Source organism: Oryx dammah, unplaced genomic scaffold (assembly GCF_014754425.2).
Source record: "Oryx dammah isolate SB20612 unplaced genomic scaffold, SCBI_Odam_1.1 HiC_scaffold_17, whole genome shotgun sequence".
Lineage (NCBI taxonomy): Eukaryota > Metazoa > Chordata > Mammalia > Artiodactyla > Bovidae > Oryx > Oryx dammah.
In genome coordinates, this window is record NW_024070201.1 from 76391227 (window position 1) to 76463315 (window position 72089).

The window sequence follows — 72089 nt, forward strand, 5'->3', positions numbered from 1 at the left end:
CAATTTATTCCTCTCCCCACCCTTTCCCTTTTGATATCCATGTTTGTTTTCTACATCTATGACTGTATTTCTGTTTTGTATACAGGTTCATCTGTACTGTTTTTAAATATATGTGATATAAGCAGTATCAGATGATATTTGTCTTCACTCTTTATGACAATCTCTGGGTCCATCCATGTCACTGCAAATAGAATTATTTTATTCTTTTTAATGGCTGAGTAATATTTCATTGTGGACTTGCCAGGTGGCTGTGTGGTAAAGAATCTGACTGCTAAGCAGGGGATACAGGTTTGATTTCTAGGCTGGGAAGATCGCTTGGAGAAGGAAATGGCAACACACTCCAGTATTCTTGCCTGGGAAATCCCATGGACAGAAGGGCTTGGTGGGCTATAGTCCCATAGGTTCCCAAAAGAGCACACAACTTAGCAACTAAAATAACCATAACAATACCCCATTGTATTTGTGTACTACATTCTCTTTATCCGTTCCTCCACTGATGGGCATTTAGGCTGCTTTCGTGTCCTAGCTATTGTAAATAGTGCTGCAGTGAATTGGGAATCATGGTTTTCTTCAGGGATATGCTCAGGAGTGGGATTTCTGGGTCATATGGTAGTTCTATTTTTAGTTTTTTTTTTAAGGAAACTCTTTACTGTTCTCCATGATGGTCATACCAATTTATATTCTCATCAATGGTGTAGGAGGGTTTCCTTTTTTCCATACTCTCTCTCTCTCCAGCATTTATTGTTTGTAGAATTTTTGATGATGGCTATTCTGATTGGTGAGAGGAGATACCTTCTTGTAGTTTTTATTCGAATTTCTCTGATAATTAGCTATGCTGGGCATCGTTTCTTTGCCTCTTGGTCATTTATAAGTCTTCTTTGGAGAAATGTCTGTGTAGATTTTCCTCTCATTTTTTGATTGAGGTTTTTGTTTGTTTTGACATCAAACTACATAACCTGTGTATTTAGAGATAAATCCTTTGTCAGTTGGTTCATTTGCTTTTTTTTTTTTTCCTTTCTGTGGGTTATTTTGTTTTGTTTATGGTTTCTTTTGCTATGCAAAAGCTTTTAAGTTTGCTTAAGTCTCATTTGTTTATTTTTGCTTTTATTCTCATTACTGTAGTAGGTGGATCAAAAATAATCTTATTGTGATCTATGTCAGATAGTGTTCTGCCTAGATTTTCCTCTAAGAGTTTTATAGTATCTGGTCCTACATTTAGACCTTTAATCCATTTTGAGTTTATTTTTGTGTATGCTGTTAGAAATTGCTCTAATTTCATTCCCCCCCACCCCCACCCCCCGCCATGTAGCTTTTCAGTTTTCCCAGCACTGCTTACAGAAGAGACTATCTTTTCCCATTGTGTATTCTTGCCTCCTCTGTCTTAGATTAGGTGACCAGGGGGTGAGTGAGTGATATACTGATATCTTAAATTATGACATATTTATTAATCCATTTATAGAAAAGAACCATAGAAACTCAAAATCAATGGATGAGAACAATTTTACCTCAGTGAAGCAGCTCATACTTTTAGGATTTATGACAGACCTGTGGCTACAGAGAGTTCTCTTTTACATCTTCCTCATCATTTATATCAGCAGTCTTTTAGGGAACATCACCCTGGTTTCTCTGACCTGTCTGATTCTTGGTTCCATATACCCACGCATTTCTTCACTGGAAGTCTGTGGTTCCTGGATCTCTGGTATGCTTACATCTATGCCCCCCAAATCCTGATGACCTGCATCTCTGAAGACAAGAGCATCTCTTTTGCTGGCTGCCTAGCTCAACTCTTCTTTGCTGCTGGAATGAGCTGCACTGAATGTTACCTGTTGGCTGCCATGGCTTATGACTACTATGTGGCCATCTCCACCCCCTTGCTTTATTCCCAGGCCATGTCCCCAAGGTTATGTGCCAGTCTTGTTGCAGCATCATATTTTGGTGGCTTTGTGAACTCAACCATCGTCACTAGTGAAACATTTACCTTGAACTTCTGTAGGAACAATGTCATTGATGATTTCTTTTGTGATCTGCCCCCCCTTGTCAAATTGGCCTGTGATGTGAAGGAAAGCTACCAGGCTGTGCTCTATTTCTTGCTTGTCTCTAATGTCATTACTCCTGCTGTGTTTACCCTTGCCTCCTATCTCTTCATCATCGCTGCCCTCTTGAAGATCCGCTCCACCCAAGGCCGCTTGAAGGCCTTCTCCACCTGCGGCTCTCACCTGACAGCTGTCACCTTGTACTATGGGTCAATTCTCTTCATTTACTTCTGGCCAAGTACGAGCTATGCCTTGGAGAGGGATAAAGTGGTGTCTGTGTTCTATACAATGGTGATTCCCTTGTTGAATCCCTTGATCTATAGCTTAAGAAATAAAGATGTTAATGATGCCTTGAGGAAAATGATAGAGAAAGCAGTTTCTTAAACAAAGATTTTAGTAAACCAAGAGTGTTTTTTTTTATTTTCTATTTTTTTTTACAGATTAATCTCGACATCATTAATGGCAGCCTGTAGTCTCAGAAATGAATAAAAAATAAAACAAAGAAATTATTAAATAATGTGGAAATACCAGCCTGTATTATTTTTTCAGCTGACAATAATGTATGTGAATATGGTTTTGAAATAAAGGGGCTGGATTCTGAGAGTTTTGTGGGAGATTGGATTTCTAAAACAGTATTCATGGTTGCCTGCATATATAGTATCTTAATCTATGAAATCTTAATCTATGAAGTGAAGTGAAATTCACTCAGTCCTGCCTGACTCTTTGTGACTCTATGGACTATACAGTCTAGGGAACTCTCCAGGCCATAATACTGAAGTGGGTTGGAGGTAGGTTCCCTTCTCAAGCCAGGGATGGAACCCATGTCTCCCACAGTGCAGGTGGATTCTTACTAGCTGAGCCACAAGGGAAGCCCAAGAATACTGGAGTGGTTAGCCTATCCCTTCTCCACTCCTAACTCAGGAATTGAACCAGGCTTTCCTGCATTAAAGGTGGATTAAAGGTGAATTCTTTACCAGCTGCGCTGCCAGGGAATAGTAAAACTGATTATTAAATCATGGATTAAATGACTTGCTTCAAATCTTGCAGTTCACAGGTGAGAAAACAAAAACACAAACCTTGAACTTTTGGTTCTGAAGAGATATTTATCCATTAGTTAGGAGAATGAGTTAAGATGTCACAAGTAAAATACCTGTCACAAAATGCCCTTAAAATAAATTTATTTTTTATTCTGATAATCTTTTCTTTGGTTGCCATGATATATTTATTCAGCAATAGATGTAGAAGATACCAAATATGTTTACTTAGATTCACTGTGAGTTTTCAGTAAAGGATTATTTCCTCCAAAAATTAGAGAATCAAGAACAAGAGTATAGCAAGTGTAAAACTTAAAGTCATGAAATTAAAAGACACTTGCTCCTTGAAAGTAATGACCAACCTAGACAGCATATTAAAAAGCAGACACATTACTTTGACAACAAAGCTATGTTTTTTTCCAGTAGTCATGTATGGATGTGAGAGTTGGACTATAAAGAAAGCTGAGAGCTGAAGAACTTATGCTTTTGAACTGTGGTGTTGGAGAAGACTCTTGAGAGTCTTTTGGACTGCAGTGAGATCCAACCAGTCCAGAGGGATGGGATGGGTAGGGAGATGGGAGGGGGGTTCAAGATGGAGAACACATGTACAACCATGGCTGATTCATGTCAATGTATGGCAAAAACCACTAAAATATTGTAAAGTAATTAGCCTCCAATTAAAAATAAATAAATTTATATTCAAATAAATAAATAAATAAAATAAAATAATTAAATTAAATTAATAAATTTTTCTTTAAAAAGAAAAAAAAAGTGCTAGAAAAAATAAATAAACAAAGAAAATCAGTCCTGAATATTCATTGGAAGGACTGATGCTGAAGGTGAAACTCCAATATTTTGTCCACCTGATATGAAGAACTGACTCATTGGAAAAGACCCTGATGCTGGGAAATATTGAAGGCAGGAGGAGAAGGGGACAACAGAGGATGATATGGTTGGATGGCATTACCAACTCAATGGGCATGAGCTTGAGTAAACTCTGGCTGTTGATGGTGGACAGGGAGGCCTGGCGAGCTGCAGCCCATGGGGTCACCAAGATTCGGACACGACTGAGTGACTGAGCTGAGCTAAACTGGAGGCTTAAAAATAAATGGAGATGTAGATAGAAGGAGATGAGTAGAGGGACACAAAGAGAGATTTCAAATAGCTCTAGATCTAAGAGAGATCCAGAATGAATAGCTCAACGAAAGTGAAAATTGCTCAGTCATGTCCGAATCTTTGCAACCTCAGGGACTATACAGTCCGTAGAATTCTCCAGGCCAGAATACTGGAGTGGATAACTTTTCCCTTCTCCAGGGGATCTTCCCAACCCAGGGATTGAACCTAGGCCTCCCAAATTGCAGGCAGATTCTTTACTAGCTGAGCCACAAGGGAAGCCCAAGAATACTGGAATGGGTCTCCTATCCCTCCTCCAGTGGATCTTCCCAACCTAGGAATCAAACTGGGGTCTCCTGCATTGCAGGCAGATTCTTTACCAACTGAGCTATCAGGGAAGGCCTGAAAAATCTCTCTACGGTGAACGAATGACTGATATCAGTTAAGATCCCACCAATTTTTGTATTTCTTTACGTGTTCAGCTTTACGTGTACATTAATTAAAACTTAGAGAACGTTTTATTATGGTCCTCACATTCTCTAACTTAAGTAGTCTTTATACATGTAAAATGTGATGTTTGCCAGCATAAAGAAGCCCTACTGTTGATAAGAAAGTATACTACTTTGATAGGTTATAACAAAATATCATGGACTGGGTGATGTAAACAACAGCAATTTATTTTATCACATTTCTGTATGATAAAAGGCCAAGGTTAAAATGCCATCTGGGTTGCTGTCTTCTGCTTGTAGGTGGCCACCCTCACAACAGAGGAGCAAATGGTTGGATGGCATCACTGATTCAGTGGACATGAGTTTGAGCAAAATCTGGGAGATGGTAAAGGACAGGGAAAGCTGGTGTGTTGCAGTCCGTGAGGTCACAAACAGTTGGACGTGACTGAGCGACTGAAAAACAACCCTCTTGCTTTTTCCACACATCTTTTTTTCCTCTGTGTACAAGCATTCCTGGTATCTCTTCATGTGTCCAAATCTCAGTTTTCTCTTTTAATAAAGATACTTAGAAAAAGCAAGAGAGTTCCAGAAAAACATCTATTTCTGCTTTATTGACTATGCCAAAGCCTTGACTGTGTGAATCACAACAAACTGTGGAAAAATCCTAAAGACTTTGGAACATCAGACCACCTGACCTGCCTCTTGAGAAATCTGTATGCAGGTAAAGAAGCAACAGTTAGAACTGGACATGGCAAAACAGACTGGTTCCAAATCACAAAAGGGGTACATCAAGGCCATATATTGTAACCCTGCTTATTTAACTTCTATGCAGTGTACATCATGAGAAATGCCTAACTGGATGAAGCACAGCTGGAATCAAGATTCCCGGGAGAAATATCAATAGCCTCAGATATGCAGATGATTCCACCATTATGGAAGAAAGTGAAGATGAACTCAAGAGCCTCTTGATGAAAGTGAAAGAGGAGAGTGAAAAAGTTGACTTAAAGCTCAACATTCAGAAAATGAAGATCATGGCATCTGGTCCCATCACTTCATGGCAAATAGATGGGGAAACAGTGGAAACAGTGACAGACTATCTTTTTGGCCTCCAAGATCACTGCAGATGGTGACTGTAGCCATGAAATTAAGACGCTTACTCCTTGGAAGGAAAGTTATGCCCAACCTAGACAGCATATTCAGAGAAGGTGATGGCACCCCACTCCAGTACTCTTGCCTGGAAAATCCCATGGAAGGAAGAGCCTGGTAGGCTGCAATCCATGGGGTCACGAAGAGTCAGACACGACTGAGCGACTTCACTTTCACTTTTCACTTTTCACTTTCATGCATTGGAGAAGGAAATGGCAACCCACTCCAGTGTTCTTGCCTGGAGAATCCCAGGGACTGGGAAGCCTGGTGGGCTGCCATCTATAGGGTTGCACAGAGTCAGACATGACTGAAGCAACTTAGCAGCAGCAGCACCAGACAGCATATAAAAAGCAGAGACATGACTTTGCCAACTAAGGTCCATAGAGTCAAAGCTATGGTTTTTCCAGTAGTCATGTACAGGTGTGAGAGTTGGACTATAAAGAAAGCTATAAAAGTAAAGCAAATGTCACTCAGTCGTGTCTGACTCTTTGTGACCCCATGGACTGTAGCCTACCAGGTTCCTCCGTCCATGGGATTTTCCAGGCAAGAATACTGGAGTGGGTTGCCATTTCCTTCTTCCCAACCCAGGGATCGACCCCAGGTCTCCCGCGTTGTAGGCAGATGCTTTACCATCTGAGCCACCGGGTAATAAAGAAAGCTGAGTGGGGAAGAATTGATGCTTTTGAACTGTGGTGTTGGAAAAGACTCCAAAGAGTCCCTTGGATACCTAGGATATCCAACCAGTCCATCCTAAAGGAGATCAGTCCTGAATATTCATTGGAAGGACTGGTGCTGATGCTGAAACTCCAATACTGTGTCCACTGACTCATTTGAAAAGACCCTACTGCTGGAAAAAGATTAAAGGCAGGAGGAGAAGGGAACAAAAGAGGATGAGATGATTGGATGGCTTTACCGACTCAATGGACATTTGTCTGAGAAGACTCCAGGAGTTGGTGATGCACAGGAAGGCCTGGGTGTTTCAGTCCTTGGGGTAGCAAAGATTTGGACATAACTGAGCCACTGAACTGACTGACTGACTGACAAGTCATATTGAATTAGGGCTTATCCTCATCACCTCATTTTAACTTAATTATGTCTCTTAAGGCCCTACCTACTTCCCTGGTGGCTCAGTAGTAAAGAACCTGCCTGAAATACAGGAGATGTGGGTTCAATTCTTAGGTTGGGAAGATCCCTGGGGAAGGAAATGGCAACCCACTCCAGTATTCTTGCCCCACAAATCCAATGGACAGAGAAGCCTGGCAGGCTACAGTCCATGGGGTGGCAAAAAGCCAGACGTGACTATCACCACCGTCTTCAAATACAGTCATATTCTGAGTTAGTAAGCCAGAGGAGGTTAGGGCTCCAACAAAAGAGTTTTGAAGGGATACAATTCAAGCCATAACAACAAAGATGGGTTGGAATTGTCTGATGAATGAGAAAAGGAAGGATGGCCTTGACAGAGAGAAGAGCATATGGCAAAGATGAAAATTATGGATTGCATGATTCATTTTGGAGAAGTCTAATTAACACAATTTAGAGAGTTTCAATTATCAGACATATGTAATAGTAAGATTGTGACTTAGATCCATTTAAAGAGCCAATTTTTAATGAAGTACTCGTCATATTGTTATATCCTAATTAACACATTATCCCCATACTTCACATGAATTCTAATTATGTCTTTGGAGACTATGGTACATATTTCTGGGCTTTTGTGTGGAAGGAATCCCAAAGGGCTCCTGAAGAAATAAATGCATCACTTTAGAGAAGACGGAAAAGAGTGTCACTCCCAGGAGTGTCCTTCTGGTCAAAGGTAAGCATCTCAGATCAGAGGCAGTTAAGTGATTTGGCTTCTCTTTGACCTCAGTTGGGCTTCCCTGGTAACACAGACAGTAAGGAATCTTCCTACAATTCAGGAGACCTGAGTTTTATCCCCTGGAAAAGAGAATGGCTACCCATTCCAGTGGTGTTCCCTGGATAATACCATGGACAGAAGAGCTACAGTCCATGGGCCACAAAGAGTCAGACACAACTGAGAGACTTACACTTTCACTCGACCTCAGCTGAAATCACAAGAGAAGTACAAAGTTTGTCTTTTGCCAAATGCACACATGCATGTGCGCACACACACACACAGAGACACACACACACTTCTAAACAGAGGTCCATTAAGGATATTCGTAACTCTCATCTAGAATTCAAATTCAGTGTGACAGTTATGCTGACTCATCACATATTCTTTTACACAATGGAGAAGACAAGAGGACACACAAGGTGACATGCTTTTTGACTCTAGTGATTCTGATACTCTGTGTCAACTCAACTATAGGTGTAGTATTTTAACTTTTTGGTGCTCATTTTTTAGGCGCAAACTTCAGAGGAAAGTTTGAAGAGGAAATAGGAGGAAAAAGAAAGTAGATTGAGTTCCAATTTGTCGTGTGAGAAGCTAGAATAATAGAATTTGTTATCTGATATAACAAATGAACAGAGAGATCACTTTGGAGGACTGAAGTTTAGAAATTCAGTTGCAAACTTCTGAAGTTTGAATTATTTGTTACTCATCTCTTAGGAGTATAGAATGTTAGCATTAGGTATCTTTTATTGTGTGTGTGTATTTGTGGATGTGTGAGTCTCTCAGTCCTGTCTGACTCTTTCTGACCTCATGGACTGTGGCCGGCCAGACTCCTATTTCCATGGAATTCCTCAGGCAAGAATATTGGCATGGGTTGACTTCCCTTCTCCAGAGGATCTTCAAAAGTAAGAAATGACCCAGGGATTGAATAGGGTCTCTTGCATGGCAGGCAGATTCTTTACTGCCTGAGCTACTAGGTAAACCCCCTTTACAGGTAGAATTTTAAATTTAGAATCATGACCACAAAATCTGTGGGTAGATTGATAGGGATTCTTGAGCCCTCTAAAATTTTGTTTGCTTAAACATACATGCAGTTTTGGAAGCTGCTTAGAACATACGTTGCTTTTGTTAGGTTTTCAAAGGGCTTTACCATTCCAAAAATTTAAGAGCAGTTCCAATTATTTTCCTGATGAAGAAATTAAGGAATGTACATAAGTTCACATTATTGATTATTATAGAAACAAGTATGACAATGCAAAACTTCATGTTAAAATAAGGATATAGTTCATCTCTCACTTAAGCCAAGATGATGATATGCTTAATGTCTACAAAGATACATGCATAGCATAAAGGTTGTTAATCTGTTCTGCACACTGTATCATTGCAGGTGAGGTTACATGTTCTTATATTTATGATAGATTTTATAGAGGTTATAAGAACTTTTAACAAACTGGAATCACAGAAAGTTGGTTCTAGAAAAGGATCAACACATTTCTTCATGTGATAAACTTGTGTTCCAGGGAGGACAGGTGACCCTCTTAAAATTATACAGGCATTATGTCATCATGTCTATTAAATCTAAATTTTTTAAAAATCACACAAATGGTAAGTGTCAGGTCCTGTCCTTATCACAGGACTCCTTCATCCAAGGCCAGTGAACTTTGCACTCTGAACGTGATGCTCCTTTGTCAAATTACATGCAAATAGGTAACAAAGATATTTACTCAAAAGTTTAAAAAAAGTTCTGAAGGACATTACCAGTCTAAATCTTACTTTCTTACTAGCTTCCACTGGGTTTAATTTTTGTCCACAGCCTGGGCTACTCATTTAATCTATAACATTGACATTTTCCTACCTTTAAAAGATATAGAGATGTGGGATGGCAGAGCTATCAAGGGATGAAATCAGGATTTGAACTCGGGTGCCAGTTCAACCTGGTGGTTTTGCAAGGCTGCCCACACCAGCCCTGTCTTCTCAGAGCTAGGCTGGCTGATATGCCTGTACACAGCTGCTAAATCATTGAGAGCTAGATGAGGAAGAATGGGCCCACTCACAAGACTGGGGTCCAGCTTACTGTCAGGTAAGTCAAAAAGAGAATGAAGTCAGATGTCTTATCCAGAAAGCTAACCTAAGTTTATTTACATGGTTCAGTTTAGTTCAGTCGCTCAATCGTGTTTGACTCTTTGTGACCCCAAGGACTCTATCACACCAGGTCTCCCAACTCCTGGAGTTTACTCAAACGTATGTCCATTGAGTCAGTGATAGCATCCAACCATCTCATCCTCTGCCGTTTCCATCTCCTCCCACCTTCAATCTTTCCCAGCATCAGGGTCTTTTCAAATGAGTCAGCTCTTCCCATCAGCTCTTCCGACACTGGCCACAGTGTTGGAGTGTAGGCTTAAGCATCGGTCTTTTCAATGAATGATCAGGATGCATTTCCTCCGGGATGGACTGCTCGGATATCGTTTCTGTTGAAGGGACTCTCAAAAGTCTGAAACACCATATTTCAAAAGCATCGATTCTTTGGTATTCAGTTTTCTTTATATTCCAACTCTCACATCCATGCATGACTACTAGAAAAACCGTAGCTTTGACTCTATGGACCTTTGTTGGCAAAATAATGTCTCTGCTTTTTAATATGCTGTCTAGGCTGGTCATAAATTTCCTGCCAAGGAGTAAGTGTCTTTTAATTTCATGGCTGCAGTCACCATCTGCAGTGATTTTGGAACCCCCCAAAATAAAGTCTGACACTGTTTCCACTGTTTCCCCATCTAATTCCCATGAAGTGATTGGACCAGATGCCATTATCTTAGTTTTCTGAATGTTGAGCTTTAAGCCAACTTTTTCACTTTCCTCTTTCACTTTCATCAAGAGGGTCTTTAGTTCTTCTTCACTTTCTTTTATAAGAGTGGTGTCATCTGCATATCTGAGGTTATTGATATTTTTCCTGGCAATCTTGATTCTAGCTTGTGCTTCATCTAGCCCAGCATATCTCATGATGTACTCTGCATATAAGCTAAATAAGCAGGGTGACAATATACAGCCTTGATGTACTCCTTTTCCTATTTGGAACCAGTCTGTTGTTCCATGTCCAGTTCTAATTGTTGTTTCCTGACCTGCATACAGATTTCTCAAGAGGCAGGTTAGGTGGTCTGGTATTCCCATCTCTTTCAGAATTTCCCACAGTTTGTTGTGATCCACACATTCAAGGCTTTGGCATAGTTAATAAAGCAGAAATAGATGTTTTTGGAACTCTCTTACTTTTTCAATGATCTAGCAGATGTTGGCAATATGAGCTCTGGTTTCCAGAGATCATAAAACCAGCTTGAATATATGGTAGTTCACAGTTCACATATTGTTGAAGAGTGGCTTGGAGAATTCTGAGCATTACTCTACTTGTGTGTGAGATCAGTGCAATTGTGTGGTAGTTTCAGCATTTTTTTGGCATTGCCTTTCTTTGGGATTGACGTTTTCCAGTCCTGTGGCCATTGCTGAGTTTTCTAAATTTGCTGACCTATTGCGTGTAGGATTTTCACAGCATTATCTTTTAGGATTTGAAATAGTCAACTGGGATTCCATCACCTTCACTAGCTTTGTTCATTGTGATATTTCCTAAGGCCCACTTGACTTCACATTCCAGGATGTCTGGCTCTAGGTGAGTGATCATACCATAGTGATTATCTGGTTCATTAAGACCTTTTTCCTATAACTCTTCTGTGTATTCTTGCAACCTCTTCTTAATATCTTCTGCTTCTGTTAGGTCCATACCATTTCTATCCTTTATTGAGCCCATTTTTGCATGAAATGTTTCCTTGGTATCTCTAATTTTCTTGGAGAGATCTCTAGTCTTTCCCATTCTATTGCTTTCCTCTATTTCTTTGCACTGATCACTGGTTTACATAGTAGTAGCATTTCAAAAGTAAGAAAAGAAACATGCAAAGCCTCTTGAGACCCAGGCTTGGCATATAGTATAGGCTATAAATTGTTGACCTAAACAAATGACAAGGCCATCCCAGGCACCAAGGATAGAATCTTGACACCAAGAGAATTTATTTTTGAAATCAGAAAATCAGTAAAGAATTCTATCTCTTTTGCAATATATAACATAGATCATTGGTTTGTGGTTTATTTTTACTTTCTTTCTCTTTTAAAAGTTAGAGCATTAATTGAAGTATAACTACCAACAATGCTTATTTCCAACACTGCCATTCAATATTTCTATACATAACAAAATGATCACCATGGTGATTCTAGGTATCATCTGCCGCCATACAAAGCTACTACATTTTGACAGTATTCAGTTGTCACTCAGTTGTGTCTGACTCTTTGAAACCCCATGGACTGAGCATGCCAGTCTCCCATTCCATCACTAACTCCTGGAGCTAGCTCAGACACATATCCATCAAGTCGGTGACGCCATCCAACCATCTCATCCTCTGTCGTCCCTTCCTCTTCCTGCCCTCAATCTTTCCCAGCAGCAGGGTCTTTTCCAATGAGTCAGTCCTTCACATTAGGTGGCCAAATTATTGAAGCTTCAGATTCAGCATCAACCCTTCCAATGTATATTCAGAATTGATTGCCTTTAAGACTGACTGTTTTGATCTCGTTGCAATCCAAGGGACACTCAAGAGTCTTCTCCAACACCACAGTTAGAAAGCATCAATTCTTTGGCACTCAGCTTTCTTCATGTTCCAACTCTCACATCTATACATGACCACTAGAAAAACCATAGCTTTGACTAGACAGACGTTTGTTGGCAAAGCAGTCTCTACTTTTCAGTATCCTGTCTAGGTTGGTCATACCTTTTCTTCCAAACTATTGTCAGACCTCTTCTTAACAATACTGTTGGCTGTATTTACCATGGTGCACATTTCATTTCCGTGACTTATTTATTTTGAAACCAGAATTTTGTTCGTCACCTATTTCATTCATCCCTCACCCCCGCCATCCTCCTTTCCTTTGGCAATCACCTCTTTGTTCTTTGTATCCCTGAGCCTGATTCTGTTTTTTTTTTTTTTTTTATGTTTTTCCACTTGGTTTGGTTATTAGACTCCACATATAAACAAGATCATACAGAGTTTGTCTTTCCTTGTTGTCTCAGTGGTAAAAAATCTGCCTGCAATGCAGGAGACCCAGGTTTGACCCTTGGGTTAGGAAGATCCCCCGGAGGAGGGCATGGCAACCCACTCAAGTACTCTTGCCTGGAGAAATCCATGGACAGAGAAGCCTGGCAGGCTGCAGTCCATAGAGCCACAAAGAGTCAGGCACAACTGAAGCAACTAAGCAGCAGCAGTTGATTTACTGCCTTAGTATAATATCCTCTAGATCCTGCCATGTGGTTGCAAATCATACAATTTCATCTGGTCCCAGATTTGTTTATTGGAAGATTTTTTGATTGAGGTATTTTTCAATCTCATTACCAATAACAGGTTGGCCCATATTTTCTATTTCTTCCTTATTTGGTCTTTAAATATTGCATATTTCTAAAAATGTATCCATTTCCTCCAGGTTTTCTAATTTGTTGGCACTTATCTGTTTATAGTATTTTCTTATGATTGCCTGTATTTCTGTTAAATAGGTTGTAACTTCTATTTTATTTCTAATTTTATTTATTTGGTCATTCTCTCCTTTGTTAATGAATATGGCTGAACATTTATCTTTTTTTTTTAATTTTCAAAGAACTAATTTTTAGTTACACTGATATCTTCTATTGTTTTTCTAATGTATCTATCACTTATTTCTACTCTGATATTTATTATTTCTACTAACTTTGATTTGTTTTTCTTTTTCTTGTTTCTTTATGTGTACTGGGAAGTTGTTTATTTGAGATTGTTCTTGTTTCTTGAGTTTAACATTATAGACTTAACTCTTACAAATGACTGCCTTTGCAAAGTTCTGCAGAGTTTAGAGTTTTGTTTCTTTTTGAATTATTTTTCCAATTTTTAAACTTTCCTCTTTGAAGTTTTTAGTAACCATTGGTTGGTTGCTGTTCAGTTGCTCAGTCATGTCCTACTCTTTGTGATCCCATGAACTATAGTCACAAGGCTTGATTGTCCTTCACTATAACCTAGAGTTTGCTCAAACTCATGTACATTGAGTCAATGACGCCATCCAACCGTCTTATCCTCTGTCACACCATTCTCCTCTTGCCCACAATCTTTCGCAAAATCAGAGTCTTTTCCAGGGTGTCAGCTCTTTGCATCAGGTGGTCAAGGTTTTGGAGCTTCAGTCTCAGCATCCGTCTTTCCAGTGAATGGCCAGGGCTGATTTCTTTTAGGATTGACTCGTTTGATGACCTTGGTGTCCAAGGGACTCTCAAGAGTCTTCTCCAGTACTACAATTCAAAGGCATCAATTATTTGGCACTCAGCCTTTTTTTATGGTCCAACTCCTCACGTCCCTACACGACTACTAGAAAAATCACAGCTTTGACTTTACCCTCAAAGTGATGTCTCTGCTCTTTAATATGCTGTAGTTTTGTCATAGCTTTTCTTCCGAGGAGTGAGTGTCTTTTAAATTCATGGCTACAGTCACCATCCACAGTGATTCTGGAGCCTAAGAAAATAAAATCTGTCACTGTTTCCACTTTTTACCCATTTATTTGCCATGAAGTGGTGGAACCAGATGCCATGAACTTCATTTTTTGAATGTTGCATTGTAAGCCAGCTTTTTCACTCTCCTCTTTCACCCTCATCAAGAATTTTTTAGTTAATCTTCACCTTCTGCCATTAAAGTGGTATCTTATGTATATTGGAGGTTGTTGATATTTTTTTCGGCAATCTGGATTCCAGTTGTGAGTCTAGGACTTCTCGGGTTGCTTGGCCGTAAAGAATCTGCCTGCCAATGCAAAAGCCTCGGGAGACGCAGGTTAGATCCCTGGGTTGGGAATGTCCCCTGGAGGAGGAAATGGCAACTCACTCCAATATTCTTGCTGGGATAAGCTCATGGACACAGGAGCATCTCGAGGGTTACAGTACATGGGGTTGCAAAGAGTTGGACAGAACTGAGCATGCACACATTATATATGTGTGTATATCTATTTACTCTGTTAGACTGATGTCTTTATTATTTTGTAATGTCTTTATTATTTTGTAATGTCTTTGTCTCTCATTGTCTTTGTTTTAAAGTCAATTTTGTCTGATAAAAGTATTGTTACCCCACATTCTTTCCAGTTACATTTAATACCTTTTTTCCATCCCTTCACTTGCAGTATGTGTGTGTCTGTAGATCTGGAATATCTTCTAGGTGGTACATGTGTGTGTATGTACTAAGTCACTTCAGCTGTGTCTGACTCTTTGCAACCCTATCAACTGTAGCCCTCCAGGCTCCTCTGCCCATGGGATTTTCCAGGCAAGAAGACTGGAGTGAATTCCCATGCCCTCCTATAGAGAATCTTCCTGACCCAAGGATTGAACCCACCTCTCTTATGTTTTCTGCACTGGCAGTGGTTCTTTACCATCAGTGCCACCTGGGAAGCCCGGTTACTACCTACCTGGGTCTTATTTTCTTATTCATTTAGTCATTCTATATTTTTTGATTTGCTAATATATTCCATTTATATTTAAAATAAGTATTCACATGTGTTTCTCAATGCCATTTTGTTAATTTTTTTGGTAATTCTTTTAAAAATTCCTTTTTTTGTTGTCTTCTCTTGTGATTTTTTGGACTCTCTTTAGTGTTGTGTTTGGATTCTTCTCTCTTCTCTTTTTGTGACTACTGTGACATTTAAATATAGCTATCTCTCTCTCTCTATCTATACATGCAAGGTGTCAACTTATCTGTATCATCATATCTCCTATTTATCTCACGATTTCTTCTTTATATATTCAGTTTCTTCAGTTGTGGAAAGTCTTCAGATGATGCTCATCAATAGTAGCTATGTAAATAGTTATAATTTAGGTGTGCCCAAGGAGGAGATGAGCTCAGTGTTCTATTCTGTCATCTGGGAGACTTCCTGTCCACACTTACAAGCAAATATCACTGATTAAAGAACTTTCATTTATTTATTTATTTATTTTTTATTGGTGTTCAGGGCTGGAAATTTCCCTCTAAGTGTTGCTTTACTATTTCCCACTTATTAATATGTTGTGTTTTATTTTCACTTTCTTAAAAATAATTTCTATATGTACTTTAAAATTTTGCTTATAAAGTAGTTAGAAGTGTTTCAAATATTCTTTCAAATATTTGGGAATTTTTCATAGATCTATTTTCTACTACTGGTTTCTAATGTAATTATCAACACATGGGGGTCAGAAAATATAATTCCCATAGCTTGAATTATTTTAAAATTATTGAGTGTTTTTATGGCCCCAAATATGGTCTGTTGGAATCAGGTTTTTCTCATTGATAGGTGCTCTGTAAACAGTTGTAATTTTGGGGTGCCTATGGGAGGAGGTGTTCTACATTAAACAATTAGGAAGTGAAAGAGCAAATTTCAAAATGAGATTTTAATTTGAATTCCAATGGCCCCTAAGCCACAGACTGATGTTCTACCATTCTAAGCAATAAGGGATAAAAGTCCATAAGCTTCCTAGGAATTGCTGGTTTAATATATAGTTTATTTCTTTCAATAGAAAACCATTAAATCATTTAGCAACTTTTTCTTATCTTATCAAACTTTCTTCTCTGTAGACATGGAAATTGGAAATCACACCCTCCTGACTGAATTCATCTTACTGGGCCTCTCAACAGACCCCCGGTGGAAACTGACCTTATTTGGAATATTTCTGATGCTTTATTTGATCACCTTGTCAGGTAACATGTCCTTAGTTATTTTAATCCATATTGATTCTTGCCTGCACACACCTATGTATTTTTTCATTGGCAATCTCTCTTTCTTGGATTTCTGGTACACCTCTGTGTACACTCCCAGAATCCTGGCGACTTGTGTCTCAGAGGATAAGCACATGTCATTGGCTGGATGTGGAGCTCAGTTTTTCTTTTCCTGTGCTGTAACCTACACTGAGTGCTATCTCCTAGCAGCCATGGCATATGACCGCCACATAGCAATCTGTAACCCGCTACTTTATTCAAGTACTATGTCCCATTCTCTCTGTACTAGACTTGTTGCTGGCTCCTACATAGGAGGGTTCTTGAATGCTATAGCACATACTGCCAACACTTTTCGCCTGAGTTTCTGTGGCAAAAATATCATCGACCACTATTTCTGTGATGTACCACCACTGGTGAAGATGTCATGTACAGACACCAAGGTCTATGAGCAGGTCCTCCTGGGTCTTGTGGGTTTCACGGTCCTCTCGAGCATTCTTGTCATCATCATTTCCTATTTCCACATCCTTCTCGCTATTCTGAGGATCCACATGGCTTCAGGAGGGCGCAAGGCCTTCTCCACCTGCGCCTCACACCTGGTCTCAGTCACGCTCTTCTATGGATCCTTGCTTTTCACATATTCAAGGCCAAGTTCCACCTACTCCCTGGGGAAGGACAAAGTGGCATCTCTGTTTTACACTGTGGTCAATCCATTGCTCAATCCTCTTATCTATAGCCTGAGAAACAAAGACGTTAAAGCAGCCTTCTGGAAAGTAACACAGACTATAAGACCTCAGAGATGAAGGTGATCTTTTTGCAGGATGCTGTCATTGCATTTGCCAAATTATTGTCTTATAAACATGCTTGTGCACATTGCCATATTTCAAGTAAATACAACATATTTTGCTTAAAAGATGAATCATTGATTGAACCATTTTCTGTTGATTATTCTTTTGTTGTGATTAAACTTTTAAAACTAACATTGAGTTGTTTGATGCTCTACAATATTGCATTCTGCTACTTTATATTTCCATAAAAACTCATCCTCTTTGATTTTGGGGGAGCTCTTTGAAAGTGGATTTGGATGATTTTCAAATACATAGTTTGAGTTTGAATCTTGGTGAGCAAACTTTATTGACTGAGAAGTAGATTTAAAATTGTGAAAAAGCTGGAAACAAAATTTGACAAATTTGTTTTTATTAAGACATTCTTCCAAACTACCTCATAAAACGCTAATTAATTGTGTATATTGATTGTTTCTTTGTCATCCTTGTGCCTTCAACTTCAATGAAATATTAAGCAAAGTGTTTGAATTGTTTTGATTATGAAGAATACACTTTTCTAAATATAGAGAAACATATGTTATTAGGATTACATAGCACCTTAAGTGCAATCTCTTTCAGATAGAATGAGTAGTCTGCCATGTCACCCATCTGATCATGAACTGCATATTCCCCATGAAGGAAAATAACAACATCAAATGGGACAAAGAGAAACAAAAAGACCAAAAAAAAAAAAAAAAAAAACACCAAAACACAGAAAAAAAACCCCAACAAATTAAAGCTCTGCTGTATTTTAGATTCAGTGTGTGTTCCCACCCTCACAGACAATGATGGAATTTTTTAATCACCTAGAACCTTACAGGCCAATATTTAGTACAAGGCAAGTTTAGTTGTTTTTCTTCCTGTGATTTGCTTGTAATATATAGCTCTTTTTGAAAACTGACTCTGCATTTTATGCTTAACATTTTAAAAAGTTCATAAAAAATTCATTGTAAGCAATAATAACCTCCATTGCTTTTAGAAGAGTGCTGATCCTTTTGCTGTCATCAATATTCATAACAAAGGTAATGAACAATAACTCTCCAGATACTCTTGTTCTTCATAATCTGATGTTATATATTTGACTCTCAAAAATACTTTCATGCCTATAAAAACAGTTTATAGAAACTGTAAACTATAAAACTGAAGATAATGTTTCCAAACATACTAATTCATTTGTTGTAGACGATCCTTCAAGATATGTTTTAATTTCCACACATATGCACAAATGATAGCTAGGAAAGTGCAAAACAATGAATCTATGATTCTAATCTGGAATTATAAGCTTCTGACATAGGTGATTAAGTTAAAAACTTATCTTGTTATTCTCCCCATTTTTGTAATATGTATTAGGCAGTTTACATTTTACCTTTAAAAAGAGGCTAAATTCAAATCAAGCTACCATTCCCAAATGTGAATTTGCACGGCAAGGGAAATGCTAAGTAGTATCCACCTAAGTGCTTAGCAGTATCCACCTCTGGTTATTACCCTAAAAGTGAGCACATCCTGGTGTTGGTTCTGTCTCTGTTTGACTTGTCTACCTCCTGCCATATTCATCAAGTAGCTTTTGAAATACTTTGAACATAGTATGTATAGATTCTATATTTATGGAGTATATATGATATCATTGGCTAGTGGGAAATGTCTGAATCAGCTAGTGATTAGATGAAGAAAGAGAGAAGAAAACCAGAAGAAAGCAGAGGAACTCATTTCTTATGAAAAAAAAAGTTAAAATCATTCATTGATAAACATTGAAAAGAAGGTATTTTAGAACAACATTTAAAATTTTCAGGTCAACTTTACTTAATTTTTAATAATTTTAATAATTATTTTCTTTTTACTTTTTGACCACCTGAAATGACTAATTTAAAAAATGCTCTTGACAACAACACTGCAAATTACAGAATGTTGGTTACATTTGACAAATGAGTAAAAAGGTATAGCTATTGTTGTAATGGGCACATTTATAAAATACACTTAAATAAAAGTTTCAGAACCAATAGTTGAGGCCAGTTCATTATTTATACTAGCTCTGATATTTCTGATTTTTCTTTTTATCTGTGTTTATTATCTAACACCTCATTGCCTCCTCTTTCCACCAAAAAATTCTTCACAGTCCTTACTCTTTCAATACCACAGAAGCATTGTATCAGACAAGAAGAATTTGAGATATATTCCACAAGTGTCAAGGATCCATTTAATGGTTTCTTCACAATCTCTTAATGCTCATCAAGTAGGTGTAAAATGGGTCTATTCTAAGGAGATAGTAAAATTTAATCATTTGGAATTTCAGAAGTGTTATATACTCATGTATTATATTAAATTTTGATATCATTTTTTAAAAGTTATATTAAGTTGAATTTATTAAGTTGTAGAATAGATTATAGCAGAATTAGTAAACAAAACAAACTAAAGCAAAGAAGAATACTTTTTCATTGAATTTCTTTGAGTAAAGAAACAAGTGTTTTTTAAAAAAATATTCCTCCCAAACTTCCCCCGAAGCAGTCTGTTTTCACTGAGCAATGTTTCAAGAAATGTATGTCAGTTTAGACTTCAGATTATGTGAACCTGGAGAGCTTTTCCAGAGCATCTTTAACACCTGTATTCCTCAGACTGTAGATCATGGGGTTCAACATGGGGAACACCACGGTGTAAAATGTAGACACCACCTTGTCCCTCTCAAGGGAATAGCTGGAACTTGGACGGGAATAGATGTAGAGAATGGAGCCATGGTACAAGGTGACAGAGATCAGGTGGGAGGAGCAGGTGGAGAAGGCCTTGAGGCGGCCCTGCGTGGAGCGAATTTGCAAGATGGCAGCAATGATGAAGGCATAGGAAGCTAGGATGAGCACAGTGGGGGTGATGACGTTGGAGGCCAGGAGGAAGTACAACACATCCTGGTACGTCTCTTTCACATCACAAGCCAATTTCACGAGAGGTGGAACGTCACAGAAAAAGTCATCAATAATGTTACCACCACAAAAATTCAATGTGAATGTGTTGCTGGTGAGTATTATTGCATTGACAAAACCCCCAGTATAGGAATATATAACCAAACAGATACAGAGTCTCCTCGACATGACCTGAGCATAGAGCAGGGGACTGGAAATGGCCGCATAGCGGTCATAAGCCATGGCAGCCAGCAGGTAGCACTCGCTGTAGGCCAGCCCCGCAGAGAAGAAGAACTGGACTGCACAGCCAGTGAACGAGATGCTTTTGTCTTCAGAGATGCAGGTCACTAGGATCTTTGGGGTGTACATGGAGGAGTACCAGAGATCCAGAAAAGACAGATTCCCAATGAAAAAATACATGGGTGTGTGAAGTCGGGAGTCATTACAGATCAACACTGTGAGGGTGGCATTTGCTACCAGGGTCATGGAGTACACACCAAGGAACACCACAGACAGGACCAGCTGCATCGTGGGGTCTGTTGTGAATCCCACAAGGATGAACTCAGTCACCGTATGATTGTTCTTCTCCATGGTTTAAAGAGACCTCACCTACAAATGAAGGAATTAAGAGTTTAATTATCTCAACCCATACCAAAGGTGGGCATTCTCTTATACAAATCTCTGAAATATGGTCAAGACTATGGTTATTAAAGTAAGGAAGAGCTGAACAGGAATCTTGGCTTATTTGGGAAGATGAGGGAAGTTTTATGAGCCTCAATATATTTATTTCAACAAAGTGACTTGAATACTAGAAAGCCATAATGCTGTTTGGGGCTTACTCATTTGTTAGGAAAATATTTCTTGAGCCCTTGGGGCTGTCTGGGCATTAGGATACAGAAGTGAAGCTAACAGCACTGAACGTTATTCTGTGGAGGCTTTACTTAGAAAGGAGAGATACATAGGTAATGCAGTGATAAAGAATCCGCCTGCCAGTGAGGGAGCTGCCAGAGATGCAGGTTTGATCTGAGTTAGGAAGATCCCCTGGAGGAGGAAATGCTAACCCACTCCAGTACTCTTGCTTGGAAAATCCCATGGACAGAGGGGCCTGGTGGACTACAGTCCATGGGGTCACAAAGAGTCAGACACAACTTAGTGACTGAGCATGTACACACTATACAAGGAAACAAGAAAGTTTTTCATTTAATGATAGATGATATTAAAAAGAAAAAACTGAATGATTTGGTGAAGAGGAACTGGGAAAGGAGCTAATTTAATTTTTGCCCTGAGAGGAAAAAAAAATCTGTTTTATATTTCCCAGTTACAAATGAACAAGTTGTTCAAAGCTCATGAGGTATGGTGAAGTCCCCATGGTTTAGGAGGTAGTGACATATGAAGGGTGGTGGGCATTCCCACCCCCAAGTATGCCACTTTGACAGAAGAATTATTTCATCAGCGTTTAAAAGACAGCAGAAACCTAAGGGACACTCTGATATCCCCTTCTCTTACTGAAAGCAGGAGGTGAAACTCATGTGAGAACTGCCTTCTCAATACCTGTGTTGTGTACTCAGTGATGTCTGACTCTTTGTGAGCCCATGGACTGTAGCCCAGCAGTCTCCCCTGTCTATGGGATCCTCCAGGCAGGACTACTGGAGCGGGTTGCCTTTTCCTGCTCCAGAAGACATTCCTGACCCAGGGACAGAACTCACGTCTCTTCCATCTCCTGCACTGGCAGGCAGATTCTTCACCACTAACGCCACCTGGGAAGCCCAACACCCCAACCAAAAAGAAATATTCCTATAATCATTATTATAAACAGGAATTTGAGATCAAAACAATTCTATACAAAGAGACCTTATTAAAATAATTTTTCCTTTATTATCCATATTGTACTTTTAAAATATAAATTTATTTAATTGGAGGTTAATTACTTTACAATATTGTATTGGTTTTGTCATACATCATATCGTAGCATATATCATTATCTTATTTTACATTGTTTTTTTCCAATTCCTTGTCAGTTTTTGGTAATACTGATTGCTCTTTTTTGTTTCTAATAATGAGAAATGCTACTTTCTCTTGTGAACTCTGAGCAGTTTCAGAAACTTCAATAGGAAGATGGTGAGATATTTGAAAAGAGGCCCTCTTACTAGCACATATATATCTTAGGATGTAAATGACCTCAGGATTGGTTGGAGGAATAAGTAAAATTTTCCATCTAATTCTAATATCTCAGTTAAATAACTTACCTAAAATTCTCAGCCACACCACCACCTCAACAGAGTTCAAATCTGAGTGTTCCAGAGTCCTCTATACTAGTTTCTGAATCCCCAGGATGATAGATTCTGTAGTCTCTTAGGGTTTCATGGTCATGGGAAATGACTAACAAGACAATTAAATAAAATTGTGTGTTGACGAATTGGGCATTATTCAGTGATGAAGTTTTTTTAAGACTACAATTCTCAGCTGAAATGTAATCAATCAGAATTTTCATTCTCATTCTTTCCCGTTGTGTAGAAGCCAAAATAAACATGTGTGACATTTATTAAGTGTGCTATATATTCCTATGTGTATATTTGAATATTAAAACTCATATGTTCAATGATACTGGTATCTTTATTATCTGTTGAATACCTTTCCTTTGTTCTTCCCAATCCATTCTCTATACTTTTAAGCTCATCTTCTTTCCAGGATGCTCAACTCCATAAACTGTGTCCATGGGTTCCTTTGCTCTGTTTACTTAATGGGTTTAGCCAGTGGGTGTAAATAGCAGAACAGGAAGTGAGGTCAGAGTGGTTTTCTCTTTCCTATTTCTTGCAAAGATGCCACAGCTGGCTTCATCCCTGGGCCTAGACCATGGAACCGGCCAGGTGACCCATTTCCCAGTACTCCCTTAAACTCATTAGCTGTTCTTTGTCTTGCTCCTTCAGGAATAGAGGAGATAATTGCTCTCAGAAGTTTATCAGTTCTAAAGTTATTAAAGTTGTTTGGTATGCAATAGAAATTCTGTTTAGTGTGGTAAGTTGATATTTGTTGAAAATTAAACCTGGACTGTTCAACCAAAAAGAAAAAAAAAAGAACCCAAGAAGCCAGAAAGCCATATCTTAGTGTATAACTCTGAGAGATAAGATGGAAGCAATTTTCCAATATGTCATAAACTCTATATCTTAACCAAGTATTCTGTTGTTCACACATTCATGGCAGTGTCTCATGGATCAGGGGATTCTAATGAAATGAAGTAGATGGGAAAATAACCACAGTAATATTTCACTTTTACTTGGATAAAAATCAGCACAAAATGATCCAGTAGGCAAATACCATCTCATGTAATTCTCTGACCTAAGCTAGTTTACAGCCACTGAAACCCTAGACTTATGCAAAAGCATGGAGCCCTTTGATAAGAGATCTTGACGTTTAGCCAACATATGTTCTATACATATTCCTCCAAGCCTTCTTATAGATGGCCAGAAACCATTTATGAGAATAGTCCTACCCTGGGCAAAGGTAGGATTACCCAGCTCTTCTGTGGGTTATTTGATTCTGACTCTGAGTTAACACTAACCTTAAGTTACAGAAAAAGTGGGTCTAATGAAATAATTTAAATATAGCTTTGATCTGCTTTTGTCTTTCATTGGGTCTAAGACTAGACATACAGATGATCATTATTTACCCATACTCAGAAATCATACTGGGTATAGACATACAGAATAAAACAGAATCCTAATTTTAGTTTCCTGTCCCTGATCACTGGACCCAGTGTTATAATTATTGGACTTTTCAAACGCATGTCTGTAAAGTCACTCCCCCAGTACATTCTCTGCTCAGACAGTAAACAAAAAGCCAAATCGCATCACTGGGGAGAAGTGCAAAGTTCAGCGTTTTTACAAAGACTTGAAAGATGCAATGGTGAAGACCCCGGTCCATCACTGTTAACGCCTCTGCCTGTCTGAGGGCAAAAGAACTGAAGAGCTTCGAAGTGGAGATCATGCATGAACAACATTTACAGGTAGAGAAGCTGAAGGAAGGATGCAGGACTAATAACATTTGTTTTGAGAAGTAAAATTGAGGGAGTCAGTTTGGAATAAAAATAGATGTATATACCCTTTAAACAGTACAATTGAACAGCATCACACTAGCATTCAGTGCTTGTAGCCTTTGAGGAATACCCAATGCATTGTGAGGTCATTAAATTTGCCAGAGAGGCTGAGAGATTGTCACATTTCATAGAATCCTCAAAGTCATAGACTAATCAGAAACTGAAACTCCAATACTTTGGCCACCTGATGCTAAGAACTGATTCAACTGAAAAGACCCTGATGCTGGGAAAGATTGAAGGTGGGAGGAGAAGGGGACAACAGAGGATAAGATGGTTGGATGGCATCACTGACTCAATGGACATGAGTTTGAGTAAACTCTGGGAGTTGCTGATGGACAGGGAGGCCTGGCGTGCTGCAGCCCATGAGGTGGCAAAGAGTCCGTCACAACTGAGTGACTGACTGAACCAGAAGATATCCTAAACCCCTTATGCTCACACATATGTACAGAACTCTAGCCACACGTATATAAACTGGAGGCTCCACGAATGCGGTGGATGAAGTGACCTTCCTCTGGACTATTAGTTAGCCTCCTTCCCCCCACACCAGACTTCATGTTCACAGGGCCCTAGTACAAAGTGGCCATAGCAGTTGAAATGAGTTCAACATGACCATCTTCTCACTAAGGCTAATTTGGTTAATATCGTGAGTTGTCAACATGCACAGAGGGGCCTGGCAGATCGCTATGTTCCATAGAGCCACAAAGAGTTGGACATGACTGAAGTGAGTTAGCATGCATGCATGAGGTGCCAACAAGGCAAAAAAAAAAAAAAAATCATTTCTGGTAAACCACTGGGTAACAGGATGGTTAGATCAGACAGCTTCCTAAGAGTTGCAAAGGTAATGACTTTCCTCTCATGAGTTATCACATACTGGGGGAATTCTTTGCTTTATATTTCTTACTGGCTTTTTCTTGTCAGCACCTGTAGATGTCGACAAAAATACTGCCTTTTTTATGACCATGAGAGAGTGGGAGTGAAGTCGTGTCCCACTCTCTGCAACCCCCTGGACTATAGCCCACCAGGCTCCTCCATCCGTGGGATTTTCCAGACAAGAGTACTGGAGTGGGCTGCCGTTTCCTTCTCCAAGTGAAAGTGAAAGTCACCCAGTCTGTCCGACTCTTTGCAACCCCATGGGCTATACAGTTCACAGGATTCTCCAGGTCAGAGTACTGGAGTGGTTCGCCTTTCCCTTCTCCAGGGGCTCTTTCCAACCCAGGGATCGAACCCAGGTCTACCTCATTGTGGGCAGATTCTTTACCAGCTGGGCCACAAGGGAAGCGTTTATGACCATGGTATGCATCAAACATTTCCTCTACTAAGAAGTACATTCCATGGCAACCTCTTCCAATCCACAGGAATAATTGATTTTACTATTTATACCATTATTCAGAAGCAATTAGCCTGAGAAATTCATGTCATGCTTATATGGAAACTCAATCATGGTTGTTGAGGTATATTCATGCTTTAAAACAGCAGTGAGTATATGACTTCATCTTCCCTTTATCAAGAATGTGCCTATTTATGAACCAAAGAGATGAGGTGGATGTGGACCCTGTGGTGGCCAGGAAAATAAGCCTTTCAAAAATCCAAATGCAGACAGTATAATTGTCCAGATACTGGCTGCTGATCTCTGAACTGTACTTCCCTATCTGTATCAGAGGTCATGCCTCCCACAAGATCCTCTGAGCTAATGACTGAGCCAGACAGGAACACCACTGCCTTCTTAGATACTAGACTCCTTTTATCACTAAGGACCTAATCCTAGACTAAAGAATGCTGTCAGACCATTTTGTCCATCTTTCCATCCATTTCTTCTTCCCTCGTGGTCATACTTGCATCAGATGGTGATAATCCTTGTATCACCTTGTATCAGGCGATAGTCCCGGCTTCTTCTCCATTTTCTCTGATACAAGCAGGGTATTTCCCTTAATAAAATCTTTGCACATTTATAGCCTATTTTATTTACTCCTACAATTTAACTAACCAAACTGAATTGAATTTCCCTACTCATAATCTTGTACTCAGTTCATTTGGAAGCCTACATGGCCCAGGATAAAACACTTCCCCAGGGAAACACCTCATTGTTCTGATGGACTGGAATTTGGGTCTGCGCCTTGGCCATGGTGGACTCCTCATGCTTGATCTGACTGGGGTGTCTCTATTGGGAAAGGCAACTGATCCAGTCACCAGAGAGAAATTAGCAAATACAAAATGGGTCAAGAAGAATTATGTTTTGAACCAAGGGGATTTAGCAATATATTTCTTAGCATCAATGTAGCCCTCTCTTTCAAAGAAAAGGTACTACCAACCAACAAGCAAACAAACAAAAGAAAACAAAACAAAAACCAAGATGATTGAAAACTCAAATCTTGAAAACTAAGAAAATCTGGACAACTTGCAAGGTAACTCTTATTCAGCTGAGATGCTGAGAAAGATTGAGGGGGCTATTCTCATGCAAGAATGGAGACAGAGGTTTGCTTTGTAATTACAGGAGTGGAACTTGTATTGTGGTAGATAGTTTTGCAAATTTTAGATCCTGTCACTCACTTCCTTTTTCTTTCTTTCTTTATTTTAAATTTTTAACTAGATATGAGACAATATGAATTCAAAACTTATAGAGTATGATTTGGAGGTTATCACAAGTACTGCTATCTAGAAGTCTAGAAGTGGTTACTCTTCATCCTGTGTTTTCAAAGAACATAAAGAGTTTTTTTTTTTAATGTAAATACAAATTAATTTTAAAAATTAATTTTTCAAATTATAAAAGAAAAATAAATAAAAATTTAAAAAACCATGTAAATCCAAGTATTTTTGCATGGAGGAAAATGTTCACAAACAATTGTATTTACAAAACTGCTTATTAAAACTCACTAAGCTAAAAGACACATTTTAGAAATTTTTAGACACATTTTAGAAAACTTTCTTTTAACACTTCATACTGCATTTGTGATTTGTATAATAAAATTTCTTTAGAAATGTATGCTATAATTTCAAATTAATGTTGAAGATCCTTCTGAATGCTTCACAACCATAGGGTGCAGGTGGAATGGTTCCAAAAATGCGAAAAAGTCTTATTGCCAAACTTACACTTTAACCTATTCTAAAACATTTTAAAACACCAATGCCACATATTTCTTTAAAGTTTTATTATCTACCTACATATTTTTATGTCTTTTTAAGATCATTATTAGCTGTACTTTACCTTCTTACTAATGACTTGATAATATCCTTTAGACTTGAACTGAGTTACAGTTGAGTTCTCTTTTCCACACACAAAATATGACTATACACTTAGGCCAGTGAAGGTTACGGCATCTCAATATACATTGATAATTATTTGGAGAATCGGCCTTGGTTGCTTCTTCTGAAAGGATTATAATAGGAGTTCCTGTCCAGATCTGTTTTTGCAGTGAAATGGGTTTCCATGATGGCTCAGATGGTAAAGCCTCTGCCTGCAATGCAGGAGACCCAGCTTCAACCACTGGGTCGGGAAGATTCCCCTGGAGAAGGAAATGACAGCCCACTCTAGTACTCTTGCCTAGAAAATTCCATGGACAGAGGAGCCTGGCGGGCTACAGTCCATGGGGTCACAAAGAGTTGGACACAACTGAGTGACTTCATACTCACTCATAAGAACGTATGTTACTAGGATGTTTTAAGAATAAGTTTATTGCATCTGCTTAACTTTCTGTAACTGACATTTCTCTGTGGGATGGTATATTTTCTAGTTTCACTTTAAATGCTATTGACTAAATTTTTGCTACTCTAATACACCAATTTGATCTGTTAACTTTACTTAAAAAAGAATATACATCGAACCTGGACTGGCGGATTCATGTTGATGTATGGCAAAACCAATACAATATTGTAATTAACCTCCAATTAAGATAAATAAATTTATATTAAAAAATAAAAAAATATATTTTATACAATTCAACAATTATTAGTGGGTAATAGATATCATTTAGAAAATGAGTTTGAGTTGGAAATAAATAATTTTTGGTTTTAGAGCATTTTCTAAATCAAGCTTCTTGAAATTATACTATTGGACACAGTCTCTGTTGGTTTACTTTGTGTTACAACTAATAGTGATTATATAGGTTGGATCACATTTCTAGGTTAATATGTATCACTGCCTGTGATGATTAGCTTTTCCTTCTCTGAGTTAAGCTGCTACATTTTGGGGATCACTTACATTTTGCTTTTTTGCTTTTTTTTCTTTTTTTACTGCTTTTAGCTATAGAAAGAAGGATGCATTCAGATTTTATTGACATAAATTATATTAATATTGGTCTTACTTAAAAAATCAAAATTATTTTCATCTCCTCATTTTTCCTTTCTTGTTTGATCACTACCTTTATATATTCTCTAAATAAAATTTCACTTCAGAATAATGTATACTCACAGATGTTTATTTCTCAAGCTGTTTCTTCTCACTATAATTATTGTCATTATTTATTATAGTAACTGTGCTTTGGTGCTCAAAATATCACAAATGGAAATAGAAGTCTGTGTATATTCACTACGAAAAAATGAAAGAGGAGCCCAGGGAGATATATACTGATTCACAAAAGTCAAATATATGGCAATTCAGCTGAACTTTTCTCCATTGAGTAACAAATGTGAGGCAAAGACTGAAAGAATATGTTTGCTGAGCATAGTTGTACTATTTTGTGGATGACTCTGGGTCATTGTTTTAGTGATTCTGGGGAAAAATACATAAAAATGCTTAAGAAATTATGTTATGGGAATGGAGAGTGATGATTTCAACTAGCTACTATTTATAGAAAAAATATTAAAGACTAATTAAGCACTTTTGTTTCTATTTCTAGGGAAACCTGGGCCGATACTATTCAATGAACATCAGTCAGCCAAAATGTTCACATGCTAAAGGAGTGGACAGTTCTCTTTATGAATGCAGAATACATTTTTTTGGTTTTACTTGCTTTTATTCTAGAGTAACATGAAATTTAATTCATCTTTATATTTAAACTTTATCTCCTAGATCCCCCTAATTTTCTCATATCAAGACTCTTAAATTGTCCGGTAGGAAGAATGCAAATTCTTTAGTTTGCTGTGTATCAATTCTTAGTTGTGATCGACATAGCATGATGGCAGCTCTTCTTGAAACAGAGGAAACTTAAAAATTATCCACTTCTCCTTAGAAGGAGAGACTCTTGATTTATTTGAGGAGTTTATTCAGGGCCTCTTTCACATCTTTATTCCTCAGACTGCAGATCATGGGGTTCAACATTGGGAACACTATGGTGTAAATCATAGAAACTATTTTCTCCCTGTCCAATGAATAGCTTGACTGTGGACGAGAGTAAACGTAGAGAACGGAGCCACAGAACAGGGTGACGGAGATGAGGTGCGAGGAGCAGGTGGAGAAGGCTTTGTGGTTGCCCTGGGTGACTGGATCTTCAGGATGGTGGCAGTGGTGAAGAGGGAGGAGGCCAGGATGAGCACAGTAGGGGTGATGACGTTGGAGGCGAGGACACAGAACAACACAGCCTGGTAGACATCTTTTCTTCCACAAGCCAACTTCAGAAGAGGTGGGATGTAACAGAAAAAGTCATCAATGACATTGTTACTACAGAAGTTCAAGGCATAAGTTCCTTTGGTAACAATGAAAGCGTTAATAAAGCCACCAAGGTATGGGGCTGCTGTAAAAAATGCACTTAGCCCGATGGTCATGACCAGAGAGTAAAGCAGTGGCTTTGAGATGGCCATATAGCGGTCATAAGTCATGGCAGCCAGCAGGTGACACTCACTGTAGGCCAGCCCTGCAGAGAAGAACTGGGCTACACAGCTAGCAAAGGAGATGCTTTTGCCTTCAGAGATGCATGTCACTAGGATCTTTGCGGTGTACACAGAGGAGTACCAGAGATCCAGGAAAGACAGATTCCCAGTGAAAAAATACATGGGTGTGTGAAGTCGGGAGTCATTACTGATCAACACTATGAGGGTGGTATTTCCTAGCACAGTCACAGAGTAGACATCAAGGAACACCACAAACAAGACCAGCTGCACCACAGGATCTGTTGTGGAGCCCACCAGGATGAATTCCATGAATGCTCTTCCCCATGGCTAGAGGAATCTCACCCAAGAGGAGAGAAAATGTGTTCAGGTTAAATCCCTGTGCTGAATACATAGAACATGTGGTAAATAAAGGACATTGCATTATTGCCAAGGATAGGAAGCCTAGGATCTAGTAACGTAAGTGCTCATTTTAGAAAGAGCTAGCATTTGGCAACAAAAATCACCCAAACTTTACGACTATATATTGTTAAAAGGTGACTTCAGCACATTATCATTTTTTAGTGTTTTTTGAGCAAACATCAGTTTGAATCGGGGAGGCCTAAACCGAATGTAATCAGGGGTTGTTTATAGACAAGGACAATGGGAGAGATTTTTGTAGAGATGATGTGGAAGCAAAGCAAGGAAATTACTTGAATGATCATAACTTAAGAGGCTGCCTTATTAGGAAAACCTACTAATAATTGGCTGTGTTGAGTTGTTCTTAAGTTTCATTTTCTCAGTTTCAAGTGAATTAAGTCTGCCTTTGGTTTTGGTTTGCTCACATAGGCTGCCAAGGTATAAAAGACATCTAAGTCTGATGGCTTCCTTGTTTAATGGCTTTAAAAATATTCAGTTCCAAATTTCTGTAGGTGGTTAATTAATTTTCCCTCTTAAGAATGATTGACCAACCAAAGGAAGTATGGACTCATAATTTTTATTCTGTTGTTATTTAGTCCTTTTTGCAATGTTTGCTTTTGTGTTACATGTGGGTTTCGTATCTTAAATTCTTGTCTGTTTGTATCTGAAATACTGAATTTACCTATTTTAAAAATCGAGTATTTCTCTTTTAGTGCTTTGATATGTTGGGACCAGCTATGCTGCTGCTGCTGCTTAGTTGCTTCGGTCATGTCCGACTCTGTGCAGCCCCATGGACTGCAGCCTGCCAGGCACCACTGTCCGTGGGATTCTCTAGGCAGGAGTACTGGAGGGAGTTGCTCTGCCCTCCTCCAGGAGACTTCCCAACCCAGGGATCGAACCCAGATCTCCAGCATTGCAGGCAGATTCTTTACCACTGAACCACCAGGGAAGTCCAGGTCAACCTCTAGCCATTACAAATTTGTATCTCTTAATACTATCTACAGGGAGAAGAAAACACAAGATTATAAGTAAAAAAGAGAATATATGCAAAATTTTGGGGAAAAGTGTGTATCGGATCAGATCTGTATCCATGTTCTACAATAAAAAATAATGACCAACAATAATCTAAAGGGCCCATTTTGGATGTAATTCGTACAACTGCATAAATAATACAGTGCTAGAAATTATTGCATTGTTTTAGATTTTTATTCTTTCCTAAGTTTTTACTACTAAGTTTGCTCCCTTGTAGGAACAATTTGGCTAAAAATATGTCTTCAGAATATGATCATGAAACTCAATATTGTATATGAAAACATGGACATCTCACTCTCTTCAGGATTCTCTGCAGGCAGAATGATAAATTTTCTCTTGAAAAGGATGTGTACACGCTCAGTCGCTCAGTTGTGTCCTACTCCTTGTGCCCCCATGGATAGCCTGCCAGGATCCGCTGTCCATGGAATTTTCCAGGCAGGAATACTAGAGCAGCTTTCCATTTCTTATTCCAGGGGATCTTCCTGACCCAGGGATTGAACCCATGTCTCTCGCGTCTACCATGTCTCATGCGTTTGCAGGCAGTTCTTTAACACTGTGCCACCTGGGAAGCCCCAAAAGTGATACTACTCACTATATTTTGAGAAACCACTCTTTGCAAAACACCTTTCTGGGAATTTTACTTAATTGTCAAACAAGTGTTGAACATGGATTGTAGTTCCCATGAAAGATAGGAAAAGAGATTTAGGGCCATTAGTTAGGATACTGTTAGTTGCTAACTGGCTAAGGTATTATTATTCTTAAATAAGAATACCATTTTGTGCTTGCCCAGGACACTGGTGGTTGCTAACTGGCTAAGGTATTATTCTCCTTAAATAAGGATACAGTTTTGTGCTATAAACTTAATAATGCAGCTTTTTCTGATATTAATGTAATCACTTTTTTATATTTAGAGATGTTTCCTTTGTTTGGAATTCATCTCAGAAATGACATATGCCTTTATGTTGTCTTAAAGAATATCAAACTGGAAGAAATTTAACAGTTGTCATGTCTTTTGAAGTTTAAAAAATTCTAATAATCTGTGTAACTTTATGCCTTTGCCTAAATTGTTTTTGAGATATTGATAAAGCTGTTTCTTTTGCAGGTGGTTCCTGTTAGATGCTCACTGATTAGTTGTGCATTTATTTTTCCCCCTTTGACTTTGTTATAGTTTAAAAAATTAATTTTTACCAGAGTATAGTTGTTTACAATATTGTGTTACCTTCTACTGTACAGCAAAGGGAATCAGCCATATGCATATATATATATCTGCTTTTTAAATGTTTTTTCCCATTTAGTTCACCACAGAACATTAAGCTGAGCTTAACAGTAGGTTTTCTATTTTATACATAGTATCAATACTGTGTATTAATTGCTCTTTTTTTCTGTTTGTAATAATGAAAATGTTATTTCCCATTGTGATCCTTTATGAATTCAGAAACTGTTATGGGAAATTAGTGAAGATATTTCAAAAGAGTCCCTTTCATTAGCATTTATCCTATCTGAGTACGTTAACGACATTGGACTGGTTGTGAGGGCCGAGTAGAATCTTCCTCTAGCATGCAAACTAGACAACTTACCTGAGGTTCTCTCAACACTATCAGCATTTGAATTGAACAGGATTCCAATCTATCTGTTTCAGATTCTTTATGTCAGTTTCTGGATGCCCAGCATTATAAACCCCTGCAACCCCTCAGGATTTCATAGCCTTGAAAAATAACTAACAAGTCAATAAAATAAAGTATGTTGATAATGGGGTATTACTTAGTAACAGTATTTTTTTTTTTTTTGAGATTACAATTTTCTACTGAAAATTATCAGCAGAATTTTGGATTCTCATTCTCTCTTGAATTATGTGGAAGCTAAACAAAATAGAAATTTATGTATACCATATATTCATAAAAAGGTACACACGCTTTATGAGTACCATTCATTTCCGTCCATTAACTGTAGCACGCCAGGCCTCCCTGTTCATCACCATCTCCCAGAGTTTACCCAGGCTCATGTCCATCGCGTTGGTGATGCCATCCAACCATCGCATCCTCTGCCACCCCCTTCTGCTGCTTTCAATCTTTCCCTGTATCAGGGACTTTTCAAATGAGTCAACTCTTTGCATCCGGTGGCGGAAGTATTGGAGTTTCAGCTTCAGCATCAGTCCTTCCAATGAACATCTAGGACTGATCTCCTTTAGGATGGACTGGTTGGATTTCCTTGCAGTCCAAGGGACTCTCAAGAGTCTTCTCCAACACCACAGTTCAAAAGCATCAATTCTTCGGCGCTCAGCTTTCTTTACAGTCCAACTCTCACATCCATACATCACCAGTGGAAAAACCATAGCCTTGACTAGATGGACCTTTGTTGACAAAGTAATGTCTCTGCTTTTTAATATGCTGTCTAGGTTGGTCATAACTTTCCTTTCAAGGAGTAAGCGTTTTTTTATTTCATGGCTGCAATCACCATCTGCAGTGATTTTGGAACCCAAAAAAATAAAGTCAGCCACTGTTTCCACTGTTTCTCTATTTGCCATGAATTGATGGGATGGGATGCCTTAATCTTAGTTTTATGAATTCCGAGCTTTAAGCTAACTTTTTCACTCTTATATTCATATTTATATATATGTATTAAAGCACAAGTGTTCACTGAGATTTTTGTTATATGTTGATTACCTTTCATCTGTCCTTCCAAATTCATTTTCTACCTTTTTATCCTTCTCTTTGTTCTGGGATGTTCAATCATATTAACTGCATCTTGGGCTCCTTTCTATCTACTTAGCATGTTACTTAACCAGGGGTTGCCACTGGCAGGGAAAAGAGTGAGGTCATGGAGGCGTTTCCCAGGCTCCTTTTTTGCAAAAATGCAACATCTCTGGAATAGACCATAAAACCTGCCATGTGGCCCTTTTCAAAACTCTACCTCCAGTGCACATAACCTCTTACTCTTCCTACACAAGAGAGGAGATATCAGCTCTCAGAAGTTATTAGTTCTAGAGTAATCATACTATTCCTTGGGAACTTCAAAACCATACATATTCCTTTGTAGTAATCCCTTTATTAAGCCTTTTCTAAATGAACGAGTTTAAATGGCCTTCTGTTACCTGCTAGGTTCATAACTGATACTGGTCTTGAAGTAGTACAAGGAGATAAGCACTCAAGTAAAGTTGAATTAATCATGTATTTGAAGATTAGAAATATAAATTCATTCCATCATTTTGATAAATAAGATAGTGGTAACCTATGGCAGCCAGTGGCATGAAATTTACTTAAATGATCCCTAAGGTCATCATGAAATGAAGGATAGGTGAAGGTCAAGGCATTGAGAGGTCAATGTTCTTGGCAAAGATACATATAAATAAAGATTACACATAACATGTAGTGAGTTGTCTCCTGATGGAATTTAAAACTGGGTTATTCACCTGAACAAACAAACAGATTGAAAGAAAGCCAGATTGCAGTTCATAACTCTCAGAGACAAGGTGGAATCAAATATCTAAGTATCACAAACTCTCGATGGTAATGAAATATTCAGGCATTTGTGGAAATGTTTCATGGATTAGGTGGTTTCTGAGGAATGAAGTAGATGAAAAAACAACTGAGGTGATATTTTTTTCTTCTAAGAAAAAAAAAATTATTTTTGTGTGGGCTAACAGTTCTCTGCCCTCTGATGGATGAGAGTGAGAGGCTTGTGCAAGCTTCCTGATGGGTTAACAGTTCTCCGCCCTCTGATGGATGAGAGTGAGAGGCTTGTGCAAGCTTCCTGATGGGTTAACAGTTCTCTGCCCTCTGATGGGTGAGAGTGAGAGGCTTGTGCAAGCTTCCTGATGGGAGGGACTTGAAAGCAGGAGTCAAAGTGCTAGTTTCTCAGTCCTGCCTGACTCTTTGCAACCCCATGGATTACAGCCTACAAGGCTCTTCCATCCATGGGATGTTTCTGGCAAGAATACTATAGTGGGTTGAACCTAGGGATTGAACCCGGGTGTCCTGAATTTTAGGCAGCCTCTTTACCATTGAAACCACCAGCGAAGACTTGATGGGAGGGACTGGCTTTGGGGAAAACTGGGTCTTGCTCTAGTGGTCAGAGCCACGCTCAGTGAATGTTTAATCCAATTTTCTGCTGATGGATGGGGCTGTGTTACCTTCCTGTAGTTTAGCCTGAGGCCAAACAATCGTAGAGTAATGGTGACCTCCTCTAAAAGGACTTATGCCCCCAGGACTGCTGCTGTCAGTGACTCTGACCTGGTGGCAGGCCACTGTTGACCCGCACCTCCACTGGGGACTCCTGGACATTCACAGGCAAGTCTGGCTCAGTCTCTTAGGGGTCACTGCTCCTTTCTTCAGGGTCCTGGTGTGCTCAGGGTTTTATGTGTGCCCTCCAAGAGTCTGTTTTCCAGTCCTGTGGAAGTTCTGTAATCAAATCCCACTGACCTTCAAAGTCAGATTCAATGGGGATTCTCAGGCTCTTTGCCAGATGCCCAGGTTGGGAAATCTGTATGGGACCTAAAATTTTCACAACAGTGTGAGAACTTCTTTGGTATAATTTTTCTCTAGTTTGTGGATTGCCTGCTCCGTGGCTCTATACTGGGGCTAATGGTGACCTCCTCCAAGAAGACTTATGCCGCACTCTGTGCCTCCCAGGACTGGTGCTGCCAGAGTCCCTGTCTCCGCGGCTGGCCACTACTGACCCGTGCCTCTGCAGGAGACCCTCAAACACTCACAAGCATGTCTGTCTCTGTCTCTTGTGGAGGTCACTGCTCCTTTCCCAGGGTCCTGGTACACACAAGGCTTTGTTGGTGCCCTCCAAGCATCTCTGGCAGGTATGAGGTTTGATTTTAAATGCTATTGTGACCATCCTACCATCTTCTTGTGACTTCTCCTTTGACTGTCTATGTGGGGTACCTTTGGGTGGGTTGCCACTTTTATGTGTATGGTTGCTCAGCAGCTAGTTGTGATTTTATGTTCTCACAGCTGAGTGCACATCCTTCTACCCTACCGTCTTGCAAAGTTGTAGCACAGAGAACTCAAAATTCCCTTTTCAGAAGGATCCTGAAACTTAGTCAGTGTGTACAATGTCTTCCCCCAAAATCTGCTTGTGGATGGCTTATAGCCATTTATGATGGCAATCTTACTTTGAGAAAGGGGAATACACAGACCTCCTGTGGGTTATTGGTTATTGGCTCTGAACTGACAATAAGCTTCAGAGATGGAAATATATCAAAGGTACACTCTTGCCAGGGGTTCTAATGGAAACAGCATGAAAGATAATTTTGGCTTGTATATCTCTCAGGAGGTCCAATGGGACCAATCACACAGCTGATTATTACTTATCTAGACCAAAAAATCATACCATGTATGAATATTCAGAATAAAATAGAATCCTCACTTTGCTTCCCTGTCCTTGGCACTTGGAACTAGGATTGTCATTGTTGGAAGATTTGAATAGAAGTCCTTGTAACTACTCACATTAGACACTCTCTACTCAGAGAGGAAGCAAAATGCAATATTACATCCCTGGAGACAAATACAAAGATTAGTGTTTCATCAGACCTTAAAATTATAAGGGTGAGGATCCTAACTTATCAGCTTTATCTCCTGTCTTTGAAGGGAAAGGACTGAGGTCTTCAAAGTCCAGGTCATGACTGAACAGGGTTTATAGGTAGATAAGTTGAAGACAGGGTGCAGGACTAGTTTTGAGAGATAAAATTAGGGGACCAGTTTGGAGTAAGAACAGATTTCTATCTCTTAACATTACAGTTGAACAGGTTTGCACTAGCATTAACATTTGAGGGATAAACAATGCATTTTGCATTGTTTGTGCAAAGTTTGCAGAGGAGCCTGAGAAACTGGCATATTTTATTGAATCTTCAAGGTCATAAACAGTTCAGAAGGTGTCCTACACCCTTTATGTTCACACATATGTACACATTCTAGCTGCACGTGCTTAAACTGGTGGCCCCCACTAATCAGGTGGATGACCTGACCTGCTCCGTGAGTGTTAGACAGCCTCCTTCTCCACAAACCCCAGCTCATGTTCATGGCACCCTTGTATAAAGTTGGAATGGGCTCAACAAGGGAATCTCCTTATTACTACGGCTATATGGCCAATACTGCAGTTGGGTGTCCAAAATGCAAATTAGAGACCCCCGTTATGCCTCTGAAATACTATCAATTCCTGGGAGGGTAGCAGGAAGATTAAATTAGACAACTTACTATAAATTAACAATTGCAGAGGTAATGACTTTCCTCCTATGAATAGCCACATATTGGGGGATTTACTTCCTTCACACATTCATTTTCCTAATAGTTTCTTTCTTCCCCACCAGAACCTATAAATGTAGATTTACATAATGCCTTTTTCATGATTCTCCACCAAAAATTACCTCTACCAAGAAACACATTGAATGGCAGAGGAATAGTAACCATCTCTTCCAATCCACAGAAATAATTTGTATGAATATTTGTACAATTATCTAGAATTATCTGTCCTGATAAAACAATGAAATACACTGCTAAATGCCCTGGGTTCACCCTATAATTTTATGTTTATGAAAACTCAGCCATGGTTGTTGAGGTGTCTTCTGAATATGCTACAAACTTAAAAGAGCAGCATATATATGACTCATCTTCCCTTAGCAGTTATGGATATCCTTATGAACCAAGAAGATGGGGTGGGCATGACCCACATGGGCCAGAAAAATAGCCTTTCAAAGATTCAAGTGCAGACATTATCACTGTCCAAAGGCCCTAGCTGCTGATCTCTGAAATGTATTTCCTCATTTGTATCAAGGTCATGCTTCCCACAGGGTGGTCTGAGCTAAGGACTGAACACAGTAAGAATATGAATGCAGGGTCATCTCTGTTAGGTACCAAACTCCCTTGATCACTAGGACCTTATGGTGATCTTGCTGAACTAACTCGGGCCTGAGCATTGCTCTAGGGTGCTTTTGTTCATCCATCCTTCCATCTGTTTCTTATTCACCTCACATACTTGCGTTGTGGTAAAAAAACATGCCTTATGTCTGTGACATTCCTTTCCTTCCTTCTTCTTCTTTTTTTTTTTTTTTTCCTGGCTCCCTCTTCATCTTCTCTAACAGAGAAAGAGCTATTTCCCCTAATAGCATAGGTACATAATTAATTTCCCTTTGGTGTTTGCTCTGGGTCAGGAAGATCCTCTGGAGAAGGGAATAGCTACACATTCCAATATTCCTGCCCTGAGAATTCCATGAACAGAGGAGCCTTGCAGGCTATAAACCATGGGGTCACAAAGAGTCAGATACAATTGAGCAATTAACACACACATTTGCAGGATTATGGCTAACACAGTTTCTTTTACTATTACATGAAGTACCTCAATAAGAATTTGATTTTCCTACCCATAACCATACACTCAGTATACTTGGAAGTCTACGTGTACAAGGATGAGATGCTTCCCCAGGGAAACACCCTCAGGTATTCTGGTCATTGGGAATTCAGGAAGCACCCTGGATTTCAGCTCCTTCTGCAGTGAACTGACAGGAATCATTCTTCTGGGCAGGGAGAACAATGCCAATCACTAGAGAAAAATTAGCTGATGCTATAAAATGACACTGAAAAGAATTATTTTTGAAACCCAGAGGATTTAGTGATATATTTCTTAGCATCTCATTAGCCTTTTTTTTCAAAGGAAAAGTACTACAGCAAATAAAAACAAGATAATAAAAATACTCAGTTATAATAAAAATTGGGCAATGTACTAGGTAACTCTCATTCATATGAGGTACTGAGAAAAACAAGATGGACCAGACTCATGGAAGAACTGAGGTTAAAAGAGGTTTGCTTGGTAATTACAGCCATAGGAAGTTACAGTAGTAGGGAGGTTTATAAATTTCAGCTATATAGACCCTGTTACTTCACTTCTCTTTTTCTTATTCTTTTCTGCCTGTGAATAGAAAAGCCAAATAGTATCATTTTGGGGAACATCACAAGTCCTACTATCAGAAGTGCCCACTGTTTGTTGTCTATGCATTGAAGGGCCACTAGCGATAATTTTTAAAAATAAAACAAGTCAGTCCAAGAGAATACTTTTGTTGTATGGAGAACATCCATAAATATATGTACTTAAAAATGTTTATTAAAATTCATAGACCCAAACACACAATAGAAACTACTTTTAGATTTTTGACTTCATTTGTAATTTGAGTAATAACATTCCCTTAGGAAACTATTGAGTTTTTAATTGAAAGTCGCTCAGTTGTGTCTGACTCTTAGGGACTCCATGGACTGTATAGTTCATGGAATTCTCCAGGCCAGAATACTGGAGTGGGTAGCCTTTCCCTTCTCCAGGGGATCTTTCCAACCTAGGAATCTAGCCCCTGTCTCCCACACTGCAGGCAGATTCTTTACCAACTGAGCTATCAGGGAAGCCCACTTTAATTCAAATTGATATGGAGATTATTTTGAATACTCCCTGACCATAAACTGCATATGAAAAGCTCCCAAGAGTGCTTAGAAACTTAATGTCAAACATTATTCCAAGGTATTTTCTAAAATATCAGTGTCTTGTGTTTAATTACAGTTTTATTCTATTTTTAGATATTTTATGTCTTCCTAAGATTATTACTAGCTGTACTCTATTTTCTTACCAGGGTCTTGTTAATGTTATTTAGAGTTGATTTTGGAGTTGAGTTCACTTTTCTATGCACAAAATATTTTAAATATACACTTAGACTGGTGAAAGGTACAGTATCTGTTACATATTGATAATTATTTGGAGGATGGGACTTGGTTGTTTCTCCTAAATGGATGAAATTATCTTAGAAAAGGAAATTTTCATCAGTAGTTAAATATATTTTTCTGTACTTAAATGTTAGGATTTATAATACTAGGATATTTAAGAATAGGTTTACTATACCAGTTTTACTTTTTGTAACTGACATGTCCTTCTAGGATAATAAATTTTCTATTTTAAATTAACCAACAATAAATAATTGATTTTCTGCCACTATAATATATCAACTAGATCTTTTAATTAGTTAAAAATATAGTTTATAGGAATTTTATGATTAATAGTGAGAAATAGAGACCTCTTTTAGGAAATGAGATTCTGGGTTGGCATTAATGGCTTTCCTTTTTGGAACATTGTCTAAACCATGAATCTTGAAATTGCACTAAGGGCCCATGTTTCTGCTGCATTACTGTGGGTTACAGGTGGCTGGGATTATGCTCCTTGGATTTAACATTTAGCTTAGTATGCAGTCCTTTCAGTGCTGATCAGTGTTTCCTGCTCTTAGAAGACTTCCTGGAATCTTGGGGAATGCTTGCTTAAATTTCACTTTTTTGCATTTTTGTTGTTGTTGTTAATGCTTAAAAAAATAGAAACAAGGTTATTATTCACTTTTTAATTAATGAAAATTACACTAATATTATCTCACTTTTAAAAGTCAAAATTATATGCATCTCATCATATTTCATCTTTTGTTTGATCACTTCTGGTATATATTCCTTCTTTAACTTTTTCTTTTGGGTACTGTTTACTCATGGAGATAACTCTCAAGTTGTCTCACATCACTATAGTTATTAGTATTATTATTATTGTGTAGTGATGCTCAGAATATCATAATTTGGAGGTAGATAGCCTTGTAGGTTCACCCATATAATTAAAATAGAAGCCTGGGGAGATATAAAGTGATTCACAAGTATGATACTTATGAGAAGGTGACCAAGTTTTCTTTATTGAGGAACATGTAAACAGACAAGTAGCTTAGAGAGGTCATGCCTCCTGAATTACAGTTGTACTGAGTTATTTGTGGGGTACCACTGGGCCTTTGTGCTAACACTTCTGGGAGAAAAAAGACATATAAAAATGCAAATTCTGCTCTAGGAATAAAAGTTATGATTTTATGGGGTTGAGTTATATGAAAATATTAAAATGTAATTCAATATATTTCCTATTTTAAGGAAATAATTATTAGATACTATTCTCCATACATATATCAGTCAATCAAAAACATTGTCATTCTACAGTAGGCTATTCTGTCACTTCATGAGATAAAAGACAGGTTTTGGTTTTAATTTTTTTGTTTGTTTGCAACCTATAGTAATATAAAATTCAAAGTAAATGATTATATTTTGTATTTAAATTTTATCTCTTAAATCGCACTTCTTTTTTTTTTGCATCTTAGGTCTCTTTATTTGCCATGTACAAAGGGTGCAAATTCATAAACTGGCACTATAAAGATTCTTGATCCTAAAGGAACACAATGGCAGCTCTTCTGGAAATACAATAACCTGCTGAAAAATTGTCTATACATCTGTTTAAAAGGAGAGAAACTTTCCTTATTTGAAGAGTTTATTCATGGACTCTTTCACATCCTTATTCCTCAAGCTGTAGATCATGGGGTTCAACATAGGAAACACTAGAGTGTAAAATGTAGAAACGATTTTGCCGCTATCAAAAGAATAGTTAGAGTGTGGACGGGAGTAGATGTAGAGAATGGAGCCATGGTACAAGGTGACAGAGATCAGGTCGGGGGAGCAGGTGGAGAAGGCCTTGAGGCGGCCTTGGGTGGAGGGGATCCTCAAGATGGTGGCGATGATGAAGAGGTAGGAAGCAAATAGGAACACAGAAGGGGTGATGACATTAGAAGCCAGGAGGAAATACATCAGAGTCTGGTAGCCATCCTTGTTGCCACAAGCTAACTTCACCAGGGGAAGCAAATCACACACATACAAAAGTCATCAATGACATTGTCATTACAGAAGTTTATGGTAAATATTCTTTTGGTGATGATAGGACAGTTAATAAAGCCACCAAGGTATGAGGCAGCTACAAAAGAATGCACATAGCTTTATGGACATGGCCTGAGAATAAACAAGTGGCTTTGAGATGAATGTATAGTGGTCATAAGCCACGGCAGCCAACAGGTAGCACTCACTGTATGCCAGCCCACCAGAGAAGAACTGGGCTACACAGCCAGCAAAGGAGATGCTCTTGTCTTCAGAGATGCAAGTCACTAGGATCTTTGGAGTGTAGACAGAGGAATACCAGAGATCCAGAAAAGACAGATTCCCAGTGAAAAGATACGTGGGTGTGTGCAGTCAGGAGTCATTACTGATCAACATGGGTGTGTGCAGTCAGGAGTCATTGCTGATCAACACTGTGAGGGTGGTATTTCCTAGCACAGTCCTAGAATAGACTCCAAGGACTCCACAGACAGGACAGCTGTGTCCTGGGGTCTGTCGTGAAGCCCACCAGGAGGAAGTCAGTCACTGTGTAATTGCTTCTCTCCACGGTTACAGGGAATCTTACCTAAGAAGAGAAAAAATGAGTTCAGCTTGAATCGCTGTTGCTGAATACATAGGAAATGTGCCAAATAAAGGATATTGTATCAGTGTTGTAACTAAAAATCTATAATCCAACAATTTCCACTTTAGGAAGAGTTTTCATTTTGTAACAAACCACTGTTTACAGTTATATATATTTCTCTTTTTTTAATTAATTTATTTTTTATTGAAGGATAATTGCTTTACAGGATTTTGCTATTTTCTGTCAAACCTCAACATGAATTGGCCATACGTATACATATATCCCCTCCCTTTTGAAACCACTCCCATCTCCCTCCCCATCCCACCCCTCTAGGTTGATACAGAGCCCCCATTTGACTCTCCTGAGCCATACAGCAAATTCTAGTTGGCTATCCATTTTACATATGGCAACATAAGTTTTTATGCTACTCTTTCCATACACTTAAGTACATTAAATTTTTCAACAGTTTATTTGATCAAATATACCTCAGATATGCAGATGGCACCACCCTTATGGCAGAAAGTGAAGAAAACTAAAGAGCCTCTTGATGAAAGTGAAAGAGGAGAGTGAAAAAATTGGCTGAAAGCTCAACATTCAGAAAACTAAGATCATGGCATCTGGTCCCATCAGTTCATGGAAAATAGATGGGGAAACAGTGGCTGATTTTAATTTTTTGGCCTCTGAAATCACTGCAGATGGTGATTGCAGCCATGAAATTAAAAGACACTTACTCCTTGGAAGGAAAGTTGTGACCAACCTAGATAGCATATTAAAAAGCAGAGACATTACTTCGCCAACAAAGGTCCCTCTAGTCAAGGCTATGGTTTTTCTAGTAGTCATGTATGGATATGAGAGTTGGACTATAAAGAAAGCTGAGTGCTGAAGAATTGATGCTTTTGAGCTGTAGTGTTGGAGAAGACTCTTGAGAGTCCATTGGACTTCAAGGAGATCCAACCAGTCCATCCTAAAGGAGATCAATCCTGGGTGTTCATTGGAAGACTGATGTTGAAGCTGAAACTCCAATACGTTGGCCATCTGATGTAAAGAGTTGACTCACTGGAAAAGACCCTGATGGTGAGAGGGATTGGGGACAGGAGGAGAAGGGGATGACACAGGATGAGATGGTTGGATGGCATCACCGACTCAGTGGACATGAGTTTGAGTGAACTCTGGGAGTTGGTGATGGACAGGGAAGCCTGTTGTGCTGTGGTTCATGGAGTCACAAAGAGTTGGACAGGACTGAGCGACTGAACTGAACTGAACCTTTGAATCAGGCAACCTCCAAAGTAGTTAAGAGCACTCCATGGATAGGAGCTAGAGTTGTTTTTACAGAGAAGACACAGAGCAGAGAGAGGAGGTCATTTGTTTGGCTCTAGATTAACTGGTTGCTTATTTTGGAAACCAATGATAAGCAAAAATCCCAGCTGGTGGTTTGTGATTGCTGTCCTTAGTTTCATTCTGTGGGATTAGGTATACTGACTGTGGTTTAGTGCTTGGTTCGCTTACAGTGGTTATTAAGGTATAAATGAGAGACGCTGCACTGTATTGGCTTCTGTGTTTAGTGGCTTTATATTCAATTCCAAATTTCTAAAGTTGGTTAATTGATTTTACCTCTTAAGGTGAACATTCAATTAAAAGAAGGATGAACTCATTATTTCTACTTACTGTAATTTAGTATTCTTTATAGTGTTAGTTTGCTTTTTGCTAAGTGCTTGACTTTTTAGCTTAAATTGTAACATTTTTTATATCTGAAATGCTGAATTCCATGTGTTTTCATTATATTTTCAAAAGAATAGATATTTTTTTCTTTCAGTGCCTCCATGTACTGGGACACTGCTCAGCAAATTAAATTCATATGCCATAATAATATCTATGTGGATAAGAAAGTATCCAGATTTAAAAAAGGTAATATTTACAAAATTTTTGGGAAAATATATACTGAAGGATGACATGCAATGACAAAATTATAAAATACACAAGGTTAACTGTATTTTATACATATTCTGAGTAAAAATTATATTAGCAATAATCTAAAGACACAGTTTAGATGGAATTCATACATGTTTCATAAGTAATATAGTACTAGAAATTTGCACTAATTATATTTTTGTTGCTTTTTAATTTTTTATTATTAAGAATTTTTTTCCCTCAGCAACCGTTAGGCAAAAATACATGTCTTAGAATACAACTATGAAAACAAGTACTCTATCTGATGGTAAAGATATTTGCTCACTCTTTTGAGGATTCCCAGAATATAGATTATAGATGTTCTATTGAAATGGGTAGTCAGGGATATATCTAGCTATTGCGCATTTGTATTACACTTAAGAGACAATTTCAATCACATTAATTTCCCACCAACCTGTCACTATATGTCTAAATAAGTAAAAATTCTGGTGAATAGAAAGTTGCTTCCTGTTGTCTTGAAAGTTATACAAACACTCCGTTTGCACTAGACTATTGATGTGTTAATGAAACTTACTTCTGAGTAAAATATCAGAAAGTGTAAGATTGTTCCTTCCTTGCTTTTGTCACTCATACTCTCGAAAGGTTTCTTCATCAAGGCTAAAAGACCATGCAAACCTAAATCCAATGGCCATTCTAGTCCTCACCTGATTTGATCTTTAACCAGCATTTGAAATAGCTTATCAGTCCTTCCTGCTGCATTCTCTTCCCTTTGTTTGCAGGTCATCAGGTTCACCTTGGTTTTCTTCTCCTTCTAATGGTGCGTATTCTCAGTGCTATTCCCCACCCCCACCCCCACTCTACCATTTTGAATTTTGGCTAGTCCCAGAATCAACCCTGGAATCCCATCTCTTTTCCATCCGTGGTTACCTCTTGGTGGACCATACAGTTTAATGACTTTGAGTTATCTCTATATATGTGACCCTACCTATCTACCTATATCATCTCTTTTTAAAAAAAATTAAATTTATTTATTTTAATTGGAGGCTAATTATTTTACAATATTGTATTGGTTTTGCCATACATCAACATGAATCCACCACGGGTGTACACGTGTTCCCCATCCTGAAAACCCCCTCCCACCTCTGTCCTCGTACCATCCCTCTGGGTCATCCCAGTGAACCAGCTTCAAGCATCCTGTATCCTGCATCAAACCTGGACTGGCGATTCGTTTCATATATCCTCTCTTGATCATTTTTATTCTCTGACCTTCAGGCTCATGGATCCAAGTGCCTACTTAACATCTCTCATAGGATGTCTATTGGGAAGTTTAGGAAAAAATGTCTTTCTAATAATCCTTCCTAAGCCTTCATTCTCTCAATCTTCTTCACTGCAGTAAAGGCATTATCTTAATTAGTGGAGAGTGAAAAAGTTGGCTTAAAGCTCAACATTCAGAAAACGAAGATCATGGTATCTGGTCCCATCACTTCATGGGAAATAGATGGGGAAACAATGAAAACAGTGTCAGACTTTATTTTGGGGGCCTCCAAAATCACTGCGGATGGTGACTGCAGCCAATAAATTAAAAGATGCTTACTCCTTGGAAGAAAAGTTATGACCAACCTAGATGGCATATTGAAAAGCAGAGACATTACTTTGCCAACAAAGGTCAGTCTAGTCAAGGCTATGGTTTTTCCAGTGGTCATGTATGGATGTTAGAGTTGGACTGTGAAGAAGGCTGAGCACCAAAGAATTGATGCTTTTGAACTGTGGTGTTGGAGAAGACTGTTAAGAGTCCCTTGGACTGCAAGGAGATCCAACCAGTCCATTCTGAAGGAAATCAGCCCTGGGATTTCTTTGGAGGGAATGATGCTGAAGCTGAAACTCCAGTACTTTGGCCACCTGATGCAAAGAGTTGACTCATTGGAAAAGACTCTGATGCTGGGAGAGATTGGGGGCAGGAGGAGAAGAGGATGACAGATGAGATGGCTGGACGGCATCACCAACTCTATGGACGTGAATCTGAGTGAACTCCAGGAGTTGGTGAGGGACAGGGAGGCCTGAAATGCTACAATTCATGGGGTGGCAAAGAGTCGGAAGTGAACTGAACTGTTCAGACATTTTTTACTCCTTTTTGTTTTTTACACTGTAGCTAATTGGCAACCTCTTCATTCTACCTTCAAAATATATCCAGAACTTAACCAACTGCTCCCAGTTTCAGTGATCCCACCATCCATGAGCCCACTCTCATTTCACGTTTGTGTTATTGCCGTTGCCTGACGCCCTCCCTGACTCCTCCCTACTTCCATCCTCATCTCATTTGAGTGTCTCAATAAGGAAGCCAGAGTGATCCTGTTAAAATGCCAGATGGATTGTGTTAGACCTCATCTTCAAACACTCCGTGACTTCAGAACTTTTCCAGAGTAAAGGCCCAAATCCTTACAAAGATGTGCAAAGCTCATGACATTTCTGCTCTGGCTCTACTGTTCTCCCTTTCACTGTCCACTCCAGCTATGACACCCTCCTTTCAGTTCCCACATAAACTGATCCACTCAGAGCCTTGATAGTTATTCACTCCTGTGGTTAGAATACCCTTCCTCAAATATCTTTACAGAGAAGATATTTCCCTGTCTTTTTTCAGGTGTCCATTGCCACTAATATCCCCCATTTTCAAGGATTCCCTGATCACTGTACTCAGTCTGCTTCCTGATATTCTTATATCCCTTTTCTTTTGTATGATTATCATAGAACTGCTTATTTTCTAATATTACATATATCCCATTAGTTTAACTTATTCTCTTTTTTATTATTAATAAAGTATAATCTTTCACATTCGCTTTTGATGGAAAACGTATGTCAGTTCAATTTTTACTTTATTTTGATTTGTAGGTTTCCTATGAAAGTTTTGTGGGCTGTTTTTTCTAACTGAATACAAATATATATATACTGAAAACATTTGGTGGCTGGGCAAAAACTCTGAAAACATAGATTCATGAAAAGTAGACGTGGTTTCCTATGAGAAAGTGTTGAACAATCCTAGACCACACTTTAAAATTCCTATCTTCCATTTCTTTATGTTCTATGATTTCTCATATTATTCCAGAAGTTTGTCATATATAAAAATATTAGATAAGTATTTTGAATAATTTCAGTTCAGTTCAGTTCAGTCCCTCAGTTATGTCCAACTCTTTGTGACCCCAGGAACTGCAGCACAACAGGTCTCCCTGTCCAGCACCAACTCCCGGAGTTCACCCAAACCCATGTCCATCGAGTCGTTGATGCCATCCAGCCATCTCATCCTCTGTTGTCCCCTTCTCCTCCTGCCCTCAATCATTCCCAGCATCAGGATCTTTTCAAATGAGTCAGCTCTGCACATCAGGTGACCAAAGTATTGGAGTCTCAGCTTCAGCATCAGTCCTTCCAATGAAAACCTAGGAGTGATCTCCTTTAGGATGGACTGGTTGGATCTCCTTGAAGTCCAATGGACTCTCAAGAGTCTTCTCCAACACCACAGTTCAAAAGCATTTCTGACTCAAAAGCTTTGCTAGGTGTTTCACATGAATTGTTCTATTTATTCCCACAACATCTATCATAGGTATGTTTAAAGATTAATAGCAGTGATTTTATAGATGGCCAAGTCAAGGTTTCATAAGTATCTAGTAATTGCAGAGTTAGTAAATATTTGGGCTGTCTTCCTCCAGAGAGCTGGTACTTAACTTCTAAGCCACTTCCTTTAACACCTGATACTAGGTTAAGAGATGCTTATGCATTCCATGAGTCCCTCTCCTTTTAGTTATAAGACCTTAACTCAAACACAATAGAATAATGCCAAGAGATTCAGAGGCTATCCACGTGAGTACTTCATACCATTGGCATAAGATGAATGCTTCCAAGTAGCTTCCAAATCATCTTTTGGCAGAGTCCTGTGTCTCTTCACTGGCAGCCAATGCTGATTATGAGTACAGAGATATTCCACTCACCTCACCCAGGACCATGACACTTGCTTGTAGTTATCACAGTCACAGCCAACAGGATCATAACGTGGGTCCAGATAAATTATACTTGCTCAAGTTTCCCAGTGTATTTGACTTGTTAAGTACATCATGGGTTCATAGCTTTGAAAGTCTCTAAACGGCAATTAATCAAAAAGTGTGTTGACTTTATTTAGGAGAATCTGAGGTGGTATACTGACCTGTAATGTAATGACTTCTCATCTGTAATACTGCATTTCTTACAATTGTGGGGAGAGTTAATAGAGAGAATGTATCTAAAGTGATAAGAATGGTTGGGACCCAATGTGATGTATTGATTATTTGATGTTATCTTAGTTATTAATGTCATGTAATTGCTAAGTGGTGGAATTATTATTATGCAAAAGAGCAAAGGTGCTAAAATTGGTGGTGAAACAGCCCTTTCCCTTTGTTCTTTTCCAACCTTTGCTCTTTAACTCTGCTAGTCAAGCATATTCTCCTTTACCCCAGAGCTCTTTTGATGAGTTAAAATTGCCTATCATGGTGCCTCAACCCATCTTCTGGTGATTGCATTTCTCTATCTTATGCTCCAGGGGAGTCACTGATACCTCTGTGGATCTTCTCAATTGAAAATGCTCAAATCCACAGCATAAACACACACACACAAACAAAATAGTGCACACAGTTTCACTGTTTCCCTTTAAGCTTAAACATGGTTACCTTCTCATGGGTTAAATATTTTACTTTAAAAAAATAATTCTTTTCCAGCAATCTCACCCAGAGGTTATGACAACCTGAGAGGAATGATCAGCTATTGTCTAACATTCTTTTTATTTTATTTTTTTTTTTTTTCTAACATTCTTTTTAAATGTACATTTTGTCCTTGTATCCCCTGGGACAAAAACAAATTTAAAAAATTCAACTTTTTGTGATTTATTTTGAGCCTGAGCATGAGGGCTTTTTTCAGCCTTCTGTCCCCTAGGGCTCTTGGAACAGCTACAGACGTCTTCCAGTGTAAATGATTCTCAATTGCTTCTTTGTCGTTGCATTTTTGTGTCAATTACATCATTTTATTTACCTTTCCTTCCTTTAATATAAATTGCCCTTTGTCACCACAAATAGTAGGGAAAGTTAGGCCTCCCACTTTGACTCTCAGCAGTTTCAGGGACTCCCATAGGACAGTGATGTGGTATAAGAAATACGGGTGTGTAGTTCCCATTGTAACAGAATATAAATGGCTACTGCGTTATACAAATTAAAGTGTTTATTTCTATGCCAGGAGTAAATCTGCATCACACAACTTTCAAACATCTGTCGTGTGACCTTATCCAGAATTCAGAATCATTGATAACAGTGGATCCCAAGGGAATTCTTGGTTTTGTAGTTTGGGGGAAAGGCAAGCTAGGTGGTTAATCATAATTATGCATTGACTAAGTCAGGTCAGTCTCATTAAACAAGACTCAGAAAGGTTTTGTTTAGAGACTGTGATTCCCCAGGGATAGACATATTCAACCATAATTTTCTGTTACCTCTGTATTGAGTTTTGCTGTATCCAAATATATATACAGCAATTACATCTACTATGTACCTTTGAATATTAATACACAGATAGGTATCTATATGTCTGTGGGGTGCTCAGATAGCTTCCACTTCTCCTTCTGGATGGTCTCCCATCATTTGCCATCCTGCTTTCTGCTCCAGGAGATGAACCTACATGAACTAAGTCAATTAACTTTTCAAGGAGGGGAGAAAATACAAAGAAAAGACTGGGTTCAGAATACCTATTTCTGTTACCAGCTCAGGTTCAGATACTCATCACTCAAAGGCAATGATCAAGGGGCAAATGCTGGTAAAAAAGAAAAGTGCTTTATACAGAAAAGCCAGCTACCTGGGGAGAAGGTGAACTCTTGTCTGAAGACCAATTCCCAAGATCCTACTCAGCCATGACAATTTGTAAAGGGAAAATGGAGAAATAATCTCAGTCAATCATTAAAGTAAGAGGTTAGATTCTTCATCATTTTTCCAGTGTGTACAGACTGCTGACTTTTCTCCAGACTTTTCTTTGGATGCTGTTTTGCCTACAATTGGATGCCAACCTGCCCATGTGGCAAATTTGCTAAAGAAAAGAGGGTTGGAGGTGGGTAGAAAGTCAATCATTCTTCAACTACATAACTCTTCATTCTTATTCTTTCTAATCCAGGAAAGAAATCAACAGGTTAGGCAAGCCATTGTGTGCATTCAGTAAAGCAAAAATCAGGAGTTAGGTTACATGTTGCCTAGTGATCTCATCTTTTAACATTGGGTATAGCCCTAGAGTCAGACCTTTTAACTGGATCTCTGGATTAGTTTGCTGACATAGTTAAAAAATGTGCAGATATGCCACTTGCCAGGGAAAGGGGACGCTGGTGAGCCCTGGCAGGTAGTGGTGTTGTGATAGTTTAAATTATCACCAGTGATGGCACACCATGAAATGCAGTCAGAGAACAAAGCACTGACGATCAGTTGGTTGTAGCATTCATCATGACCATGACAATATTGGTTGTAAAATTCATGGGGTCTTTTAAATTGAAAACTATGATTTTTCTACTGGGAACATGAAAGAGCGTTTGGAATGCCCCAGTGGTAGGTTTGAAGGAGTTTCCGAACCGCTTTAGTCCTTTAGGAAAGTTCAGGTTGAGGTTTAAGCCAGGGCCTGATTGTAAGAACTGCAGAAAAGACCTATTAATTAAATGCTGGGGGTTTCATCGTAAGCTATATGAAATGATGGAGAGAATAATTGAGATCATAAAGTAATGGGATAGGGACATTGGGCAGACAAGAAGAGGTAAAAACAAAATCCCTTGCTTTAAGAGGCAATCCCTAAGTTCCCCTATCTGAAAGAATCAGCTTTTCCCTGGACAAAAATCTTTCAGTGACTGCACTTACTGACTTACGAGCTTGTGTAATTCTCAACACTCAACCTGACCACTCCATATCACCTTTATAGCAAAAGTTAAATATCGCTTGCCCAGATGATGAAATAAAAAACTTGCTTTTAGGGGAAATGCACACTAAAAAAGTTATGGGTTCTCACTAATCTGTATTGGCAAGAGTCTAGAAAGCATGTAAGGGACTGGCTTATAAAAGTGGTAAACCAAGGAGAATGATCTATAAGGATTAACAAGCCCAAGTTATCAGCACGTGTGCACCCTTATAGGATTCAAGAATTCACTGTTTACTCAGGAAACTTAAGAATTCATATTATAATTAAACATTTGCCATGATTGATTCTTTTGAATTGTTTAAATTCAAAATACTTAACAAAGACAAAACATCCCCAATGCAGTGTTTGCAAAATGTGGTTAACAACAATACCATAGGCTTAATTTCTTCGTTAGGTCTATATTCAGTGTTTTGCTAAGATTTTTTCATATACTTATTTGTAATCATTTTATGTTTTAGTAATATTATTTAGAGCTTCCTTGGAGTTGAACTAATACAAAAATAAGTAAAAATATTCTTGGGCCAGCAGAAGTTTCTTATTGAAAAATAGAACAGTTTTCTTAAAGTAAATAAAATAGGAGCAATGTGTCAAATGGTTCCTTTTCTTTTTTAATAGTTAAATTTTAATGTCAATATGATTATTTATGTCCACCATTTTAAACAATAGTTTCTTGTGCAAAATGACATCTAATTCTAAAATTATTTTTAAAACTGTCAGCCAGCATTAAATAATATTATATATTAATTTAAAATATAACATTATTCAAAAATAATTTAATCTTCTGATAGCTTTATTCTAGTTAATAAACACACTCAGTTTTCCACTACAATGTAAATGATTAAGTCTGCATAATTAGCTTTCATTTAAGAACTGTTATCTATTTACTTTGTCTCAACTTATTTATTTGATATGACAATTATTGATTATTATTAATAGTAATATTCATTAATGTTTATTTTCCTTATTGTTCTTTGTAGAGTTTCTAATTTTATTGGAACTTTTTAAAAATAGTTATTTATACTTATCATTTGCTGCTATACCAATAAAACATTACATATCTATATTTGAACTTCTATGTCATATACTGAATTAAATCATAACCTTTAAAGTACATTAAAAATAAAATAATCATATTTACTTTTCTTATTCTATCTGTGCATTTTTCATTTCTTGAGAAGCCTTGAAGTCCTTGGCTTTCATTGACTCACTAAGTTGCGATTGAAATTTATTTTTCAGTTATTATTAAAATTATTTTGATATTTAGGATATTGCAGCTCTTTAGAGTCTTCCCTGGTGGCTCAGATGGTAAAGCATCTGCCTGCAATGCGGGAGACCTGGGTTCGATCCCTGGGTTGGGAAGATCTCCTGGAGAAGAAAACGGCAACCCACTCTAGTACTCTTGCCTGGAAAATCCCATGGATGGAGGAGTTGATTTCTTTAGTCTCTGCCCCAATCATTTGTAGAAGCATCTACATTTTCTAAACATAACAGAATATTCAGCCACAAGTTATTTTCTCACTGTAAAGCATAGACTGCTCTATCCTCTAAGAAATTTTTATTCCTTTAGGTAGGCAGCAGTGTTAGGGATACAAATTAAGGACCAGAGTATGTACGTGCAGCATAACATGGGGTACAATGTATATCTTGCTTTTCTTTTAGCATGGGAAGAAGAGGAGTCTGAGATGTGTCCCTACACTTTTATAAACAGTACTTGGGCCACCTGATGTGCAGAGCTGACTAAATGGGAAAGACCCTAATTCTGGGAAAGATTGAGGGCAGGAGTAGAAGGGGACAATAAAGGATGAGAGGTTGGATGGCATCACTGACTCTGTGGGCATGAATTTGAGCAAACTCTGGGAGACGGTGAAAGACGAGGAAACCTGGTGTGCTGCAGTTCATGAGTCGGACACAACTGCATTCCGCAAAGAGTCGGACACAACTTAGGGATTGAACAACAACAACTAGTTGATCAGCTGACAGAACAGGGTCTCAGAATAACACTGGAAAAATAAGTGACAGGGAAGTCTGGGAGAGATATATGGATGGATCTCTTGGAAAGGACTGTGAAGGTAGTATTCATGTTCCATTGTTAAGTGTCCACTGGAGGGTCTTTTTTGCAAAAGGGATCCACAACGAGAATGTTGGTGAGCCTTATTCCCTGGAAATCCCTGTACTTAAATAGTGAGAACATTACAAATTAACCATAGCAGCAAGGATGGAGGCCATGCATGACCTCAATAAAACTGGTTTTTCTTCGTTTTTCTTCCATTTTTAGCCATCTTCACAATTCTAATCTCAGGAGCCACAAATTTTCTCACTTAATTGGTACCACTGCCCTGTGTTTTGTTATCTAAATTCTTTCTCCATAATAGTAAAAGTAATTTTAAATATAAATCAGATCATAGTGTATTACTGCTTAAAATTTGCAAATATTGCAATCGGAATAAAACTTTAACTTCTTACAATTTAGCTAAAATTGTACTACTCAAAAGCATGGTTCAAAACCAGCATCATGGAAATCTTGTTTGAAAAGAAGACTCTTGGGCCCTGACTCAAAACTACTGAATTAAAATCTGCATTTTAACAAGAAAACAATGCTATTCCTATGTATATTAAAGTTTGATGAGAACTCATCCAGAAGATCCAGCATAATGTGTTCCCTACATCCTTTTCTCTTTAAAATGCCCTATATGATCATATTTAAATGTTTTAGCTTTTATGTGTGTTTGTATGCACTCAGTCATGTCTGACTCTTTGTGACACCATGGACGGTAGCCCTCCCGGCTCCTCTATCCATGGGATTTTCCAGCCAAGAATACAGGAGCAAGTTGCCATCTCTTGCTCCAGGTGACCTTCCCAATCAGGAACTGCAGCCCTGTCTCTTGCATCTTCCGTATTGGCAGGTGGATTCTTTACCACTGTGCCGCCTGGAAACCTTTTACATGTGTTTACATATATTTATGTATACATGCACATATAAACACACACATAATGTCATGATAAGCCATGGAACACATTAGCTTATAATCTCATATTGCTCAAGAAGCCTCCAGGGTTTGTAATATGTTCTTGGGATAACCATGGCCCTAGACAGCATATCTATTAATATGAGAAATGTTTAATTGCTTTTCATATCACTTATGGACTATGCAAATCAAATCACGTGATCTGCTCTGATATCAGTCTAATGGAGTCCCCTCTGTTTCCCAGAGTCCTGAGACTCAAACGAGAAAATCTATGTTAAAGGAGGCTGTGTCTAGCACGTACTATCCCTCCTTGGCATACTGGGTAACTTCCACCATAATGCCGGGGTCAATGCACTCTGAGGGGGATGACAGCTAATGGGGATCTAAGCTGGGAGATTCCAGCATCATTTAAAGCAAAATGTAATTGGATATTTTGAAAAGTCTTAGATGAATGTTGTACATTTTAGATGGTTTTCACGTGACGGTTCTTAAAAGCTGGAACACAGTAGGGAAAAAGGTGGAAGTAACAAATGGAACTCCCAGCATATTTCAGGCTTAGCTTTGTCTAATCCACAATTATATATTTTTCACAGTAAAAGGTCGAAAGAATAAGATTTCAAGGGTTCACCTCTGGGGCTTTTAAAAATACCATATCTGAGTCCTATCTGCAGAGATTTTGATTAAGGATATGGCCTGGGAATTGATATTAAAACCAAACAAGTGACAACACCCAACTATAGTGCATTCAGGAGCTGAGAATTATGAGACTAAGTTATGTTATTATGTGGAGACATTATTTGACTCAGCAGGCTCTTTGCACATTGAAAGTACTTAATTAATATTAACTTTCTAGTTTGCTCTTTCTTCCTCTCTCCTTCCCTTCTTCTCCCTTGCTTCCTCCCTCTCTTCTATTCTTCTTTACTTGCCTTTTTCCTTCTTTTCTTCCCTTTAGATTCATAACAAGGGGATGATGTAGTGGTCTGAATGCTTTAATGTCCATTTTGAAAATGAATAAACTTAGGAAAGTGAGATGATACACTCATGCTTACAAAACTAGTAAGTTTCCATGCTGCCTTTACTGTTTCCTTATTAACAGTTTATCAGCTATGCAATTGTGGATGATTCCAGAGTTTAGTATGATCAAGGAGAAGAGAATCTAGGGTTCAGATATTCCACGTGGACAACTGAGAGTATACGAGGGTCATAACCACCTCTAAATTCCAGTCGATTTTAGGACATGAGTCTGTGCCCGGCCTTTGACGCCTGCTCTTTAGAGTTTGGTGTTTTTGTGTTGAATGCATCTACTTTTCTGATTACCAGAAGTAAGCAACACGGAAGGTTGAGAACACCCTGGTCACTTGGAAGGCATTGTTTACCCTGGTAATGGCTCAAATGTGGGCGATGGAGAAGAAGGGAGCGACCAATACACACAGCGACCAGGACTCAGAACAAATCATTAGTTAAATTTTAATCGCGGGTCTTGGGACATCATCCCTCAAGAATCTAACATTCAGCCTAAGGTACTGAGATGAGAAAACTTAAATAACTTAGGGATTTTACTGTGCATGCATTCATTATCTCTATTTTTAATCTATAAAAAGGTTGGGTTGGATTATAGCAGCATCTCACTTGTGGTTATCATAGAAGCAGCTTTATTTTATTTTCATGGAATCGTAGTTTTTACAGATGGATATCATGTCTTTTTTTTTTTTCCAGGAATATGTGGTGAGGACAGATATGAAGATTATTTCTACACAACACTTAACAGCTTTAGGGTTTTTTTTTAATATAAATTTATTTATTTTAATTGGAGGTTAATTACTTTACAATATTGTATTGGTTTTGCCATACATCAACTTTGGTATTTTATCTGTGGTGTTTCTGATTTAAATTGTTTATTGAGATATTAAAATAATAATAGTAAAATAAAGCAATAAATTATTTAACTAAAGGGCATTTTGGACTTAGGTAAACTCAAGTATAAATTTATGTTTTGTTAAATATCCTATCTTTGGGATAGTTGTATACTCTCTGACCATCAATTTTCTCATATTTAAAATGGACATAAATTCTATTGGAGTTGTGAACATATGATTTACTATCAGCAAAGTACTTAAACAGTTTGTCATGTAATAGAGAAATATAATAGGTAACACTCAATGTCACTTTCTTAAATGATTGTTTTCTTCTTTTCCATATAGAAAATTTTTTTTTCTAGGGGTTGGGTTCAGCTAGAAAAGTGATTTAATTGCCTCAGTGTGTGTGTGTGTGTGTGTGTGTGTGTGCTCAGTTGCTCAATTATGTCTGACTCTTGGTGACCCACCAATTGTAGCCCTCCAGGCTGGAATTCACCAGGCAAGAATACTGGATTAGGTAGCCATTCCCTTGTTTCTATTCTTAAAAGACTTAGTTTATCTATCATGTGGCACAGAGATTAGGAGTGCTCATAATTCCTGTCTTGGGCGCTTAACAAAGATCCCCTAATGAGGATCGCATATATATGTATATAAAATAATGATGGAGTTAATATACCTTGAATCCTTACAAGATATGGCTAACTCTGCTCTAGGTGCTTCACATGTATTATCTCATTCACTTGGTCCATCAACTCTATGAGAATGCCCACTCTTGCGTCTGTCCTTCAGGTAAGTAAAGTTAAGCACAGACTGGTGGTCTGAATTGTGCAAGCAAGGCCTCCCAGCTGGTGAAAAGCGGAGCCAGGCCTGTGATCTCAACTCTCCAGTGGTGGACTCTGCTCACCGTGTGCCAGCTCGCTGTCAACTGAGAAACTCATTCTGCATATCCTTTGCTATCTTGCCAGTCACTTCTTAACATTACCAGAATGGCTCATTTTCAGAAGGACTTTCTGACTGTTGTTTGAAGAGTCTGGAAGGCCTCTGTCCAGACCCATCTTTGCTTTATCTCTGGACTTCATATTTTAGATCATTTGGTTTATCAGCTCACTGAGTTGTTTGATTTTAAAAGCTTTGATTTAAATCAAAATATAAGATGAGTGTCTAAAATGTATCACATGCATATTAATATTATTTGAAAATGATGTTTTGCATAAAGTAGTCTTTTTCATGATCTGCAACTACTTGGTTCATAAATGTCTTCTTGGGACATTTATGAAGATTCCTCACTTTCTTGGGAATCAATTTGTTTCCTTCATCTCAACTTTATATGGACAGTAGGGTTTATGAGAGTATCAAAATGTCTGCTGTGTTTATCAGAGCAAGCCTAGCATCTTGTACATACTAGATTATTGAAAAGACAGATTTCAAAGGAAAAAGAAAGAAAAATAAAGAATGAAGTATGGCAATATACAATATTGTAAAGTAATCAACCTCCAATTAAAATAAATAAATTTATATTTAAAACAAAGAATGAAGAATGAGTAGATGAATAACTGGCACCTTCTTGATATTGTAACTGTGCCCACCTCTAGGACCCTTCATTACTCCATACCTTTCTAACTCCCTGCTTTTGAACTGCTGCTAATCAGTTAACCACACACACTATTGATAACTCTGTGAATAAACTAAGAATAGGTAAACACAAGGCATAGAAGCTAAGGAACTCTCAGTGAATCAACCAAGTAAGTTTAACTTGTCTGGATCCTTTTTAATGCTATTATTTCTCTGAAATGTTTTATTAAAGAAATAAATTCTGGATAAATGCAGGAACACTGTATGTTATTAGGGCTATTAATAATAGTATTATTTGTGAATAATTTTTACATGTAAACTGCGTGGGTCCAGCCCTGGTGGATCCAGGGTGATTCAAAGGGGAGACAGATAGGTGAGGAAAACATTTATTTAGAAATATAAGATTAGATTAGGAAGAAATAGTATAGTAGGAAATCTAGGTGGAGAAGAAGATGCTGAATAACTTGGTTTATGGGGAAAACTAATAAAACCTCAAGACAAGAGGTTTGCACCATCTACGTTAGGCCACTGGTGCCCACTTGAATATTGAAGGGTGCCCCACCTTAGGCTCCCTTTCGTGTGAGTCTTAGAAGCCAGGGCAAGTAAGTAGACATGGTGAGCCTCCCCGCTCCAGATGGGAATTCAGTCAAAAAAGGGGAGAAAAGAACGACATGGAGAGCCCAGCATCGGTGCAAGACTCAAGACTTTATTTTCAAAATCAGCTTATATACCCCAAGTTGTACATAAATAATGGAATATGCAGAGTTATGCAGGGGCAGCAGTCCTGACCCTCATTGAGACCAGGCTTTCTTTTTGCATATCTTCCCGTATATAAAAGGTCTCAGGTGGTTTACATTATCTTCTGGCCAAGAGGCCTGTTAACATTTTTATGGCTCTCTTCCTGGATAATTGTCTATCAACCAGAAAACTCCTTTTCCCTAGAAGTGCTTTTTCTTTACTCTGCATCACCCTCAAAGTACTAAATAAAGTTACATTCCTGTAGAACAAAGGTGCAGTGGGTTATAACAAAGAAAGTACTTAAAGATCTAATGTTGCTAATACCAGGTCTACTACCTGTTTTTCTATATACCAACTATATCTACAAATAAAAGATATGAAAATTTGGCAGCAAGTATTGGCTCAACAAACGAAACCTTTAATCAGTCCTATTCTAATGATTTTGACTCCTCAGAAGCCCCTACATTCCTAGGATGTTTTAAGCTTCCTGTGCTTCCTGTAGTCGGAAGGCTGCAAACAATCACATGCGTAGCTGTACGAGTCCTGCAGGCAGGCTAGAAAGTCATCAGAGGGGTTTTTGGGTTGAAACACCCTTTCAAATGCAGAAGACTAAAGCCCTGAGTTAACTTTTTCCAGAGTGTGTCAGAAGAGTGGAAAAGTACAAGGCAGGCAGATTCTTATTTTGGGGGTACATGCTCAGGAAATACCAGGGGGAAAACTTGAGGCTTGACTCGCCTAGCCCATCAGGCCTCTGCCACATGACCTTGTCATGGGTGGGATTCCTCACGCTGGCTCCCGACAGTAAACATTGTTTCAAACTCTTTATACACATTATTTAATCCTCAAAAAATTGGTTCTATCATTATTCTTATTGTGTGTGTATATATATATATATATAGTGTGTATGTATGTGTGTATATATATATATATATAATAAAACCATTAAAACATGAAAGTTGTGAAGCTGGGAGAACTGGTGATTAGGGTGATCCATCACTGGTTTTGTGATTGTGTGCACGCTCTGTTCTTAGGGTATCAGAGTTTCTAATCACTAGAAAGCTGCATCAAGGTGATACAGAAGATACACAGGCTGCCGTTCTGGCTTTTACTTTAAGGTTAGCGGGTAGCACATGAAGCAAAGCCCTTTATTGCTTTTTACTTGAGTGCTACAACATGCTATTGCTAGGTGCAGAACACAGACATAACTAGATCTATTTGAAGAGAGAAGCATAAGTAAGGTTTTGAAGAATGAGTATAATTTGGAAAGATTGCATGCGTACATGCTCAGTCACTTTAGTCCTGTCTGACTCTTTGTGACCCTCTAGACTGTAGCCAACCAGGCTCCTCTGTCCATGGGATTCTCCAGGCAAGAATACTGGCTGTGCCCTCCTCCAGGAATCTTCCTGACCCAGGGATGGAACATGTGTCTCCTATGTCTTCTGCATTGCTGGCAGATTCTTTACCACTGAGCCCGAGTAAGCCTTGGAAAGATTATGAACAGCCAAAAGCACACACCCTTAGAGAAAAGACAAGAATATCTATTTCACTTCATCAGTGTTTGAATTTGACTATTCTCTTGAAATATTTCCTTTGAAAGCAGAAGAAATGCTTTCCACTTGTAATACAACTCAGATACTCAAGATATATCATCAGACCAAGACTTCTCCTTGCTGTCCTTCTTACGTCCTAAATTTCAAACATTGGGACCTAGAAGGCATTTGATTTCTTCTTCAGGTGAGTGGACGGTTTTATGAAAGAGAGGTGGCCTCCAAAATGAATATGATAACAACAAACTTCACTGTGACCGAATTTGTGTTCCTGGGGCTCTCATCACAGCCAAAGATGTAGCTCATTCTTTTTATTATTTTCTTGTTCTTCTATTTATTAACCGTGGTGGGAAATATTATTATTATCACTATCATCCAGATAGAAACACGTCTCCAAACTCCAATGTACTTCTTCCTCACTAATTTATCCTTTCTGGATATCTGCTACACATCCACTGATGTCCCACAAATGCTGTCCAACATGGTGGGTAGAAAGAAGACCATCCCGTTTCCTAGATGTGCTACTCAGATGTACTTCTCCCTCTCCTTGGGAATGACTGAGTGCGTTCTCCTTGGAGTCATGGCTTACAACAGATACGTGGCCATCTGCCACCCTCTTCACTACACAGTCATTATGAACCAAAGCACCTGTGTCCAGTTGGCAGGCATTTCTTGGGCCCGCAGTTTCCTGAGTTCCACGGTCATCAACATCTTCACCTTGAGTCTACCCTACTGTGGGCCCAATGTCCTGGATCACTTCTTCTGTGAGGTTCCTTCCATCCTGAGGTTGGCTTGCACTGACACCTCAGTTACCGAGATGGTTGTTTCCGTCTTCATGTCGTCATTGTATTCATTCCTTTTCTCCTCATTGTTGTTTCCTACGCCCCAATCCTTCTGACGGTTCTCAGGATGCGGTCAGTCTCTGGAAGGCACAAGGCTCTCTCCACCTGTGCTTCCCATCTGACCGTGGTAGCCTTATTCTATGGAACTGGTATCTTTATGTACATGAGACCCCAGTCAAAGACCTCCAGGGCTGGGGGCAAGATTATTGCAGTGTTCTACACTGTAATCACACCCATGCTCAACCCCTTGATCTATAGCCTAAGGAACCAAGATGTAAAAGGGGCTCTAAGAAGAGCTCTGGCAAAACAGAGGACATGAAGAGCACTCAATGGGACACGATGTCAGCTGTCATTATAAGATGACTGACTTCTGAACATGAAGTGATAGAGTGAAAAGTAGCTCTGACGGTCAATATCTGCCCTGCCGACTCATACAAGCCACATCATTCCAGCTGCAAACTCAACAAGCATCATGGCTCCCCCAAGGACAAACCACAGCCTCCATGTGTCAAAGCAACACCCTTTATTGAATGGCTACTCTTTTCTTACTCCCTGAAAAATCTTGTTTCTCTAAAATCATAGACTCTCTGTAGGTGATTTCTTTAAATCATATAAATAAGGTGAATTATCTTAACTTTGGCTATCTTAACTATACATGAAGTATGTAAAGGGCCTTGATAGAAGAATTCTCAATTTTCAGCTCAGATGCAGAACTTCAGATAAGGGTTTTTGGATGCCACATTTCACATCTATCTTAATTTTGTAGTTTCCAAGGAACAAAGACCCTGTAGGTACTTTGTGGTTTAAACCGGATTTTGACCCCATTACACACAGCCCTGCTATGAAATGAATCTATCAAATATTTCTTCATTTAACTTTTACTTTCACCCTACTCTTTCCCCTAAATCCTGGTGTATGGTATTCTTCTTTACAGTGGATCAGTAAATCTGATTTTATCTGACTATAGGCTTATTTCTGGTGGCCCTAGGCTGATTGTGTGGACAGGAGGATAGCAATGGTCAGAAGCAGAAGATTTGGTCAAATGTGAATGAATAAATAAACTCATTCATTCACTATGTATTATTGAATGATTATAGAACATAATGCTAAATAAAATAGAAATACTTCCTTTCCTTATGTATACATAAATATTTATAATATAATATAATATGGACACATATCAGCAAATTATGATAAATGGAAGAAGGGAAGTACTGATCAAGGGGCAGTGGCAGGCAAGCTGCATACAAAGATTGGAAGGAGAAGTAGTCACATTGAGAAGGGTTTTCTATGTAAAGGGGGTTTGTGGGCAAAGACTGGAGACAGCTTTCTCTATCTGAGGGGATAAAGAAAACTAGTGAGAAGCAGGAGGTGTGTGGTGAGCAGACAATAGCCAGATCATGTAGGACTAAACTGATTGTGGTAAGGAGTAGGAATTTATTCTTAGAAATATGTAAGTATTATCAAGAAGGGTGATATGACACAATTAGTTTTGAAAGGTTTTTCTGAATGCTGTATAGCAGACAGATATACACATGTGTGTCACAAATGTGTGGAAACGATTCCTGTGTTTTGAAGCTTTTCAACCATTGATATCTTTAGAAAAGAATCATTCCTTAATTAGGTTCAGTTCAATCACTCAGTCATGTCTGACTCTTTGCGACCCCATGAATCGCAGCACGCCAGGCCTCCCTGTCCATCACCAACTCCTGGAGTTCACTCAGACTCACGTCTGTCGAGTCAGTGATGCCATCCAGCCATCTCATCCTCTGTCTCCGCTTATCCTCCTGCCCCCAATCCCTCCCAGCGTCAGAGTCTTTTCCAATGAGTCAAGTCTTCGCATGAGGTGGTCAAAGTACTGGAATTTCAGCTTTAGCATCATTCCTTCCAAAGAAATCCCAGGGCTGATCTCCTTCAGAATTCCTTAAATTAAGAGAATAGCAAAAACAAACAATAAATCAAAAAGCTTAAAGATGGCCTTTGAGTACAGAAGTAGTGGTTTCTAAAATTTTATCACTTGCTTATTTCACAATTTAGAATAAAATAAAAAGAAAGTAATTTCTGTTTTATTGATGTCCAATAATTAAATGCAACCATTTATTTTAATTAAAAAAAAAAAGGTTGTACACAATCAAAAAGAGGACTATCTCTGGTTAAACAGGTGAAGGAAACATCACTGATTTTAAAAATGTTTTAAAAAATTAAAAGCAGGGGCTTTCTATTTTAGATTGTAATTCCAATGCAGGTGTTATGGATTCAGTCCCTGGTTGAGAAACTAAGATCCCATATGCTGTGCAGCCAAAAATAAATAAATTCTTTAAAAAAGTAAAAAGCCATCAACCTTCTCTTTATCTAGATATCTCTAATCTATCTAGAAGAGATTTATTATAAAATAATTTTAAAATGTATATATTATAAACCTGTAAAAATTTCTTCTGAAATGGTTTTCACTTTTTGGACATGCTATATTAATTTTAAGAACAAGATTGCAATCGCTGTAGGTACAGAAACACTACTATCATACATCAGGGTACCAGCTTTCTCAATAGGTATCTTTGTCCTTTAAGAGAACAAAATTAATTTAACATTACTGCTAGAAAATATGAGGGTTGTAAAATATTGAAAAGGAGAAAAGTCACAGGGAAACAAATTATTTGTTATCAGTACCTCTATTCCAAAATCATCTGAAAGCTGAACTGCTTCTTTGCTATCATCTACTTTGCTTTTTTCCTTCACTTAAACATCAATAGTGCCTTTTTGGCCCATTTGAACTTTCAATGGTTCAGCTCACCATAAACCATAGGCAATGGGGGGCTTTCAACAAATGCTTCACAACACAATACTGTCTAAATCTTGACTCATCAATTTAATCAAAAATATCAGATTGAATACAGCCATGTACCAGACCTTCATAGAGTTTCCCCAAAGCTCTTCTCAATTATAATTATACTTATCATTTTCGATAAGGCTGTACATTTCTCTGTTTTCAGAATACTGGGCTAGGAACCAGTAGAAGTTAGCTCTCTTCCCAGCTCTACCACTTAAGAGCACATTAACATGCCCTTTGGGCTTTCCAGGTGGCTCTGGTGGTAAAGAACCTGCTTGCCAATGTCAAAGAGACATAGGAGACACCAGCTCAGTCTTGTTATATCACACAATTTGAGGATGAAAAGAGACCACCTTCAAGTTTCACAGTCTACCAAGAAAACTCCCTGTGCTGTCTTGCTTGACTGTGGTCCCATGGACTGAAGCCCACGAGACTCCTCAGTCCATGAAATTTTCCAGGCAAGTATACTGGAGTGGGTTGCCATTTTCTACTCTAGGGTATTTTCCCCACACAGGGGTTGAACTTGAATCTCTTGTGTTTCCTGCATTGGCAGCAGGTTCTTTACCACTGGCACCACTGTCTTCATATAAAGAGAGTATGTGTTTTAATGTTATAGAAAAATTACCTGTGCTGTACTTTTCTAGCACAAAGGACTGCTGCCATTAAGATCCCAAATGCTTAAATACACTACCTGGGATTTTCTTATATTTTAATATCTGAATTAGGGCATTTTTGAGAGTGAAAATTTGCACAATTGATACTTCCTCCAAGATAGTAGGTAAAAAAATAAAACTCTCAAGGAAAGGGACAACTGGCCATGGTGATATTATCTTGCTTTGTTCTTACAGAAACTCCATGTTGTAGGTATTATTGGTACCATTTTACAGATGAGAAAAATCTGGAAAGATTTCAGGAGTGAGTCCTAGAAAAAGTAATGACTGATTTGTGACATAAAACAGAAGCATGTGTTTTCTAGGTGTGTTAGTTTTATTCAATGCATAGGACTAGAAGCAAGAAATTTTAAGGTATATTCAAGTTCAATGTAACTTGTCCTTCTAAGGAGTTTCCCTGGTAGCTCAGCTGGTAAAAATCCACCTGCAATGTAGAAGACTCCAGTTTGATTCCTGGGCCAGGTAGATACTGGGGAGAAGGAATAGGCTACTCACTCCCTTTTTCTTGGGCTTCCCTGTTGGCTCAGATAATAAAGAAACCACCTGCAATGCGGGAGACCTGGATTCCATCCCTGGGTTGGGAAGATTCCCTGGAGGAGGGCATGGCAACCCCCTTCTGTATTCTTGCCTGGAGAATCCCATGGACAGAGGGGCCTGGTGGGCGACAGTCCTTAGAGTCACATAGAGTCAGGCACGACTGAGTGACTAACACTTTCTTGTACTTCTAAGAGGTGGGATATCAAAGCAAATGCCTAAGATGAAGCTGAAAATGGTGAATTTCAGGTGTCATCTGTGGATGGCATTCATAGCACTGATTTTATTATGGGCTCCTATTCCTGTCTCCAGAAGCCAGGTCTGGTGAAGAGGCTTATCACTAACTTATACCAAAACAGCTGTTTTCAGAGCACCTCAAGTGGCTGCTTAGTTTCGGTGCTTGGTTGTTTGAAGCGGTCTAGGCTGGAGAAGGCAATGGCACCCCACTCTAGTACTGTTGCCTGGAAAATCCCATGGACGGAGGAGCCGGGTAGGCTGCAGTGCATGGGGTCACTAAGAGTCGGACGTGACTGAGCGACTTCACTTTCACTTTTCACTTTCATGCATTGGAGAAGGAAATGGCAACCCACCCCAGTGTTCTTGCCTGGAGAATCCCAGGGACGGGGGAGCCTGGTGGGCTGCCGTCTATGGGGTCGCACAGAGTCGGACATGACTGAAGTGACTTAGCAGCAGCAGCAGTAGCAGGCATCAAATATGTCAGCTCACTCCTTTCTTTTCATAAACGTTTCTCAGTGTCCATTATGAGGTTTCTATAGCCATGGCAACACCCAGACACATCTTATATAGTGTCTGTGTTTCAAGGCATTTATACACTTATGTGCATAACTATCACGTCCACAAGTTCAACTTATCGATGAAAGGGTTTGCTATTCAGAAGAGTAGGTTTTTTAGCAGTTCAGTAGAGTCAGACACGACTGAGCCACCGAATTGAACTTATGAATGTCAACTAGGCGAAGTCAGAAATGATAGACAGACAGATAGATAGATAGATTTGAGCACCAATTGTTGGAAAAAAATGATCTCACCTGAGCTTTTATAGCTTGAGAGGGGAGAAGCTGAATTTAGCCTCAGCTTTATCTCATTCTGACATCTTCTGTATTAACCGCTTCTGCATCAGTTTTTGCCCTTAGTTGCTCTTAGTATGGTATTTACCAGTTCTTTGTTGATTAAAGGGAATAGCCATTCAAAAGGTCTTTGTAGTCTATTGTAGAGAATATGATCAAAATCAAAATAATTACCTTTATTATGATTGTATTCCCGGATAAAATTTTTAATGGATGAAAGATAATACAAGCCTTTTTAAACACCAGACATTTATGTATACTTATTTGAGCAAACTAATAGGGTAGGTGAAGTGTAAATAATGCCTTCATTTTATTGTTGAAAAGACTGCAGTACAGAGACATTGCAGGGTTTATCTGACATGATTATGGGTGGGACTGACTAAGACTAAGGTGATCCAACTTCTACCACTTTTCTCTTTTCATTATTCATTGATATAATGCTCCAACCACCACTTACATGAAAAAAAATTAGTTTCCTCGTTTAACTGCATCACAGTTACAGTGATATTTTTCAAGTTAAGATATAAATGAAGCAAAAATAAGAGGAATTTATTTTTATTCAATAATTAATGTGACAGATTTTTAATACAGATCACAGCATATTATTGGACATATGTTAAAAAGTAAGCATTATCCCCATTTAGTAGGTAAAGAAATGTAGGCTTATCAGTTAAGTTCAGTTCAGTCTCACAGTCACGTCCAACTTTTTGTGACCCCATGAATCACAGCATGCCAGGCCTCCCTGTCCATCACCAACTCCCGGAGTACACTCAGACTCAAGTCCATTAAGTCAGTGATGCCATCCAGCCATCGCATCCTCTGTCGTCCCCTTCTCCTCCAGCCCCCAATCCCTCCCAGCATCAGAGTGTTTTCCAATGAGTCAACTCTTCGCATGAGGTGGCCAAAGTACTGGAGTTTCAGCTTCAGCATTATTCCTTCCAAAGAAATCCCAGGGCTAATCTCCTTCAGAATGGACTGGTTGGATCTCCTTGCAGTCCAAGGGACTCTCAAGAGTCTTCTCCAACACCACAGTTCAAAAGCATCAATTCTTTGGCACTCAGCCTTCTTCACAGTCCAACTCTCACATCCATACATGACCACAGGAAAAACCATAGCCTTGACTAGATGGACCTTAGTCGGCAAAGTAATGTCTCTGCTTTTGAATATGCTATTAGGTTGGTCATAACTCTTCTTCCAAGGAGTAAGCGTCTTTTCATTTCATGGCTACAGTCACCATCTGCAGTGATTTTGGAGCCCAAAAAAATAAAGTCTGACACTGTTTCTACTGTTTCCCCGTCTATTTCCCATGAAGTGATGGGACCAGATGCCATGATCTTCATTTTCTGAATGTTGAGCTTTAAGCCAAATTTTTCACTCTCTTTTTTCACTTTCATCAAGAGGCTTTTTAGGTCCTCTTCACTTTCTGCCATAAGGGTGGTGTCATCTGCATATCTGAGGTTATTGATATTTCTCCCAGCAACCTTGATTCCAGCTTATGTTTCTTCCAGTCCAGCGTTTCTCATGATGTACTCTGCATATAAGTTAAATAACCAGGGTGACAATATACAGCCGTGACACACTCCTTTTCCTATTTGGAAACAGTCTGTTGTTCCATGTCCAGTTCTAGCTGTTGCTTCCTGAGCTGCATACAGATTTCTCAAGAGGCAGGTCAGGTGGTCTGGTATTCCCATCTCCTTCAGAATTTTCCACAGTTTATTGTTATCCACACAGTCAAAGGCTTTGGCATAGTCTATAAAGCAGAAATAGATGTTTTTCTGGAACTCTCTTGCTCTTTCTATGATCTAGCGGATGTTGACAATTTGATCTCTGGTTCCTCTGCCTTTTCTAAAACCAGCTTGAACATCAGGAAGTTCACAGTTCATGTATTGCTGAAGCCTGGCTTGGAGAATTTTGAACATTACTTTACTTGCATGTGAGATGAATGCAATTGTAAAGACTTATTAAGTTGTCCAAAGTCTTAAAACAGAAAGAAATAGCAGAACCTATATGATGACTTATTCAAGTACTATTTTCAAAAAGCCTGAATATTTTCCATTGGTCAGAGTGGAAAGTAGAGCCCTTGCATCAACTTTTGACTCTGTTACTTACATTTGACAAGTTTATTGGTCTTTCCAAATTTTGGTTTTATCCTCTTTAAAATTGAAATAATGCTTACCACTATTCATTGTTGTAGGAACCTAAAGAAATTTAAAGTGATTCATTTATTCACTGGATACAACTATCAATTAAGAAAGAGAGAAAAAAAGATGGTTCTTTAATATTAAAGTCACTGAATATTGATTTGAGACATAGAAATGGTATTCAGAAATCTTTCTGGTGGTGAAGCTATTCAATTCAGTTCAGTTCAGCCACTCAGTTGTGTCCGACTCTCTGTGACCCCATGAACTGCACCACGCCAGGCCTCCCTCTCCATCACAAACTCCCGAAGTTAACCCAAAGTCATGTCCATTGAGTAGGTGATGCCATCCAGCCATCGCATCCTCTGTTGTCCCCTTCTCCAGCCCCCAATCCCTCCCAGCATCACAGTCTTTTCCAATGAATCAACTCTTCACATGAGGTGGCCAAAGTATTGGAGTTTCAGCTTTAGCATCAGTCCTTCCAAAGAACACCCAGGACTGATCTCCTTCAGAATGGACTGGTTGGATCTCCTTGCAGTCCAAGGGACTCTCAAGAGTCTTCTCCAACATCACAGTTCAAAATCATCAATTTTTCATCACTCAGCTTTCTTCAGAATCCAACTCTCACATCCATACATGACCACTGGAAAAACCATAGCCTTGACTAGACGGACCTTTGTTGGCAAAGTAGTGTCTCTGCTTTTCAATATGCTATCTAGGTTGGTCATAACTTTCCTTCCAAGGAGTAAGTGTCTTTTAATTTCATGGCTACAATCTCCATCTGCAGTGATTTTGGAGCCCCAAAAATAAAGTCTGACACTGTTTCCACTGTTTCCCCATCTATTTCCCATGAAGTGATGGGACTGGGTGCCATGATCTTCATTTTCTGAATGTTGAGCTTTAAGCCAACATTTTTACTCTCTTTTTTCACTTTCATCAAGAGGCTTTTTAGGTCCTCTTCACTTTCTGCCATAAGGGTGGTGTCATCTGCATATCTGAGGTTATTGATATTTCTCCCGGCAATCTTCATTCCAGCTTGTGCTTCTTCCAGCCCAGCATTTCTCATGATGTTCTCTGCATAGAAGTTAAATAAGCAGGGTGACAATATACAGCCTTGACGTACTCCTTTTCCTATTTGGAACCAGTCTGTTGTTCCATGCCCAGTTCTAACTGTTGCTTCCTGACTTGCATATATGTTTCTCAAGAGGCAGGTTAGGTGGTCTGGTATTCCCATCTCTTTCAGAATTTTCCACAGTTTATTGTGATCCACACAGTCAAAGGCTTTGGCATAGTGAGTAAAGCAGAAATAGATGTTTTTCTGGAAGTCTCTTGCTCTTTGTATGATCCAGCGGATGTTGGCAATTTGATCTCTGGTTCCTCTGCCTTTTTTTTTTTTTAACTTTATTTTACTTTACAATACTGTATTGGTTTTGCCATACATCAACATGAGGCCACCACGAGTGTACACGTGTTCCCATTCCTGAACCCCGCTCCCACCTCCCTCCCCATACCATATCTCTTGAACATCTGAAGTTCACGGTTCACGTTTGCTGAAGCCTGGCTTGGAGAATTTTGAGCATTACTTTACTAGAGTGTGAGATCAGTGCAATGGTGTGGTAGTTTGAGCATTCTTTGGCATTGCCTGTCTTTGGGACTGGAATGAAAATTGACCTTTTCCAGTCCTGTGGCCACTGCTGCGTTTTCCAAATTTGCTGGCATATTGAGTGCAGCACCTTCACAGCATCATCTTTCAGGATTTTAAATAGCTCAACTGGAATTCCATCACCTCCACTAGCTTTGTTTGTAGTGATGCTATCTAAGGCCCACTTGACTTGCATTTCAGGATGTCTGGCCTAAGTGAGTGATCACACCATGGTGATTATCTTGGTCGTGAAGATCTTTTTTGTACAGTTCTTCTTGGGCTTCCCTGGTGGCTCAGAGTTTAAAGGGTCTGCCTGCAAGGCAGAAGACCTGGGTTCAATCCCTGGGTGGGGAAGATCCCCTGGAGAAGGAAATGACAACCCACTCCAGTATTCTTGCTTGGAGAGTTCCATGGACAGAGGAGCCTGGTGGGTTATAGTTCACGGGGTTGAAAAGAGTCAGACACGACTGAGTGAGTTCACTTTCACTTTCATTTTTCTGTGTATTCTTGCCACCTCTTCTTAATATCTTCTGCTTCTGTTAGGTCCATACCATTTCTGTCCTTTATCGAGCCCATCTTTGCATGAAATGTTCCCTTAGTATCTCTGATTTTCTTGAAGAGATCTCTAGTCTTTCCTCTTCTGTTCTTTTCCTCTATTTCTTTGCTTTGATTGCTGAGGAAGGCTTTCTTATCTCTCCTTGCTCTTCTTTGGAACTCTGCATTCAGATGCTTATATCTTTCTTTTTCTCCTTTGCTTTTTGCTTCTCTTCTTTTCACAGCTATTTGTAAGGCTTCCCCAGACAGCCATCTTGCTTTTTTGCATTTCTTTTCCATGGGGATGGTCTTGATCCCTGTGTCCTGTACAATGTGATGAATCTCATTCCATAGTTCATCAGGCACTCTATCTATCAGATCTAGTCCCTTAAATCTATTTCTCACTTCCACTGTATAATCATAAGGAATTTGATTTAGGTCATACTTGAATGGTAGTGGTTTTCCCTTCTTTTTTCAATTTAAGTCTGAATTTGGCAATAAGGAGTTCATGATCTGAGCCACGGTCAGCTCCCGGTCTTGTTTTCTTTCTTGTTTGCTATTCTTTTCTTTTTTAAAAATTATGACATTACTACTTGGTTTGTAGTTAATGGGAAAGGAAATCCCATTTTCTTATTTTTCATATAGCAAAGAAGATTATTCATTGGATTATTAAAAAATAAAAACAAAGGTACTCAGAATAGAAGGCTAAATCTCTGGACTGTTTCAGGACTGCCAACACTGCTGCTGCTGCTGCTAAGTCGCGTCAGTCATGTCCGATTCTGTGTGACCCCAGAGACAACACCCCGCTAGGCTCCTCTGTCCCTTGGATTCTCCAGGCAAGAATACTGGAGTGGGTTGCCATTTCCATCTCCTCCCAAATCTACATCTGCCTATTAACCCCTATAGTTTCCTCCATAATGTGACAACATGGATATTTTAAGAACTCATGATGTGACTGAGTGATTTTGAACCAGATCAATTTCAACTCATATATAAGGACATTAGCAGCAACAGCAGCATTAGAAAGACTGGAAAATTCTGAGGCTTCTATCCCTAAAACTCTATGATGCTTTTCATAATGAGTGTGGATGCTCTATACTTTAAGGCAACCATTGTGTTTCCCTGACCTTTCACTATATTGGACTGGAGGAAGGGCTGAGATAGAAACAGTGCAAGTATTTGAAATGGATGATGTGATGGAATTTCAACATATCTGAGAAAAACTTAGGTGTCCTTAGATTTCAGTCTCTGTCTTTACCCGATCCTGATGCTAGCACTCTTGCTTTCTAATTCAAGATTTGTAGGCTTCCCAGGTGCTCAGTCACTCAGTTGTGACCCCATGGACTACAAGCCACCAGGCTCCTCTGTCCATGGAATTCTCCAAGCAAGAATAGTGGAGTGGTTGTCATTTCCTTCTCCACTTCCCAGGTGGCAGAGTGGTAAAAAAGAATCTGACTATCATTGCAGGAGATGAAGAGATAGGGGTTTGATCCCTGTGTCAGGAAGATCCCCTGGAGTAGGAAATGGCAACTCACTACAGTATTGTTGTTGAGATAACTCCATGGACAGAGGAACCTGGAGGGTTACAGTCCATGGAATCACAAAGAACTGGA

The 72089-nt window shown here is 38.7% G+C and overlaps 2 protein-coding genes and 4 pseudogenes across 2 annotated transcripts; 3 read left to right on the forward strand and 3 right to left on the reverse strand.

Annotated features, from left to right (window-relative positions):
- Positions 1-1485: 1485 nt before the first annotated feature.
- Positions 1486-2417, forward strand: LOC120875988 (annotated as a pseudogene).
- Positions 2418-16256: 13839 nt separating this feature from the next.
- On the forward strand, positions 16257-17198 carry LOC120877017 (olfactory receptor 9G4-like). The gene has a single exon (XM_040259321.1). It carries the CDS (start codon positions 16260-16262, stop codon positions 17196-17198), a length of 939 nt encoding a protein of 312 aa, XP_040115255.1. The 5' UTR covers positions 16257-16259.
- A 2576-nt stretch (positions 17199-19774) lies between these two features.
- Positions 19775-20698, reverse strand: LOC120877016 (olfactory receptor 1013-like). The gene has a single exon (XM_040259320.1). The coding sequence runs from the start codon at positions 20696-20698 to the stop codon at positions 19775-19777; it is 924 nt and encodes a 307-aa protein (XP_040115254.1).
- An 8684-nt stretch (positions 20699-29382) lies between these two features.
- Positions 29383-30272, reverse strand: LOC120875989 (annotated as a pseudogene).
- Positions 30273-41695: 11423 nt separating this feature from the next.
- LOC120875990 lies at positions 41696-45204 on the reverse strand (annotated as a pseudogene).
- Positions 45205-60429: 15225 nt separating this feature from the next.
- LOC120877018 lies at positions 60430-61364 on the forward strand (annotated as a pseudogene).
- Positions 61365-72089: the final 10725 nt, after the last annotated feature.

Bases quoted from the DNA above. Each gene is read 5' to 3' on its own strand.
- LOC120877017 (XM_040259321.1), top strand. From the start codon at position 16,260: ATGGAAATTGGAAATCACACCCTCCTGACTGAATTCATCTTACTGGGC.
- LOC120877016 (XM_040259320.1), bottom strand. From the start codon at position 20,698: ATGGAGAAGAACAATCATACGGTGACTGAGTTCATCCTTGTGGGATTC.